This window comes from Vulpes lagopus, chromosome 1 (assembly GCF_018345385.1).
Source record: "Vulpes lagopus strain Blue_001 chromosome 1, ASM1834538v1, whole genome shotgun sequence".
Classification (NCBI taxonomy): Eukaryota; Metazoa; Chordata; class Mammalia; order Carnivora; family Canidae; genus Vulpes; species Vulpes lagopus.
The window spans coordinates 179,476,542-179,546,889 of record NC_054824.1 but is presented as its reverse complement, the minus strand read 5'-3'; the positions used below and the strand labels follow the sequence as shown (position 1 = coordinate 179,546,889).

Below are 70,348 nucleotides of genomic sequence, written 5' to 3'. Positions count from 1 at the left end.
TTCCATCTCCTACCCTCCTTCCATGAGACCACGTCCATCCCTGCCTCCTGGCCCAGCCCTCAACTCATGCACATCTCCAGGGCCTATCCAAGCTCCCTAGGGCTGGGGGACCAGCGAGGGTGGGTGGTGGCAGGGGTACAAACGCAGGATTACAGCAGCTCACGGCCCTTCCCTGGCCGCGATGAGGGACAACATGGCTTTGTCCTCTTTTTTATTTACAAGTACTATCAGTCCTATAGGGTCAGTTCCAGAAGTCCTCTCTGCACAAAGAAACAGGGTTAGCGCTCCAGGCCCGAGGCTCCTGTGCCCCCCACCCAGGTCGGGCTCGCCTCCGAGGTGACAAGAAAAGACGGGGCAGCTGGGGTGGCTCAGCGGTTTAGCGCCACCTTCAGCCCAGGGCGTGATCCTGGAGACCCGGGATCGAGTCCCACATCGGGCTCCCTGCCTGGAGCCTGCTTCTCCCTCTCCCTGTGTGTCTCTCCCTCTAAATCTTTGTCTCTCATGAATAAATAAATAAATAATATCTCTAAAAAAAGAAAAGAAAAGACGGAGCCCACTCTAGGTCCTGGCACCCCAAAAGCTTGTGCTGTTCCAGGGACAGGTCTGAGAGTCCCACAGACTCGGCACTGGAGGGACCTTGTCTGGGACATCCAGTCCCTCTTCCCAGATAAAGAGGCTCTCTATGTTTCTCCGGGAGCCCTGAGCAAACGGGCCACCACAGTTCTCCCTGAAGCGTGGCCTGGATCACCTCCCAACTGTGGGTTCCGGCATCCTCCTTCCCATCCTCCGGGAGGAGAGGAAGATTCTGGGTTCTATATGACAAACCTTCACGCAAAAGTTATTAAAAGGCTTTGTCCAGCAAAAACAATTCCCCTGGGGCTTCCCCATGATGGGGTTTCTCTACGAGCCAAGCTTGCATCTGGGGAATACAAATGGACAGACACCCTGAGTGACCCCCGTCCTTCAAGATATATGCCCGGGGAGAGCCTACACCATCATGAGTTAGCGTGCTATAAATAGGGACACACGCTTCTCTCTCCCTTCATACAGGCTCTGGGTCTACCTGAATAAGGCCACTCAGAGGCCCACATGGCCAAGAAGACATACAGTCCATGCTGGGCCTCGAGCCTCCTCCTCAAGAATGGGCCTACACTCGGTACCCAGGGTGTCGTCTAGGCGTTCTCTGACCTACCTCCTCCCCTTGTGTCAGGCCCACTTTTTCAGCTCTATCAGGAAGCGATATTCAGAGCTGAAGCCAGTGGTTCTAGTATCTCACACCGTACAGCAGCCAATTCTTCCAGCGGGTGCTGTATATTAATGAGCCAGCACACAGGTAACATCCACACAACGCACACGCTGGGCAAAGCTCTGGGCACACCTGAGAAATCTGCTGGGAAAGATCCCACAATGAAGCCTCGTTTCTAAGTGAGCTACTTGGTAGCAACAGGACTACAGGCATGAGCACAAAGTGCCTACAAACGTGTTGGAATGGTTTGAAAAGGACTGCATATTCCAGAAGCTTCCAAACGTAGGAAGTCTCACCAGAAACACATGGTGAAGGGCTGGATTCCCGGCCAAGGAGCGCAAGCCAGGTTTTGAAAGAGCTCCAAGAAGCTGAAAGAATCCGAGAACAGTAGAACCTGCACATCCTGAGGCTCCCTTCCCCAGTCGATGTGTAGAAAAGGGATCTGCGACTCACAGAGATCAAGTCAGAGTGGGCCGAAGACCCACTCCCCATCCCTGCCCCGCTGGCCAGCGGAACCGCCACCAAAACCAAAGGGAGTGACGTCTGGAGTCAGGGGACCTGGGGGGGGGGGTGACCCGAATTCTGCAAGTACATGCAAGTGGATCTTAGCAGGGCCGTCGGCGGCTCAGTTTCAACAACCGTGGGGATCCCACCCGCTGCCATCATAGGCGGTGTGAGGACCAGACAAGGCAGCAAATCTGAAAAGAGCTGCAAAACATCGCACCACGTGCACAAGACGCCAATCACTCATCGATCGGGCTCCTGCCTGGATCCTGGCCCAAGGCCCTGCTCGCCACACCACTCTGGGGGCGGCACGGGGTGAGCTCACGGCTACGAGGCCCAGGGAAGGGTCCAGCAAAGCGGCACGCGGAGAACGTCCTGAAGAAATGTTACTAATTTTAAAACTCTGCCTCCTGTTCGGTGGTGGATTGTGCGGTGTGAGCCCGTAGCCCCGGGCACCCCTCTCCTCGCAGCCTCGGAGAAGCTCTGGGTGCTGCCGACAGAGGCCACCAGGGCCCAGGCTGGCCCTTATCACAACAGCCTGTGAGGGTCTGGGACCCTGGGCTGGCCTGCACGTGCTCTATTTTTGCTACCTTTTAAAGAGTCACTCGAGACTAAAAAGCCAAAACGGAACAGAGATATTTTTGTTTTTGTTTTTTCCTTCTTTTTTTTTTTTTTTTTTTTTTAAATAGAAGGGCTTCAACAACCACGTGAGAAAAGATGGCTAAATAGAAAGGAAAACTTCCTGACGACAAGGGGCACAGACCCTGAACAGGGAAGGCCCAGGAGGCAGGACCCAGTGTCCCGGATTTAGAGCAGGAAAGGCCAGAACGTCTCCCCGAGAGCACGGTGGCGTCTGCAATCAGCCCCTGTGGCACAGCAAGCTCCCCAGCAGCTCCCATACCGCCCATCTGCAGACAGGCGCCTTGGTGGGAGCCAGAGCCCATATCCTCTATCTCCTGGGTGACCTTCGTCAGCCACTGTCACACAATCCCTGGCCCCTTCCCCGCCAGGAGTGAGGGGTCCCTGCAAGGCCATCTCCATCCGCCCACCCTGATGGATGGTGATAGCATCTCTTCAGAAGAAAGGACTCGAGCTGTTCTCGGACAGATTGTGCAAGGCCCCTCCACTTGCCTGTAACTCAGGCCTCTTTTCTTCTGTTCTGAGTTTCTGCCAAAGAAATACCTCCAAGAACATCCAGGGAGCCCCCTCGTCAGGGCTAGCTGGCAGGCATCTTCGAAGAGATTCTGGTTCAACCCCCTCATTTTATAAAGAAAGAGACTGAGTCCCAGACAGGTCAAGCGAGTAAGATTTTTCCAAGGGAGCCGGGGCCAGAACAGCTGAGACTTCTATACCTCGCCACGCAGGCCCCACTTTCCCTGAGCCCCCCACAACCACAGCCCAAGGCGCACACCTTGTCCTTGTATGGCCTCGGTGACCCCCCTCCCCCACTGGCCACCGCCACAGGTGGCAGTCTCTGAGGTCCAGGTGGGCCAGGCTTCGATCACGGGGCCAAAGAGGGAAGAATCACGCGGCCAGACCCATCACGAGCCCAGCCTCTCCCTGGTAAACAAGTCCTGGGCCCTGCAGCCGCACACACTGGAAACTTCCCCTCCCCCATCTCCCACCACCACCCACTTGCCTCAACCTCTCAAGACGTCTTGTGCACAAGCCTCGGGCACAAGGTGACTTCTTCCTCTCCCTCCCCCTGCCCCTTGCCTATGAGATAACGCTGCAACCACCTGCACTGGCAGAGAGGCTGAGCTGACTTCCACCTCCTGCAGGCACCCAAGTCACTACCAGCGACGTGGTGAAGACCTAACCCGGGTGTTCCTCTGTCTGTGTGGACAAGAGGGGCGCAGTGAGGAGGCTGAGGCAGAGATGCCAGCTGGCACCTGCTGGAGTGGGAGCCAGAAGGCCCAGAGCAACCACAGCCGGCGGAAAAGCCTTCATTGCCGGCGACCAGAAGCTTGACGTCTACTGCCACCTTGATCCCTGACTTGCTGCACGTTCCTGGAAGCTATGGGAACCTTGGGTGACTTTGCCAGCTGTTAGGAGAAGCGAGGGGTGAGCCACCGCACCGGTCTGAGCACATCGGGGGCTCCGTCGGGATGGCTTCCCCAGTCTCTTAAATTCCCTCCTGGACCAACAGCTGGATCCCCGCTGCTTCTGCGTGTGGCTGGCCCCCTTCCCCTGTGTGCCTACATCACGTATCTCCCAACTCCCTTTCTCGCTATCATGAATGACCTCCCCCCACGCCAGTGGAAGCCTGGTTTCATGGAACCCTGTGTCCCCGGCACCTTGCACAGCCCATGGCAGGCAGCAGGGGCCAGACACGTGTGTGCAGGAGGGCTGCGTTGGCCATGCACAGCCGCGCCTGTTTGCGGGCAGCGCCCTGGCGGGCGCTGCCTCTGCCCAGCCTCCCCCAGAGGGGGATGTTGCACAGCCGCCTGCGCTGCCTGCCACGTTCCCCTAGAGATCTGGCCTTTCCCTCGGGTTGCCATCCGCTCTGCTGGCTGCCTCGTCTCTGACGGTCTTAGCTCCCAAAAATGTCTGACTTCAGCCCAAGAAGAGGGTAAAGGGAAGGTGTGGGCTCTAGAATCAGTAGTGCCTGGCTTTCAACCTCAGCAAGTCCACTCGCTGGGTGTGTGACCTTGGTGGAGTCACATGCTATGGACGGCTTCCTTAACTGTAGAAGGGAAATGACACCTCCTTCATGTGGTTGCTGAGGATGAAATCAGATGAGCAAAGGGAGACCCTGAGCAAAGGTCAGTTTCCCCTCCCCGGGGAAGGGCCTGTCTTGTACCCTCACGCCTCATTACAGATCCTGATCCGGGCTCAGGGCACACGCAGGCCCCTTGCAGGCTGCAGGGGGCCACGCTGGAGGAACATGAGACACGTCCTCCCCCGGCGCACCCCCACCCCCCGCCTCGATCCTGGTCAGACGGTGCACAAGCCTGTCCCCGAGGGTCTCCATCCATCCCCATGCCCCCACTCCTTCCTGCCCAGGCTCAACACTCCTGCATCAGGCTCTGCACAGACCTTGGCTGGAGGTGTTCTCCGGCTCTATCAGCTCGTGAGCAGCTCCTATGGAAGGAGCCAGCTAGAAACCAAACTCAGCCTATGCTTTCTTCACAGACACTCCCAGGCCCAGAAAAGCCAAGCAAAATGAGGGCCTCCCACGGACAGCCGGCTAGTGGAAAAGGCAGGATCTCTTACATAGCTCACAGGGAGGCAATGTGCCCAAAACAGTGACCAGCACGAGGTACACATCCTCTCTAAAGCTGGGGCTGCAGCCTCAGAGGCACTTGTGCCAGGGGACGGAGCCAAGATATGCATTAAACAATTCACAGCCCTGACCAGACCAGGATTCAGCGGAACAGAGAAGGTGCTGACCAATCAGGTCCCCGGGCAGGGCCCCTCCCCAACACCTCCTGGCCAAGCCACACCAGCACAGCTCCGGTGCCACCAGCTCTGTTAACCTCTGCTGGACCCCAGAGGGAAAGGCCCCACACTGCCTCCTGGCTCCTGGACTGCAGGGATTCAAAGGTTGAGAATGAAGTGCCAGATACGCCCGGTCCCCCTCTCAGGGGATGCCAACTGTTCTGCTGGCTTGGGCTGGTGACACATAATGCCCGTGTCATGTCAGTAGAAGCCAGGCTGGTAAGCAGGGAGGAAAGAACTAAATGAGGAACAAAAATAGGAAAATCAACAGGGAAGCATCCACCCTAATTCTGGAAACATCAGAGGCCCCAGAGACAACTGCGTCATAGGGAAGCAAAACCAACTTTCCCTTTGCTTCCCACTCTGGTTATCTCAATCCTGCCAAGGGCAGGGCAGGGCTGTGAATGGGAGCAGCGGTGACCCCGAGCCAGGCCCAGGGCTGCACCACACATATGGGAGCAGAGGCTCCCGAGCACGGCCAGCAGCTTCATCCGGCCTCAGCCCTGCAGCCGCCGCTGGCCAGGTTCTGGCCGACACATCTTGAGGGACTTGGCCGGCTCCTCCTCATCTCCCCAGCTGCACCAAGGCTGATCTCTCCTCTTTATTCACGTTCCAGGTCCAACGCCCCTAGCGAACCCTCCCTACATTACTCCCGGAGGGGCTGAGACTTGTCAAATTCCTTTAGGGAAGAGACACCAGACTCTTCCCAACAGCCCTGGGTTGATTCCTCACTCAGTGAGGACCTCGGGCTGCTCACGGCCAACTCAGAGACGCATCTCAGATGGGGAGAAGAGAAGATGGAACACTGACGGGCAGGCTTCACCAGTCGCTCCCGGACAACAGTGGGAAAAGGGTGGGGAGATATCCATGAGACCCGAGCAGAGGTGGGGGTCCCACGGGTGCCTCGGGAAATTAGCTGAGCGCATCATAAAATTGCCCAGCACCAACCCTTTTACCTTGAGCCCCCGGACAAATCTGCTGTTGGCTAACTTCAACCTGGCCCTACCCGCCCAGGACGCCGCCGGAATGCGTCCCATAGGAGAGACAGCCTGGCGGCGAGCCAGGCCAGCGCCTATGTGTGCGATCTGAACTGTCTCTAGAATGCGACAGACCTGCCCGGCTCTGCGGACCACCATCATTTTTAATCACCGTTGCTATGCCTGTGACCGGCATCAAGTGAGGCAGAGAAAAAAAAAGAGAGAGAGACTTTTATGTCAGCTGCCTAGAGATGCTCTGCAATGTTTACCAGGCCCAGAATTTTTTTTTTAAGGTGAAGGCAATGAGGGCCTAGAGGAGAAAAAGTGATTCACTCACTCAAACGAAGAAGAAAACCCCCCAAAGCAACCCACTCCCTCAAGTAGAGCAAGAGCCCTGAGGTCCGCCGCCCAGGCCACAGTCTAAGCTCCAGCGTGCACGTCTAAAGGCATCTAGAGTAAGAGCAAACACACACCGGGGACACGAGGAAGGGAACGGCCGCAGGCTCCCTGCACCCAAGGGGCTCTAACCCAGAGCCTCACGCTGGCTGGGGGGGGGGGGCAAGGAGAGCTCCAGACCAGTCGCCGTGGTGACTGCCACACCCAGCCACGCATCCTGGCTGTCTCCCACATGCCGCAGCCCGCAGAGGATCACTTGGCCCTTCCCCCAGGCCCTTGCTGGTTACTAACCCCATTCACAGAAAAGCCAGGAGTAGGAGAATGGAAAGAAGAGGGCATTGTCTGGGAGGCTCTGAATGGAGACGTCTGAGGATTCCCTCCCGACTAAGGAAACTGTCCGGGTGCAAAAAGACAAGGGGGCCAGGGGAAGGCCGGAGGAGGCGGCCCACACCTGACTTACCTGGGAGGCAGGGAAGGGGTTAAATCGCATTTTCTTACAGCATCTGGTTTCCAATAAGCAGCCGGGCGGTGATGACTCGCTGACAAGACTGGATCATGTCACATCACTCAGCACTTGGGGCCACAGAACCACGGCCGCGGGTGGCCCCGCCGCACCTACGAGAGGGAGGAGAGGCAAACATCCGGCCCGTTCTGCCCTCTGCCACCCGGCCCCGAGGACGGCGGACTGACAGCAGATTTCCCCGAACCCCCCGACGGGTGGACGGCGGGGGAGGGCAGGGAGCAGACACGGTCGCCGGAGGCCCCAGCCACATCTGCCGTCAGATCCTAAACAAAAAAACCAAAGGACGAGGAGGAAGAGGTAGAGGAGGGCAGGGAAGACGAGAGGTCCACAAGAAGCACAAGAGGTCAGAGGGCGTCCTGGGGCAAAACAAGGCTAACAGGAAACCAAGGCGACACGCAAGGGGCTGGGGGGTGACGCAGGCCACCCCGTGCCGTCTGCCACACTTCGAGCCTCTCGCCTGTCCTCCTCCAAACCCCCAAATCCAGAGAGAACCATCAGCCCCCCTCCTGGCCCACCTCCCACATCAGACCTTCCGATCTATCAGCGTCTGGAAGAGGGAAAAGGAAAGAACGCTCGGCAGCCCGGAACCAGACACAGACACACAGCGCTTCCTGGAACGAAAGGCCCCCTCGGAGATGATGGCTCACACTCTCGAGGTTCCGGTTCCCTGGGAGAAGGGCTCCTCTCCCGCAGGGGAGGGCAGACATGTCCGATAAGAATTGCTTAGCACAATGCTATATATAGTCTAGGTTCCTAGCGGCCTAGAGATTTGGAGCTAGAACTTGGCAGAGAACCACGCTAGATGCTGGCAAAGACCGTCCTCCCCCAGCCAGCCAGCTGAGAGCCTCACCTCCCTGCTGGGGGCAGTGAGGGCAAGCGGGGCCCTTCCCGTCGGCCCATTAATAACGCCGCACTGAGGGACACGGGCTTTGGCTCCGTTTTAGGGAAAATCGACTTCTCCTGAATTGTGAGGGCGACGCGCGGGGGCTAAATACTGAGCTCTAGCCTCTCCGCAGCTCTCCAGCAGCACTAGAAAAATCGATCTCGTCCTCTCTGCTGGAGGACCAGGGGCAGGGGTCTGCAGGGAAAGGAAGGAGAAGGCACAGCAGCTGGGTGGTTTCAATAAACATCTATTGCTTCCGATGTTTGAAGGAATAAAAGAATGCAGACGGATACTTACTGCAGAGAGCCAGGCTGACAGGCATCTCCTTCCTTTTGTTCCAAATAAACGCAGAGGGGCCACTCTACGCGGCCGTATGGTGGCTGCCTTCTGCACACCAGCTCCAATCTCAGCTTAGCCGAAGTCTCCAAGAGGCCGTCACCTACTCATGGAGCACAACTCCTCTGAGTTCTCTGTGGGGAGGAAGCAGAAAGAAGGCAGGTAGGCTCGGCGCTCAGGGCCAAGCAAGCAAGCAATGGACTGCGCAGGCCTTGGTCTGGGTCCCCTTTGGGGCTAATATGAGGCCCCGGGGCCTACGGCCCTCGGCTGCTGCTCACCAGCCAATGGCAGAAACGAGGCAAGGCTGGGCCCCTTGTCTTGAAGGAAGGCCAGACCCCCTGGGCACTGGGTCTCACCAAGAAGGGCCTACCACCTCTTGGAAAACAAACCTGAGACACAACTGAGAGCTCTCGGAAGTACAGCATCTGGGCTCTCGTCATAGGCACAGCTTCTAGACAAAGACACAAAGGACCTAACATCCATGTACATACCATTTTTTTTTTTAGGTCACGTTGTTCTCTATTCAGGCCCAAAAAGACATGACACAAAGGGGCTGGGGCTGCCCTTGCGCTCTGGGCAGGGACAGCCGGCTCCTGTCCTTTGCCCTGCGTACCCCTCACCGTAACCTCGGCCAGGTCTCCTCGCTCTCTCTGTCTTCCAAGGCCCCAAAGCCACTCCCTCCAAAGATCCCAAATGAGTCACGCCGGGAGGTCCTTGGGGAAAGGAGGAGGTGCTGGGTGACAAATGTCAGTGCTAAGCATCATCGACAGGAAAGTGTGAGCCTGAAACATGGCACAAGGGGGTGCACAGGGAGAGCGGTCCCGGGCCATGCCGCCCCTCAATTCCCCCCACAAGTTGTTTGCTTCTCCGTGTCCAGCCAAGGCCGAGGAACAGAGAAGAGGAGAGAGGGGAAGCCAGATGCTGAGGATGATGGTTTGCCCGCGACTCGGTGGCGGTGGAGGTCCAGGTCCCTCGCTCCCGAGAAGGCATGGCTGGGCCTGGTTCGGTGTGGTTGGGCGGGGCCGGGCGGGCGGGGCGGGGGGGAATGTCACGCGCACTTAGCGCAATGCTGCAGATTCAAGAAAAGCCTAGAACCCTGAGCCGCCATGATGACGCACATATATGCGCACGAAGGTCAAGGACTTGAGGCCCACAATTTCGCCCAAGGAGGAATTGGAGAATGTGAAAGGGGAGAAGTTTGATGTGGGACAATACGGAGAGGGGAGGCTGAAGCAGGCTGCCCCAGAGCTGGCCTTCATTCAGCTCAAGGCTGGGACGTGGACCTGCCATCTTCACGTGACAGCTGCAGAGGACACCTGAGATGCCACATCCCCATGATGGGCACGCACTCCCGGGGCCCCGGACCGCCAGTGTTCACTACAGACCGCCAGGCCCACCCTACCTGAGATGGGACTCACCCTCTATCCAAGGCAATAGGCCACGATGAGAAATCCCAGAAGGTTTCCCGGCCCTGAGAAGGTGCCTCTTGTTTGGGACGAGCGAGAGAAGCTTGAAAAGTGGCTCTGTTTGCCAAGCGCATAATAATAATAACACAAGCAGCTGCATTTTCTGTTCGGTTTCTAAAATTCAAGAGTCCACAGAGGCCCGTTGGGGTGTCTGGTGTCACCCCCACCCGATGCCCAGAAGTGGTCTTCTCTGCCAAGCCCTTCCTGAAAGTGACCCCAGCCCAAAGGTCGGTTCCAAGCCCTGACAAGCTGTTTTTGCTGCTTTCATGTTGACAGAACGTCCTGGCCACTCGGCTGAGCGCTCCATCTCCCAGCTCCCGACACACTGAGTCATCATCCAAAGAGGAAAAAAACAACAAAGCAGTCGTCACCAGGGTCCCCACTGCCGTCGGCTGACGACTCACGGGCTGTCGTCACTCTCTGCTCTGCAGCCCCGGAATTGGTGACGAGGGGCTTCAGGGTGCCCAACTCCCCTCCCACGGGATGCAAGGGCGTCAGGAAGTAGGCAGCCACCACCGCCGTTCAGAAAGAAGGGAAACTACCCTGGCATCGCAAGGCTCCCAGGAAGGACCACTGGTTAACCCTCACTCTGCCACCACCTGCCCTGTCCTCACAGCCCCACTCCCACGGCCTTTTCCCGATGCTGACGTCACAGGGGTCTTACTCCAGGTGGGGGAAAGGCATCATCTCGTAGGCTTCAGGTGCCTACTGCCTGGTTACCTCCGCCCCTGCCTCTGCTTCTGATACCACTGAAGGCATGTAAGCTCCCTTCCCCCCCATTCCTTCTCCAGCCACCTCTTACGTTCCCGTCTTAAGCCCCCGATAAAACAGCTGGGCACGGGGAGAGGAGGTGTAACACTTTCTGCTGGGATCCTACTTGCTTGGCAATGTATTAGGCATCTCTGTGCAGACTGTAGTGGCTCCATGTCACTGACCGAGGTCACTAAGCCTTAGAGAAACCACCCAGCAAGACGAGGCAGGGTCAGGATGCAGACCTAGGGCTGTCCAAGTGCAATGGCGCTGCTCCCTCCCTTGTAGGATCCCCACCGATCCTGGGTTCTGGAGCTCATTCTGCTCTGAAGGTGCTACAACCATCGCACCCCCACCTCCTCTTCTAGGAGGAAGGTAACCAGGATAACTGAGCTTTGGTAATCCACCAAGTTCAGCTACAGAAAACAAACCAACCGAAAAAAAAAAAAAAGCCATCATCTTGGGTGAACCTGACTGCAAAGGAAGAGGAGAAAATGAAGGAGGTAGCAGAGAGGGTAGCATGGACCTCGGGCGCTGGAAGGTCAGCCACCCAACGTCCCATATAGCATAAGGGATGTACAAAATTCCTTAAATAGGCCCGTTTTGGGGGATCTACCTTGCAAGAGGCATTTTGTAGACACTGACAACTGACAGGCAAAAGAAAAAAAAAATTGCAAAGCCTTTGGGAGGATGGGGGTTCTGATCATGAGCAGAACACTTACCGGCCATGGGCCTCTCCTCGCAGGGTTGTGGTAACAAGCAACAAATGAAATAAGCCCCGTGCAAGGGCCTGACGTAGTACCTGGCAAACAGAAGGCACCAAATAGTAAGTGTTTTCCTTCCTCGTCGCCCGGCCTCTTGGAGCTCACCGTCTAATAGGTGACATAAGACTTACACTCTGAGGGCCACGGAGACGACGACGTAAGCACACGAGAAGGACACAGCGTGTGACGGCCTGGCCGGAGGGAGCAAGGAGGGGCCCTTGCGAGGATTGCTTCTTGGTGAAAGGGGTTCCAGAAAGGTCCACGGAGGGCGGCCGGGCTGCCGCAGGTGGGTGCGGTAGGGCCCAACAGTCACGGGGGACACCAGTGGTGAAAACCAGAAGGCGCCGGAAAAGCAAGAAGAAGTTAAGTTGCCTGGTTTTGTGGGAATCAGGGGGTCAAGACCCGCGAGGAGAGCGAGGGCTGGCTGCAGACAGCCGTCGGCACCGTGCTACAGAGGAGGGAGTTTTACTCTGGAAACGATGAGAAACCATTTTAAAGCTCTTGAGCAAGAGAAGACAAGATGGCTGCGGCACGCAGAAGGGCCCGGCGAGGGACGGCAGCAGGGAGCCTCACCCGAGGGCGACAGCTGGGACCGGGGTGCCGGCAGGGGCATGGCGAGGAGCAGAGGAGGCGAGCAATGAGGAGGGAGGGCCGTCGGGCAAATCCTCAAAGCTGCCTTGGCCCCACAGAGACGCTGCCGGAGACAGAGCCTAAGGGGGGGGGGTGCACACAGCACAGGTCCACACGTCTGGGATGAGCAGCCGAGCGTCCATCTCCACTACACCCCCCGCCCCCCCAAAAACCCCTCAGCTTCTCCTCTGGGTTGCCTTACGCCTCACGCCGACCAGGGCTCGGGAGACCCAGGCCTTCTGTTGGCAACGCCCACCCTCTGGCCAAGCCCAGACCCCGGGGGGTGGACCCCCCACCCAAGGCCGAGTCCGAGGGTGGGACTGGGCGGTCCTGCCCCTGGGGCCACCCTCCTGCGGCAGCCACCACTGCGCCCGCCTCTGCTGCGCGTTTGCCCCCCCTCCCCTCCTCCGTCACAGCCCCCGCCCCCCGCCCACTCTGCGGAACTGGCACAGCAGGACCAGAAAAACCAACGCCACCATGTCGGAGACCAGCAGAAATGCCTTCAAAATGGCAGCCTTAGGGTAAAAGGAGTCCAGGAGTATTACCAACCCACCCAAGGAAAGAGGAGCCAGTGGCAGGGGGAAGGAGCTGTCAACCACCTCCCAGCTGGGCCCCCCCACCCCACCCTTCCTCACTCTTACGATTGTCACGTCTTTCCCATCAGAAACTTCCTCGCAGAACGCAGAGAGCCTAAGAGGAGAAGAAGGGCATCGCCCCCATGCCCCGACAGGTCCTGGGGCCACGGGTGACGCAGGGCATCCCGAAGGACACTCTGCGTTCCGTAGCCCAAGGGGGGGTCGGCAGCCCACTTCTGTCTTCAGACCGAGCTCCTGGACCCGAGCTGACCCTCCGAGGGAGTCAAGTCTCCCACTGCTCCCAACCAGACCCTCCCCAGCTCCATGGGCCCCGGGGAGCCCAGAGGCAGGGTTGCAAAGAAGGGCCGAGAAGGCACAGCCGTGCCTCCGTTATGTAATAAGAAGGGCGGTGCTGTCCTAGGCCGGCGACCCAGGGCGCACTGCGTTCCCGGATGCGCAGTCACGGGCGGGGGCCACTGCACAGGGCGCAGGGCTCGGAAACCCCCTCCCCATAAACCTGCCACCTGCCACAAGGACCCGATGGGGAGCCAGCACCCTCATTTTTCCAAGTCTCCCTCCCCCAGCCACAGGCGAACAGCCTGCTGCCCTAGTTTTGCTCTCACTCTCCTCACTCCCCAGAACGACAAACCTTTCTAACCTGGGACCTCCACGCCTCTCGTGGCCCAGTGGCTTCCCCAGAAATCCCACCAAATACGCAGTTTCCGAGCAACGTCCTGGGGTTGGTTCCCGTCCTCACCTTTCCAAGCACCAGGGAGCAGCAGCTTCCAGAAGGCAGGTCCTTCCCACACTGGGCTCAGCTCTGGACAGCCCCGTCAATGCAAATGTCTCGTCCCCGGGGAGCAGCCCAGAGGCAGCAGGAAGCCCATGGTGGTGGCAGTGGCGGCAGCAGCAGCTCTGTCCTACCTTGCCCGAGCGTTTCCAGGGGAGCCAAGAATTACTGTGCCGCAACACTGAGGTGTGGCAGACTGAAAATCCCCTTTTCCGACACCAGACCAAAGGACAAACCTCTCCTTCCAGTTTGGTGGACCCTCTGCGCACCCATCTCTCCTACCCCCCCCCTTCAAAAAAAAAAAAAAAGAAAAAAGAAAAAAAGAAAAAGAGAGAGAGAAAGAAAAAAAGTTTGGGGCACCCTGAGCTCCTCTCCCTCAGAGTGCATGAAATAAGAAAGGCTTAGGAAGAGGCTTCGACTGGTCAGCCAAAGGCAGGCAGACACAGGAGCATACGCACACCCCTAAACAGATTTTAGAAAGCTGCTGGGCTGCTCCCCCCTCCCCTTGAAGCAAGTGAAATGCAAATTCAGATTTGATACCCTGCCCTCAACCAATCAAAAAAAGGTTTTCACCTGCCACTGGCCCGCCCACCAATGGGAAGGAGCGGCTGGAGGGAGAGCCCTCCCCTGGCCAATGGAAGGCCAGCTCAGTCACTTAGTTAATGATGCAGCAGTACAAGGAAGGCCATCATCACATGTGAACTGGAAGGGTGCCAACATGGAGACACAGAGAGCGCAAGGTAAACAACTTTCCAACGCCAAAAGGATGACATTTAATCTCTAAATGCTAGCTTCCCTTCTCAGCTCCTCCTTAACCCCTCTCAGCTGGCCCTACAGATGCCGGGAGCCTCACTACCTGTCCCCCTGGAGCTCCTAACAAGATGCAACAGTGACTGCGTCACCATTCCCCACTTTTCCCAACTACGCAGTGACAAACCTCCCAGCTTCACCCCACTCCTCCCAGCCCACGCCCCGTCCTGCCCACCTGCTCCTCACCAGCCCCAGGTGCCCCGGGGCCCAACGTTGCAGTGAGGCAACCCCTGGAAAACTGTGCCTTTCACCTTCCTCCCAGCACCTCTCCTCCTCCTCCTCACTCCCTACCTTCCACCGAAGGGTCGCATGGACGGACAGACAGACGCTGACACCCAAACAGCCTGGAAAACCAGTCTGTCTGTCTGTCTGTCCAACAGAAGGAAATGGGGGCAAAGGCTGGGAGGTCAGGTGGGACGCCAGGGACAGCTTGCTCCTCTCTCCTCTACCCCGGTCAGGCTTGAGCAGCTGACACTAAGAGAAAAGAAATTAAAGTGGAGGAAAAAAAAAAAAAAAAACCCTCTCTCAGAGAAAAAAATAGCAAAAAGCGAGAAAGAAGGTGAGAAAGACAGAGCACCCACATACGCAGAGACATCGCCCCCGATCCCAGCAGATACGTACGTGGGGGAAGAAGGGGGTTACGCCATCAAGTCCTGAAGCCCGTCGGACCACCCATCGTCGCCTGCGCAGACCCAAATCTCGGTCTGGCCGTAGGGTGCCGCAGTCCCGAATGTTCCAGAAATTGGTCCCGTTAAACCTTCCACCATCGCCCCGCAACCTCTTGCTCCCACCCCTGCCCCCCACCACCACCCACCTCCCCCCCGCGGGAACCGCCCGTGCCACCTTGCGTGTCATCTCCTTAGCCCGGGCTACCCAGAGGCCTCCAGCCCCCGACAGATTTCTGAACGCTTGGCAAGTGAGCTAGCAGAACCTGGTGCCCGGTGTTGCTATGACTTGTTTCTTGATTTCTCTCTCTCTCTCTGCTGCAGCACGGCTGTTGCTAGCAGACCTATCGACGGAGCGCTCTCTCTCTCCTCTCTCTCTCTCTCTCTCTCTCTCTCTCTCTCTGAGCTCTGTGACGCAGATCTAAATTCTCCAGTCTGCTCCTTGTGTTGCAAGAGCAGAACTGCAGCTTTTCCCCTGGAGAGCCGGAGGGCAGTGCCAAGGCTGGTCAAACAAGGCAAAAAAAAAAAAAAAAAAAAAGTTGGGCCTACACTCCACTTCCCTGACCACACTTTTCAGCCCTTTTTTTTTTTCTTTTTTCTTTCTTTCTTTTTTTTTTTTTTTTTTTTTTACCCCATACACCTCACTGCTCTGGGGCAGAGAGGGCCTGGTCCCTGCAGGCTCACGCCTTCCCCGAGGGCTTCCCAACCACCAGACTAGCTTAACTCTTTGAGTGACAGCGCCCGGAACCCAGACAGGGCTGTCCCACACACTGAACGTTGCCTCATCTTTTCTTGAACCATACGAGCTTCTCCCAGACACGAGAATAAAATGGCCCTCACCCTGAGACCACCGTCCTGTTAACTCTTTCTGCCACGGACACGTCCAGAATGATGACCCGCAGCTGACTTTTGTTGTTTTCTGCTTTTTTGGCCACAAACCAGGACCTTTTTCTTCCTGGAATTTCCAAAAGTGTGATTAAAACATTGCCTGCTTACCCCACGAACGCTATCCTTTCATCGGGGCAAGAACTGGAGAAACCGCAATGAACTGCAGCCTGAAGAATCCAGAGTAAAACCCATCTGGACCTTGATTCTTTCCGGGCTCAGAATTTTAGGGCCTCGGTGGAAATGTCCGATCACTTCTCAAAAGGCACTTAGGCCACTCAGTCCCAGAGATTCAGGTTGCTGAGTCATTTGTTCCCAAGAAGATCCTCTGACAACATGAAAAGCAGCAAAACAGAGCAGCGGCCAAGCCTGGACCTGGAGTGGCCAACGGCTGGGTTCTTCTCCCCGGGGTGAGCAGCCTGGTGAGATGAGCACCGGCCAGCTCCCCCACTGCCACCGTGATGGTGGTTCGAGGCCTGCCCACACCTGGAAACTCTCACGGGGACGGGGCTTTCCCACTGGCGCTCTGAAGCCCGCCTGGGGTTGTTTTTGGATACTGACAGGCCTCCACGGCAGCTAAGCATGTAAGCTCCCAAGGTCTTCCTGCCCCCAGACCCAGAAATGTCTCCACAACAGCTCAGAGGCCACTCGCTAGACCCCGTAGACCCAGAAAGACCCAGGAACACCACTATGTCCAAAGAATGCAGATCCACATAGGTTTCTGACTCCCAGTTGCTCCATCTGAGCCTAGGCAGGACCAGGAGTGAGCGATATGCTCGGGTCCTGGGAGGGCTGACTCAAGGTATATCACATCAAGAACCTTGCGACTTCTGGGAGGAGGACCTGAGAAGGAGAGGCCAGGCAGCCACCTCATTCTCCACCCCGCTTCCCAAGCAGCCTTCTTCGGGCAACTACCCAGGGCCAACGTTTCACCCAGCAGAAAGAAGACCACTTGGAAGACGACCATGGCACTCCACGGGTTTAAAAGAAGCCCAGGGCATCTGTGCCAGGCTCCCAGCAGGGGGGAAAGTGCTTCAAATTCACACCTTCTGGGCTCCGGGGTAGTGCATGCCAATAAAGAAGTCACCTACTGGTCTGATGACCAAAGGAATGTGGCCTTGATGGCACTAAAGCAAGTCCCTCGGAATGGTCCTCTGTCTACTTAAATACCATTTGCCGTCGTTTCCTTTTCCATGGAAGAAAAACATGCCTAAGTTCATGTCAGGACATTCCTGATTTATCCAAGAGCCCAGGATCAAATAAACAAAGGGCTCTGAGCCCTGCCAGGGAGCCTCCTGCCTCAGGAGGGAGAACCAGAGGGAAGCAGGGCTCAGCAGAGTTGGCCCATCACCCCATGAACTTGGTGAATGACGTGGCTGCTCACTGCCATGGCGATGGAGATGTCACGGGTGGGTGGAAGTGAGAGAGAAGAGGCAAATAAGTCATGAGAGACGAGCAAGGAGCAAGCAAGGGTCAGAGGAGGGCCACACACAGCCACGGAATTTACCGAGGGAGCTCCGACTGTGGTCTCCAACCACGCGGCACAAGCGAGCGCGCGTCCGTGCAGAGGAAGGTCTCCACTTCGGGGACTCAGCAGAGCCCAGCTCTGACTTGTACGGCATCATGACAACACTGTGTCCAGGGAGGTTTTGTTTCGTTTCGCTTTTCTTCTAAGTCTTTGCCTGTTCTTCCCACGACCGTGTTACTCTTCTTATGATCTTACTAGGGTTGAAACAGTCATTTCAGGCACCCCTGTCCCCGGGCTCTAGGTGTTCCCTCTATTACCCTGGTTCTGCGTGGTGCCTACAACAGAAAAACCCCAAATGGGATGACCAGGAAGCAGAAATGCGTTCAGTTCTAAAAACATGGGAGGATGTTTACTTAGCAAGCACGCTCGAGTCTACAAGGAAGTTTTACAGGGTGCTGCATGCAGTGTTTGATTTCAGGGGGTAAAGATAACTGCTGCGCGAGGAGAGGGTGCTGGCTCCTTCCGTCCACCATCCACCCCGTGAAGCCCGGGGAGGCTGGGCCACGGCGAACTTGAAAAGGCAGGGCCTCGCCTCGAGCCCAGCAGGTCTCCAGCTCCCCTCGGCTTCTCCGCAGCGACAGGCCCGGGAAGCTACGCACACGCTACACGCGAGCTCTCTGTGGCCTCTGACTGATCTGGGTCAAAACTACGAAATGCCAACAACAGAGAATTATTTTCTTTACAGGGAATGAACTGAACTTTTACCCAGGCCTCGTCCAGGGTTTTGGAATGCAATCACTCTGTAACTGCCCCAAACGCCAGTATGGTGGGCATCCGCCAGGAACGCAGGCTCAGCGTAGGCCTCTGTCCTCCCCTCTCCTCATTCGGGCCTACTCTGCGGGAACCGGATCTTTAATCAGGAAAGAAATCATTTTTCTCAAGACAGGGTAGCCGTGCAGGGAGGGGGCTGATCTCAAACTCCACGCAAGTGTCTAGGGCTAGAGTAGGTGATATAGATAAACGGACAGGTGGGCCACCGTGAGACAGGGTTTGGGCTCACTACCTGGGAAGCAGCAGACAACAGGCACCCAGTGGCCCCACAAGGTGAATCATTGATTAGGTACCTTCAAGGTGCGAAGCCAACATACGGTACAGGAGAAGACGCAGGCCATCGCCTGAAGACCTACGCATGCTAGCTGAGGACCCTTACCAGCATTCCCAAACTGGAATTTGGAAAACCTGCTCTTTAAAAGCTGGAATTCATTTTCCTACTGAAATAACATTAAACATACTCGTTTACGTTCCCTGGCTAGCCCACGTTACCCACCTCAGGAAGTCACAAACCCCAATGCCTTTGGGGGTGGAGGCAGGTTATAAAGGAGTGAAGTCGGCTGGGGAGAGAGTGTGCCAAGTGGAAGGAGGACACCCAGTCCTCACCGGCAGCCCTCCCCAGCCCTGCCTGCTTGGGGCCTTCTGCGAACGGAGGCCATCGAGAGCCCGCATCGTTGGGCTTTTCAGGTGAAGGCGGAAATACAGACTGAAATTAAACGTTCAATTTTTAAACACTGTCAAAAACTTTTAAGAGTCAAAACATACCTGCAGAGCTTCTCATCTGTTTTCTTTGTGATAATGTATCCAAAATATGAAACGTCTGCTATGAAAAAAGAAAAAAAAAAAACGGAGCAAGCACTGCCAGAGCGAGGATTTTAAGAAAATAAAGGAACGAAGAATGTGACTGCAGAGAACAACTTTACCTCACAGATGCTGCTACTGGAGGAAATGGATACAGAGAAAAGTGAGAGAAATCTCACCCATCAGGTCAATGGTTGTCAACTAGCCCCATGTGGACGGCTATCAGTGGAGGAGGGGTGCTTTAGAATTATTTTTAAATATATATGATACCATTAAAGTGCTCATATTTAGCAGGGGAGAAGCAGAGGAAGAGGGAGAGAATCTTAAGCAGGCTCTGCGCTGGCCGGGGCTCAATCTCACAACCCTATGATCAAGAACTGAGCAAAAACCAAGAGTTGGATGCTTAACCAACTGAGCCAGCCAGGTGCCGGTAAAGCACTAGTATTTGTGCCTCATCCTGCACCAGAAAGACAAGAGAATTATTCCAATTTACTGGCCCCCTCTCCCAGTTAGGAGCTGCTACTCTGCACACTGTCAAAGAGTCTGCTCATGGCTTTGTTGGTAAAATTAGAAGGGATACTCCAGCTCCCCACCAAGGCACAGAGCCCTCCAAGAATAACACTATGACCAAAGCATTGTCCAGCCTCACCCAGGCTCAGTAACTCCCATCCCACCTTTGGAGGACTCAGATGATGAAATAAAGCTAGGATGAAATCTCTCTCCAGGTAAGTAGCTACCAGCTTCCAGTCTTTGCTCTGCTTCTGGAGCCCACAGAACAAGCCTGGTCCCCCAAACACGTTCAGATATCTCAGGATAACTTTTACCACCATAAGTTTTTAGGGCTAAACGAGGAGGCACAAAAAGGGAAATGAAAAAAGTGATGGGGGTGGGGGTGGGAAGGAAGAAGCCGGAGAGAAATATTCTTAAAATAGCTGATCAAAAGTTAACAACCCAAAGGAAAAGAGGAAGAGATTTCTGTATTACGTATTCATGAGAAAGGAGGCACTTGTGGCCGAATGAACAGCTGGGAGCGTCAGGACATGCGAGAGGAAGAGCCCATAGTCCACACATTAAGGAAATGTCAGAAAGAGCCGAGGGATTAAAGAGTTCCCAAGGCCAGCCACCAGGTTGTGCCAATGATCCAGGACAAACGGCTGAAACCTGGAACTGGCTCTCAATCCTATATATATCGGACATGCTTTTGCCCATTTTGAGGGAAGGAGTTCTTTTTCTTGTGGATTTCTTGGAGTCTTTACATATTCTGGGTACAAATCCACTCGGCAGTTATAGGTACTACTTGTGTCTTCTCCACTCGGCTTATCTTTTCTCTTTCAGTGATGTCTTTTGATGATCAGAAGTTTCTCATTTTAATGTCATCCACCTCATCAATCTTTCCCTTTATAGCTAGTGCTTTTGGTGTCTTCCTAAAAAATGTATGGCTACCTCACGGTTATGAAGATATTCTGTTATCTCGTAGACAGAGTTTTACTTTGTCTTAAGGTGCACACGTAGTGGGATGATCTCTTCGGAATTTATTCTTGTGCATGAAGTGAGGCAGTGGTCAAGATTCATTTCTTTCCTTGTGGATAGCCAACTGTCCCAGCATTGTTTATTAAAATGACTGTCCATTCCCTACTGCTCAGCAGTGGCTCCTCAGTCATCAGTCGGGTGTCCAGGTACGTACGGATCTGTTTCTGGGTGCCCCGTTCTATTTCTTGGGCCAGAAATACAGACAAATAGCTCTATTATTGTGTTACGGAGCAGTAATCTTAAATCGGGCGATTTTAATATGAGGATTTTCCAACAAGTTTAAGAAAATACAAATTGAAGAGTCAATTTTGCAAAGTGAGTTCAGTGTGGACAGGCATAGCCTAAGAAGCAGGCCCCAGTCTGGACCATTCAGAAGGAAAAGGAGGAACAAGAATAGACAAAGAAAGCTAAAGAAGAATAAAAGGATAGTGGTAAAAGTGAGTCCTGTTTTTTGTAGACGGTAACACAGTGATCAGAAGAACAGATTCATACTGTGTAAGACAGAACCTGCATCCAAATCCTGCTTACTACTTAGCTGTGTGACCTTGGGCAAGTTAATTCAGCCTTCTTGAGTCTCAGTTTCTTAATCGGCAAAATGGGGAAAATCTTCCTCAGATTGAATAGGTTAACTGCTATAAATCACTTAGCACAGAGCCTACCACTGTAAGGATTCAAAAAGATCTTGGGTGCTGTCTTCATCTTGGTTAGTGATACAATGGAGACCAAACTGTTGGAGCAATCTTGCCATTCAACGAACATTTAGTGAGTATGTACTACAAAGAGAGCACAGAGAGCAGTTAAAAACTCAGACTAAAAAATGAGACAGGTTTGAATCTAACTTCTAGTATAGCCTCTTTACTTGTTATGTAGACTTGAACAATTTATTTCTCTTCTATGTTTCTAGTTTCAGCTGCATCCACACCTACAGGCTTTCTTGGTAAGGCTGTTACAAGATAGAGAAGCATTTTGCACAATGCCCAACAAGTAAATACCCATCTGGAAAACCCTGAAAACTCCACCAAAAACTGATCAGAACGGATAAATGAATTCAGTAAAGTTACAGAATATAAAATTAATGCACAGAAATCTGTTTATTTCTAAACACCAATAATGAAGTAGCAGAAAGAGAAATCAAGAAAACAATCAAATTTACAATTGCACCAAATAGAATAAAATATCTTGGAATAAATTTAACCAAGGAGGTCAAAGAAGACCTATACTCTGAACACTGACTGACTGTTAAGGCTCTGATGAAAGAAACTGAAGACAACACAAACATATAGAAAGATATTCCATGCTCATGGACTAGAAGAACCAATATTGTTAAAATGTCCATACTACCCAAAACAATCTACAGATTCAATGCAATCCTTGATGCAAACCAGTTACATTTTTTCACACAACTAAAACAAATAATCCTGAAATTTCTATCGAACCACAAAAGACCTAGAAGAGTCCAAACAATCTTGAGAACAAAGCTGGAGATACCACAATCCCAGATTTCAAGCTATGCTACCCAAAACTCCAGTAATCAAAACTATAGCATGGTACCGGCACAAAAACAGAACACATAGATCAATGCAACAGAACAGAAGGCCTAGAAACAAACCCATGCATATATGATCAATTAATCTATGACAAAGGAGACAAAAAGACACAACAGGCAAAAGAATTTTTTCATCAATAAACGATGCTTGGAAAACTGGACAGCTATATGCAGAAGAATGAAATTGGACTATTATTCACCCCATACACAAAAATGAACTCAAAATGGATTAAAGACCCAAATGTTAGACTTGACATCATAAAATTCCTAAAAGAAAACATAAGCAGTCATCTTCTAGCCTCAGCACCATATTCAGGGATACGTCTCCTCAAGCAAGGGCAACAAAAGCAAAAGTAAACTACTGGGATTACACTAGAATCAAAAGCTTCTGCAACAGCAAAGGAAACCATCAACAAGATAAAAAGGCAACCTACTGAATGAGAGATGATACTGATATATCCAATGAGGAGCAAATATACAAAATATATAAAGAACTTCTACAGCTTTACACCCACCCCCCCCAAACAATCCAATTAAAAAATGGGCAGAGGATATGAATAAACATTTTTCCAAAGACATACAGATGGCCAACAGATACATGATATGATGCTCACTATCACTAACCATCAGGGAAATGTAAGTCAAAACCACAATGAGATATTATCTCATCCCAGTCTGAATGGCTGGTGTCAAAAAGACAAGAATTAACAAGTGTTGGCAAGGAGGTAGAAAAATGGGAACCCTTATTCACTTCTGGTGGGAATGTAAATTGGTGCAACCACTGTGGAAAACAGTACAGACGTTCCTCAAAAAATTAAAAATAGAAATGCCATATGATCCAGTAATTCCATTGCATATTTATCCAAAGGAAATGAAAAAAAAAAAACACTAATTCGAAAAGATACACGCACCCTTATGTTTACTGGAGCATTAGTTACAATAGTCAAGATATGTAAAGTGTCCATCAATAGCTGAATGGATAAAGGAGAAGTGGTACACACACACACACACACACACACACACACACACACACACAATGGAGTATCACTCAGCCATAAAAAAGAGTGAGCTCTTGCCATTTCTGACAACACAGATGGCCCTAGAGGGTATTAAGTGAAATACGTCAGAGAAAGACAAAATCATATGCTTTTGCTCACAAGTGAAATCTAAAAAAAAAAAAAATAAATAAATGAACAAACAAACAAAAAACCAGACTCAAATATGGAGGAAAAAAACCAACCATTACAGGGGAGGTGAGTGGAGGGGTAAGTGAAATGGATAAAGGGGATTAAGAGGTACAAACTGCCAGGTATAAAATAAGTAGTCCTGGAGATAAAAAGTACAGCGTAGGGAATATAGTCAATGATACTGTAATAACGTGGCGACAGACGCTGACTATACTTATTGTGTCGAGCACTGAGTGATGTATAGAATTGTCAAATCAATATGTTGTACACACCTGAAATTAGTCAAACATTGTATGGCAATTAGACTTCAATAACAGTTTTTAAGATTCAGGGGGAAAAAAAAATGCCAAAGTAAGTGCTCAACTGATGCCAGCTATCACGATGATGACAACAGTGATGACAGACAATGATAATTCTGGGCATGGTACCGTATCAGGCACTGCAAGAAAAGGCCTACTATCCCCTCGAAAGACCAACACTCCCTGGCCATTCTTGGTCTTCCATCCAAATACTAACCAAGCACAACCCGCCTGGCTTCGTAGTGAGAAGGTACGCTAGTAGATAAGACTGAGTATGTTCCCGTGGTAGATCCAAGGCAGAGGAAGGGCTTGAAGAAGAAAGGTTAGAGATGCCAAGTAAAAGCCAAACTGCTAGATCAGTGAAATACTCGATAAGAGCATGTCTAGCCCCGGGGTACTTTATGAAGAAACAGAAACAGAGAATCTGCAAATATTATATAATTAGACAACGTCTGAATCCGTTACTGGGTTGGAGGCAGGTGTCAGACATGGTACTCCTAGATTAGAAGTCTGATGGGGAGAGGATTCCTGAAGGAACACTGCTGCCAATCGCTTCAATCAATAAAAATGACCATGATGTGGTCGGCCTAGAGCCTGCATCTGTCAGTGTCCTAGAACCAGCACCCCAGAGCCACCGAGGAGTTGTGCCCGTCCAGCCCCCTGCCCAGGGGACCACGGCACTTCTACCCAGGTGGCCGAGCTAAAGTAAAACAAGGCCCAGCAGTGACAACAAACACTCCAAGGACACAATGCAGGACCACGTGCCAAGTGCAAATCCGAGACAAGGGCTGGGGACAGCCTGTGCTGGAGGGTAGGTCCTGGCAGGGGTGAGACACAGACGGCGACTGCTAGAGCTGGAGCCAGGCAGCAGACAGTCAGTGGCCTGGCAGGCGCTGGCCCTGAGAGCACGGGACTCCCACGGCTGCAGGGGGGGAGGAAGATGAGCGAAGGCCAAGTCAAGTCCCGAATTCACATCACAAGGGAAGGAGCCCCAGCACCAAAAGAGACTCCCTCATGGAATATGCCCAAGGAAAACAGAGGGACGGGCGTGTTTGTTTGCTGGGGGCAGGGGGAGAAGGGGGGACGATGGTCAGGCCTGGGATGGCAGCTAGACCACTGACCATTAAACGTAAGCTCCCACCCCAGAGCGCTCCCAGCTCAGCTTCGTGCAGAACCTAGGCCGACAATGGGGCCAGCTACTTTGACGATGCAGGGACGTGGAGCGAGCCACTCACCCCATGGGCCGAAGCCCTGCCCCCCACCCCCCAGCCCAGAAATCCCTAGACCTCGGGCTTCCAGGGCTGCCTCAAACACTGGGGGACAAAGTCGGCTTGGGACTCGGGGATGACCCAACGCGCCTCCTGGCCGGCTGCTCTGGAAATGCTGGCCCTATCGACGGATGGAAGGAACTTCCCCAGAGATGGCGTGTGGCCGGGCCACATGAGTGGGGCTGAAGGGAGCCCTATCTCATCCCCGCACGGCGGAACGTGGGCTCAATGCCACAGGCCAGATGTGACCAGGGAGGGGGTGGTGTCAGAGGTCTTGCCCAGGTGCCTCCAGCACAGGCTGGGACCCTCGGGTGTTACTGCTGCTCTTGGGGTTCCTTATCTTGACCCAGGAGGGAAGCTCCAGGCAGCAGGAGATGTCTCTCCGGTAGGCGGAACCTGCACAGTTGATGACTCATGGAGCTGTACTGACCTTTGTGGGAACACGCAAGCGTAGCACCATGTCACTGAAAAAATGAAGTTTCTTTCCTGCTCCAGAACAAACTATTGCTTTGCTTAGCTGAGTCAGATCTAGACAGCAGGAGTCACAAACCCCCAGTAGGACCAGGGGTTCCCCACACAACTCTGACTTGAGCTTTAATTTCCACAGTGCCTTTCTCCCCCACACAGGGGCATGCCCGTGCCCATACCCACAGCCTAAGAAGGAAGAGAAGAGACACCGGGGCCATCATGCACGCCAGCGTGCAAGTCTGGGCTTTCAGCGAAGTGCCAGCCTTGCCAAGGAGTTGGATGGAGCACGTACCAGGCCTCCGGGGCTGAGGCGGGTGGGAGAGGGGCTGGGAGCCGTTCTAAAACGTAATCGTTAATGCCCTATTTGGGGGCGATATCTGGGATGCATTTTCATAACCCTGCTTTCAATTTCAGGATCTTGTTTTCATAACATGAAACCTTACCAAAAGTAAGGTTCCAAAAATCTATGATGGTGGCAATGAACACATCCTCTGCTTACAGAGAGCTCGTGAGTGGGGACGGTTTGCTGACCAGAAGCTTTGGGGGTGAGAGACAGTCCTGTGATTGTCTTACTGACGGAGGAAGAGTGCTGGAGCAACATTCTTCTAGAGGGTTCTGCTTTCTGAGGCCCTCTGGGACCGCTGGGGGAAGCAGCAGTTACTCTCAGGTTAGGATCTGGCGCGGGCCCCTGACGCCAATGTTCTTCCCCCCAAAACAAAGCAGCATTTTTTAATGCCTTAAAAGACAAAAGATTACGTTAGGAAGTTTCCCCCAATACCATGTAATTTGGGGTGAGCGGAGCACCCCACCTCGCTGACACTCTCCCTTTGAAAACTACAAAAGCTCCGGGGACCAGGTGAGTACTGGAAAAGCAGGCACATTCCTACAAGAATGGACCATTTATTTACCCCAGAAAGTGTGCATGGGGCCTGCTGCGTGTGTCAGGGACAGTGCTAGGCACATTTTAAGGAACTCTACCGTGACCGGCAGGGCTTTCCCAGATCTGCAAAAGCAAAGCAGGGCATCAGGAAGACAACTGGCTCCTTAATCCCACCCTGGGCCCCCCAAATGAGGGGGCTTGAGTCTCGCCACCCTTCCAGGTCACAGCACGTTAAGCATCACTCCGCGCCCTCCTGGAGGGGCAGAGCTGGGCGGTGGGGGCAGACCAGCAGGCAGGTGCGCTGACGGTACCAGCAAGAAGCTTCTGGGCTGGGTGATATGAGATTGGGTGGTTCTAGTGCTTCTAAGAATCTGGAGTCACTAGAGGGCTAGAGGACACGGGACAAGAGCCCAACAGCCAATGGAACACCCCCGCCTTCCCCCCCCCCCCCCCCCCGTGGAGCCTGCCCACTGACCTCACGGTCAGGCCAAAGCACACCTGGTGAAGTCACCTTGAGAGTGGTAACCACCAATCCTGCCCCAAACCCAACAGAGTGACCCAGCCCCATGCAAATGGCCTGGGATGACCCTCCAGATAAAGCCTTTAGAGTCCTGGTGATGTAAGGTACCCTCGAGGTCACCTGGCCTCACCTTTCACCAATCACAAGATCGGCCTTGTGTCCAAGGCCAAAGTGGAGGACCCTGGCTGGGTGACTGTCTCTGCCTAAATTATCTCCCTTGTAAAGTGGGGCTAGTAAACTATTCACACCCCTTCCCAGTGTTCCTGTGAGGGGCAAAGGAGTCCCTACAAGTAAAGCACGTGGTAATACGGCCTGGTACCCGAGAGTTCACTGAGGGGTAGCTGTCATGTTTATTAGTAGTGTCCGTGCGTGGTGGCCACTCAGCTTACCTGTAAGCACTGTCAGCCACACTGAAAGAGCTCCCTACCTCACAGGGTCACCCACCTGCTCCCCAGTCACGTCTTTTAAGGCTCAAACCCTGGGCAAGTATTTCAAGTTCCATGCATCAACATCGGCCTCTCCGGCACTGTTACCCACTGGCCCCAGAGCCGCCCTCTGGAGCGCCACAGCGTACGCCTGACACCCACATCATGTGACATTCCTTTAAATACACAAAGCCATGCCCAGCAAACCCCCTCCACCGAGATTTTTCCCTCTCCGGGATCAATAGTGCCAGCTTTTAACCATCTTGACAGGCCAGCAGCTCTCTTCTGTACCAGCTCTAGGTTGACATTTTCCCCCCTAATTGGAATCAACAACTGGACAACACTCCAGAAACGGCCCTAGCAGGCCAAGGGACAGCAGACTGACCTCCAGCAGAGCCTGCTTCTTTCCTCCCTCTCTGGCTTAATCCCCCAGTGCCACTGCCCTGCTGCCCCACTCCCACCCTAATGCCAAGCACCCCTCTTAAAACCTCACTTTGGTGCCTTCCTTGGGCCTGTCTTCATCGTGATCTGAGGCATGGACGGGTAAACCTCTGCTGAATTGTTTCTATACGACATACACTAAGCCAGATGCTTTCACACGTAGTATGTCTGCTGATCTGCTCCACTTCCCTTAGCTGGGGATCCAGCCTTGTTCTCTGATCCTTAGCTTATCTGCCCCCCTTTCCTGGATGCTCCCTGGATGGATCCTTTCTTCCCAGCCAAGCTCCGGCAAGGAGAAGGTGCTCAGACACTGCTGGCGCTGGCCTAGAATGTGAGGCCCATGGTCTCTCCAAGACGAAGCAATCCATCTCCCTTGCTTCTCTATTCTTTCCCAGGCAGGCCCCACGTCGGCCACCGTGACGTTTCCCCTTCTCCAAACACCTACAACATGTATAACCCTTGTTATAACTGAGAGCCTGGTAACATGCTACCGTGTATCATCACGTGTGCTCATCCGGTGCCCCCACCTAGAGCGTGAACATTTCAAAGATGGGGCCCAGGCAAGCTTTGGAATCCTTTCATTCTTCCCGAAGCTAAATTCCCAGCGGCACTCAATCAATACTTGCTGACTGGCTGCTGGGGCTAGAGCAGGCCTCCCTGTCGACATGACCACCCCGAGCCCCTGACAAACACACTGGAAACGGGCTCCTTCGTCCAAGGTCCTTCCCTGCATGCCCTGATCCTCTGAGATTTCTGCTACTCTCACCTTCCCTTGATCCAGACCTGTCAAATGTGAGTGTACTCCTCTTCCTCAAGCAATTACCAAAGGGACGTCCAACTTGTGCTTCCACAAATATGGACGATCACCTTGCCCTCTGGCTGCACGGTACTAAGAATGTGCCAGGCTTAGAATGGTGAACCCCAACCCTGAACCCTGGGGTCCATTCCACGATTCTCCCTATGGCCCCATGCAAGGCTAAAAATGCAGGAGAAGAAATCTGCTGTCCTCACCCCACAGGTGGGAAGACCACTGTCAAACCCATCCTCATCTAGAGAACCCAAAGACCAGAGACTAACAGCTCCCCACGGCTATTAACTGGACTTTGGCTCAGCAAAGAGTAGAAGAGTATCCTCACCTGATCCAGTGGCAGATAAAGAGAAAGGAGCAAAGGGGTAACAGCCACAGCCCCCAGGAGGTAGGCGGAAAGCTGCAGCCGTGGCACCTCCAGACGCCCCCTGGGGTGGGCCGACATTCTTGCTGTTATTACAAACATGCACCAACCAAAAAGAAGAGGGGGCAAAGCCCTCCACCTTGTGGCCCAGCTCCAGATATTTCACAGGTACTGGTATGTTCCAGACAGAAGCCCAGGGTCCTCCGAGACACAGAAAGTGGTGGCTACTTGGGGAAGGCCCAACGTCCTTGGGAGGCTGTGCTGGGTCTAGCTAATTAATGAGCTCTTAGCAAGTTATCTCTGATTCCTCTAAATACTTGCAACGCTTAAGACAACGCCAGGCACACAGTGTTTGTTGATGCTGTTACTGAATCCAGGACAGGAGGAGAAAGAGAATCAAAATTAAATATAAGATATGGTTCATAACCAAAGGAGTTCCTAAAATAGCCTCCAGAGCTAACATGATTTGGGAGCAGTTATAAAACAGCCTAACTGCAAGGAAGCTTCTCGTGGACCTGGGCTGCGTCTCGTGGCCCTTTATATGCCACCACGATGGCACGTCTGTTTCCAGTAATCGTTCGCTGGCCGAATGGACAAATGAACACCAGAGTGGAAATACAGTACAACTTCTTTGGGGCCTACTTCTAAATATCCAAAATACCAACATGTACCTTTTATTTTAGGATCATAAAATGCCCAGATATTACTGACTGACCACCTCTTACCATGAGGCTATACTCAGAGTTGTTACGTATCACCTTTGTGCAAGGCCTCAATAAATGTGTCCCAGCGAGCCACTCCCAACGTTAACCTCCCTTCCCACCTCCTTCCCCAACTTGTGGCCCCCTGTCTCGTTTCTCTCACGCATAGAACCAAGTACCAAGTTTAAAAAAAACTCTTTGTGAGTAAACTTTGCTCTATAGCCAAGATGACGAAGCCAAGTTACACTGTGGAATGCATCCCTCCCCGCCTGCTGATTCGTAACCTGCTCAGACCCGAGCTGGAATCCGGCCAGCTGACCTCTAAGATCTGGCCTGCCCCCGCCGAGGGCCTACAGGACTGCAGGCAGAGGCTACCTCCCTCTCCCACAGCCTCAACCCCTATTGACCCCCAGATGAGGAACAGTAGCAGAGCCTCTATTTGGCTTAAAGCCCTTAACTGGAGTTTGGCTTCCTACCAACGATGCCTTGTGGCCTTGGCCCTCGGTGCCACAGATACGGATGTTCCCTTTGTCCCCCTCCTGAAAGAGCCCTCAACTAAGGCCAAGTCCCCAAACTGGGATGCCCCTCGCCTTTGAGGTACCCCAATGACATCCTCCTCCTCATGAACATGGACCTCAGTATCCATGAAGGACCTGTCCCAACATCAGGCCCGGTGCTCGGGCCATGGCAGGCCTCACAGCTCACTCGGTCTTCACAATGGCACTAGGAGGCCAAGACTGCTGGGGGCACTCTACAAGTTAGGAACTGAGGAGCAGGCTCAAGGATGTACAGCCAGTAACCAGACCTGCAGGCCCAGCCTCTTAACCGCTGCGCTAGACATGTTAGTGACATCCCTTCCTCTTAGGAAACTTCCTCTGAACGCCTACCCTTCGTTAATGAACTACTCCCTATTTTCACAATGGACAACCTCTGGTCTGAAGGTGGGACTAAGCACATTTCTTAAAAACAAACAAACAAACAAATCCAAAAATTAAAAAGGGCAGCCAAACATACCTACGTCTTCGTTGTAGACAAGTATTTCCAAAATAGGTGTTCACTACGATCTCATTTAAATGAGTTATGTAGGAATAGCTCCTTCCAGTTTACAAAGCAGTTTTATGACCAATTACCCTAACTGCATCCCCCCTGGAAGCCTTCGGAAGTATTTACACACTTACTTCCCTTTTACAGATGAGCGAATGAGGAAAGCAAGGGGAGTCAGCCTGGATGGCCCAGCCCGTGAGCAGCAGAGTAATAATAACGGACCCAGGAAGTCCAGACGCACAGACAACACGTCCTAACGCACGGGAGGCCGCAGAGCATCGGGGCTGACGGTGGGGGCCTGGGAGTCAGGGAGACTCCCAATCCCCGCCCGTGTGACCCGGGGCCAGTTTAACTAACCCGTTTCTTCATCCACAAGAGTGCTAAGAACAGCTGTGACACACGATTACCGTGAGGATTAAATGAGATAATATACGCGAAGTATTTAGCACACGGATCAACGCACAGTAAACACTCATTAAGTGGCAGTTATTTTTATTACTCCCCGCTGCCCAGGCGGGGACTACGGTGGACCCCGCACTCTGCCTGCCTGAGGAGCGGATTCCAGGCGCCAGGCTCCCTACGCGGCAGGTGCTTGACACAGGCTGGCGAGGAGCAGCTTCCTTATTCGGATCCAGCCGCCGCCCCGCACAAACAGCTGTGGCCAAGACTCGCAGGCCGCAGGCAGCCAGGGTGAGCTCGGTGTCACGGCTGCACGGGTGCAGGGCGGCCCGGGAGGCCGGGCCCAGGGCCCACCGGCCATGGCGAGGCTGGGGAACAGCTCCCGGCCCCCCGGGGAGCCCTGGGGGAGCCCCCGGGGAGCCCCCCCCCCCCCCCCCCCCCCCGAGGCCGGGCGGCGGGCGGCAGGCGGGGCCGCGAACAAGATGGCGCGGGCCGCGGGCCTGGGCCAGCCCGAGCACACCCGCGCCTTCTTCTCCACATTCGGCCTCACGCCTCCCTCCCCCGGGGCTCCGGGGCTCCGCTCCCAGGGCTTGGGAACATGCCTGTCCTTGGTGAGAAGAGCAAATAGAAGCTCGTGGCCTACTTCCAGCAACCTCGCTGTTTCTCACTTTAAGATTAAAATAATAAACACACAGACAGAGAGAGGCTGGAAAGCGCCGGGCGGGGGGCGGGGGGAGAGTGAAGTGGCATCGGAGCTGCGGCACAAGGACTCACGCAGCACAGGGCTGCGGTAACCTGGCAACCTGCACAAGGTGTGTCAGAGTGAGTGGGACGCACGCAGTCAAGTACCAGGGCTGGGAACAGTCAGGGCCGGACGGGGTGGGGGGAAGGTCACGACGGGCTGGCCTGGTTCCTCGTGGCGCTGAGGAGGGAGGGGGGGGAGCAGATAGCACACGGCCTGCCCACACAGCTCGTGACTCCCAGCTGTGTCCCCAACGCCTCCTAACTGGTGGCCCCGCTAGCACCAGGCTCTCTCTTCTACCGTCCGGGCTCTAGAGTCCTCTAGCAGGATCTCCCCTGAAATCCGGGCCCACCATGCCCTCCTCCTGCTCCGAGGTCTTCTGGTTCCCCAGTGCCTGGCCTAGGCATCCTCCTACCCTTCAAGCCCCCCGCCCCCCAGCATCTGGCCTCAATCCACCCCCTCCGACATGAGTTGCCACATCCTCCCGGACAGTGTCCTCGGATCTGCCTACCCACCTCTCGGCCCAAATCCGAGGCCCCCACGCTCTCAACACACACTTGCCAAATGCCTACCGTGGACCAGGCCCGGGGCTAAGGCACCGAGACTACAGAACACCCAAGACCTACTGCCCACGCTCAGCTCGTGGTCCCAGGGCCACACAGGCCCACCAACACAACACAAACGTGGCAAGTAATCTAGGATTAACAGACACAGGGCACTCACCATGAGCCAGGCACTATTTTAAGCACTTTATAGTCTCATTTAATCCTTTCCCTAACCCTATGAGGTAAGTGCAATTATTACCAGTCCCATTTTATAGATGAGGGAACCGAAGCATAGCAGGTAAAACTTACTCAAAAAAATCACCCTAAGTGAGGGACAAACTGCCACGGACGTGGGGCGTCTTTGGCGGAGAGGCAGGTGCCAGTTCTGAGGCCTGGCAAGGGCAGTCAGTGCTGACCACAGTCACGCACAGAGCCAGATACTCTGGTGGGCCAGAGTGGGTGGCCACTGCCCAGCACCCGCCTCGACTTCCCAAAGTGGGCGCTTCCCATTGGGAAAAGAAAGGCGTGGACGGGGCAGGTAAAACATCCTCCAAGGCTGCCCGCCCCCATTCTAGGAAGAAAGCAGAAAACACGAAGGGGACGTGCATACTGGCAGCCACCACTGTCACAGGGAGAGGTGGTCAGAGACCCAAACCCACAGCGGCTCCTCTTAGCATCTGCACTTAAGCCCAGGCCACTCTGCAGGCAAACCTAACCCCACCGTGCTGGGGGCTTGAGACCCCTGCATCCCCGCTCTGGCACAAGCTGGTGGTGGCGGAGAACCTCTGGGGTGAGTTGAATGGCCTCTTCCTCCTGTTGCTGCGTGGCTGTGAGCCTCTGTGTGGCCAGGGGACCGCAGGGCCCCCTCCAGCCAGGCTGCCCCTGCGCCAGGGTCAGGTGAGCCCTCAGCACCATACAGGGGGGCTGGGGCAGAGAAGCTGGCGCCACACGGGGGCACAGGCAGGACAGGGCTCTGGCACTGTGGCCCTCAGACGAGGGCCCCTTCACCTGGACGGTGCCCGTGGAGGCTGCGTCTGCACAGAGTGGGGGTGGAACCTCCTGGTCAGCACGGGAGTGAGGAGAGAGCCCTGCTGCTGCCCTTTCGGGCCAATCAGGGGGCCTCCCCTCATAGAGCTCCCCCCAGGGAGTCCCTGTGCCCCATACAGGCACCCGGGCAGCCTCCAGCCAGCGCAGCCTCACCCACAAAACGCTTCCACCTCTGACCAGCAGAAGGTACTCTTGCCTCCCCCTCTGCTCGTGGCCATTCTGGGGCCTCTTCCTGAAAGTGCCACGAGGACAGGGTCTTGTGTGCTTTGTCAGCTGCTGAATCCCGGAGGCCTAGAACCCTCCCCAGGACGTAGCAGGCACTCGAAAAATACGTGTGGAAGACGCGCATTATCCTGCCATCTTATTGATAAAACAACTAAGTATGTTTCCAAGGTTACAGCTGGTAGATGCGAGAACCAGGACTTCCCAGGCGCAACACGCCACACCATGCAGTCACGGGACGCTGGTCTTCACTGGGTCCCTGACGTGGGCAAGATGCTCGGGCGGACACAGAAGCTGATCCCCCCCCAATTAAGATTTTACCGAGGGGCCAATGACATACCAGGTGCTGGGGGGCACAGAGGCGCGGCCTTTCCTTACAGGCCACGCGTGTGCATACACGTACACATCTGCACATGCGCGTGTACGGACAAACCTGCAAACGTGCATGCGGACCTACACTATTTGGACGCACAGCATATGTAAACGTTACGTGTATTTACAAACACTTTACACACATAAATTCCTTTCAGCCGCCCCTGAGCAACACAGGGGAGCCCAGTAATTACAACAGTTAATAAACGCGTAGGAACCCGGGGAGAGCAAGATTCACCGGAGGCTAAGAGGTTCCACGAGGGAGGCAGAAGCGGAGGGGGAATCTGACAAATCCAGAAGTTCCAATAAAAATGGAAGGAACCCAAAGGCCAGGAATGATGCGTGCAAAAGCACAGAAGCAGCACCGTGCGGGCCCGGGGAATAATCTGGAGAGAGGTCTGGCCTGAGGTTTTCTTCCTCTTGTTTAATTCTTGAAAATGAAAAAAAAATTAAAAAAAAAAAAATAATTCTTGAAAATGTATCCCTCTGCTTTGAACTGTATCATGTTCTGTACCTATCAGTCACGCTTTATCTGAAGGAAACGTTCCACAGCAATAAAAAAAAAAAAATGCTGCTTTTCAAAACTGCTGCTCGCTAAAAAAATTTTAAAAATAAAAAAATTAAAATTAAAACATTAAAAAAATTTTTTAATTTTTAAAAAAATTTTAAGAATTAAAAAAAAGAAAAAGAAAACCGCTGCTCGCTAAAAAAAATAAATAAATAAAATAAAAAATTTAAAAATTTAAAAAAATAAAAAAAATTTAATTAAAAAATTAAAAAAAAAAAAGATAAAGAAAACCGCTGCTCGCACTCCGCATTGTCCTCCCGCAGATGGAGGACGGGGCCTTGCGGAGCTGCGGTCCCAGAGGCAGCGCGGGGCCAAGCTGGGGCGGGCCCACAGGTGGCCGGGTGGCGGGGGCTGAGCCATCTAGGACACTGTCCCATCCCACAGGGTGTGATGACGACGATGAGGGTGGTGGGGGGCTGGGGGGGAACAGAGAAGAGGCCGGCTGCTACGGAGACTGGCCACCAAGTGGCCCAGGCCTGGGCCCTTGACCTGTGAAACCAGAGTTCTCATGGTCCCTCGGAATAACACGTGGCTGTGACAAGGACAAACCAGACACATTCGGGGCCTCTGCACTGGGGTCTCCCTTCCTGGGGGGGAAGCTGCATGGCTCTTTCTGCTCAAAGTCAGGGGTTGTTTGTTGGTTTTTTTTTTTCCTGCTTGGCTTGTTTTGACATGAGGAAGAGGCTAATCCTCCTGGCAAGCCTGGGTAATACAACAAGGCAGCAGTCCCCTCCCCGAAGCGACAGGGGCAGCCGGCTCCAACAGGGAGAAACCGGATCTAGGAGTCTGACTGGTCAACAAGTGACCTCCCTGTTCTGGCCTCTGGTGGCTCCTACGCATCCCACTGGGGCCGTCTTCCCTGAAGAGTAACCGGCTCTGGAGGCTGACGTGTTCGATGTGCCCACCTGGCATTCGCTGGGCTGATCTCCGGAAAAAATACTATGCCTCGCTGTGACTCAGTTTCCTCATCTGTCAAACGACGATCCCCCAGAGTTACTGTAAGGGTGCAACAAGTTAATAAAGTAGAACACACTTAGAACAGCACCTGGAACACCGTAAACACTCGATAAATTTAGCTAGTGCTGTGGGGTGTTTGTGTCGTTGATGTGTAGGTAAGGCTCCCGGAAACCTGGTTCTCGAAGGGGCTGAGCCAGACTAGGCTGGAGGTGAGAGGAACCCGCTCTGGGCTGGCGTGCACGTCGGTGCCAGATAACACGAGCCCAAGCCCACAGGATCCAAGGCCTCCTTTGGGGTCTTGGCTTCCTTGCCAGCATCTCAGAGAGAGCTGGGGGCAGGTAGGGCGACGCTGCGCGCTCCTCGGCTGTGCCTGGAAAACCCTGGTCCTCGGGAGGGGGTAGGTAGGGGCCCTGGCGTCTCCAGCCTCACATCCTCCGCCCTGGTTCCTGCACTGGGGGGCAGCATCTGACTGGTTCCCTGTACAAAGGACTCACGTGCCACAGGCTTGAAGCCTTCATTTGCATCCTGTGGGAATGCTCCAGGCCTTTTCCTTGAGATAAATAGCTTCTAGGTAGCCGGATTTAGGAGGGGGTTATCTGGATATTATCTTTAAAAGCCATTTCTGAATATTTCCTTAAGATCTCGGGCCAACCCTGTGGGTGTACAGAAGAATGTACCAAACTGCTTTTTCCAAAGGGGTATGTAGGAGAGCACAGACTTCTGCGTGGCCCCAGGGTAGCGCGTGGGCAGCTCGGCATTTGTGTACAGGCTTCCCGGAGTGTGAGATGGTGGCAGATGTGCCATCCGCATTCTCGGTCTTCAGTCCAACTACTCCCCCGGGGTTCTGCGGGAAGGAAAGTCTGGAAGACTCAGGTGAAGTCTAGGAGCGGCCCAGGCTCACCTCCTCCTCTGTAGGTCGCAGCCTTTTTGTCTTTATATCCCAGCAGCTGGCACCCGGCGGGGGCGCAGTGACCACCAGGTGACACGGAGCGGAGGCTCCGATCCTCCACCACGCGCCTCCGACCCGGCCACGCTCACATCCGGGCCAGCCGTGGCCATCGGACGCCACCAAATCTTCACAACCCCTGGTGTCCAGGACAGAATATTTTTTTCTACTATACTTACAGGGCAGCGGGGCTGTCCTGGGGATTCTCTGGTGTCTGGTAACTGTAAATAAGCCTCCGGCCTCACTCTAGACGTAGAATTACTCAAGCTTTCCAGCTGCCATCATCTTGAAAACGGAGGAAATATCAGAAGAGCCGACCCTGTGTCCCACGTTCCCCAGCAAGCCCTCTGCCTCACCGATCTGCTCTCCTTACCATCCCCATGCACACCCCCATTCTCCACCCCCCCAGCTCTTTCCCTCACCGCTTCCTCCTCTCGGGGCGCCCCTCTCTCTCCTCCTCACAGCACAGAGCCCAACCATACTCCAAGGCCACAAGCAAGTTGGAGACTTCCTGAAGGCTGAGGCTGATCCGAGCCTCCTGCCTTTCTCTGCTGCTGCCTCACACCTGTTGCTAGCGCTGGTGTCTCAGCATTCAACAGCTCTGGCTGTTGCAGGCGAGTTTCCCCCGATGGCACATTCGGGCCTGTACCACCCACTACCACTCCACAGGGCTTTCTTTCCGAAATGATGTCAGACGGAGCCGAGTTCAGGGCTGGCTTCATCGATGCTGGTTGCCAATTCCAGCACCGTTCCTCAGACCCCATCCTCTTGACCTGGATGTTCTTCAGCACCCTTCTTGAAACCGCCATCCTAAGTACATGACACAACCTGAGACCACCGTTCCTGCATCTTTCCTGACTCAGCTCCACCTGTCCCGAGCCCAGGCCTCTGCTCCCATGACTCGGCCCCCAGGCCCCACGTGTATTCTTCACACTACTGGCTTCCGCGCTCCCCGCCCCGTTTAGACCTGACTTGCTACACATGCCTGCTGGACCATCCACCTCAGTATCCCACTGTTCCCTCATGTTCAACAGGACTAAAATTCATCCGACAGTTCCTTGTGGAGCGCCTACAAAGCCAGGACCCAGTCTGGTCATTGATCAGAAAACCATAAAAAGGTCTGTGCATCGATGAACGCACGGATACTTGAAATGGGGTATATCCGGACCACGCAACGTCATTCAGCTCCTAAAGGGAAGGGAATTCTGCTCATGTGCGACAACATGGAGAGACCTGAAGATATTATGTCAAGTGAAATAAGCCGGTCACGAAAAGGACAAGACTGTGGGATTCCACTTACACAAGTCCTGAGCAGAGTTGGACTCCCGGAGACGGAAAGAAGAACGGTGGCTGCCGGGGGCCAGCGGGAGGGGGAGTGGGGAGCCTTGGCTAATGGGCAGAGAGTCTCAGCTTCGCAGGATGAAAGCAGCTCCGTGGGCGGACAGAGGTGGTGGCTGCACAGCAGTGTGAATGCACTTAGTGCCCCTGAGCCGAACACTCAAATATGGAGAAGACCGTAAATCTCTGTGATGGGTGTTTGTCACAATGAAAAAAGTCCTTGCCCTCTTTGCACCCCTCTGTGTGGGACGCTTCAGTAAACATGAAAAAGACTCTGTCCTCACGGAACTTACATTCTGGAGTCAAGGTGGCAGTTGTCATGCCAGCAGCTTCCTTCCCCAAAGCCCGCCACTCGTGCTGCCCCTTGGGTTTGTCCGGGGTCACTCGACTCCTCCTTCCTCCATCACTCTCCCCATTATTCGTTCTTCTCTAAGGCTCTCGCCTTTCCTTTCTCCTTCCCAGTATCACCGTTTCTATCACCTCTTAATTTCCGAGGAAGACACAAGGAGGCAGAAACACTGCAGTGCCCACTGGTTCCGACGTAGGCTCTCCCACTGGCTCCCCATAACCTCACACTCTGAGGCTTCGATTTCCTCGCCTATGAAATAAAGGGTTTGACAACACATTCGGGAAGGCCACTGCTGGCTCCGGCACAGGAGAAGTCTCTGGATCACCCTGTGCTGAGGTCTGGTGTATTCCTCGCAGACACTCTGCAGCCTGAGAAGAAAGGCCTCATTCAGGAGGGGAACCCAGCCCAGAGGATGACTCCCTCCAAGCACTCCCTGGCTCTCTTTCCTGCCGGCCTGAACTTCTACTGCTTGCAACCTTGTGACTCTGGAGTACCTGACCTTGCGCCCGGCCAGCCCTGCACCGCTGCCGAGACCTCTTCTGACCTCACTGCCCGTAACTGGGACAGCCTCGCCTGCTGACACTGGACCCTGTTTCTGCTTCCACATGCTGGGCTGTCCTGTTGATGTACAACCAGGACACGGCTAGCCAGGATCTGGATTCTCCCTGGACCATCACTGCAGCCCCCCATGATGTTGCCTGCCTTGGCCCTGGGCCCTGCAGCGTCTTCTGAGTTCATCCCTTTGGCAAAGCAGAGTTTACAGTCTGTCTGTGATTCCATCACTCACTCCACCAATGCCCACTGTGATGTCTACACCGCAACAGGCACTGCTCTAGGCAAGCCACACAGCAGGATGGAACACTACTTCTCATACCAACACATCTGCTGCCAGGACAAACTTCTCCACTCAACGAAGACTTCGGCTCAACACTGTCGAATTATTTCACTCAACGAGTATTTACTGAGCACTTATTATGTGCCAGGCATGGTTCCAGACACTCTAGTAGAACATCGATTTTAGGAAGTGCAACTTTCTAGGTAGTACAATGGTTATCGAGCATGAGCTCTGCACCCAGAGTCTTAGTTATGTGACACTCAGTAATGATAAAACCTCTGAGCCTGTGTCCTCACTTGAAAATGGGGTTAATAATAGTAACTAACGACTAAGCATATGAGAGGAATAAACGAGACAGAAAATGCAAAATGCTTACAACAGTGTATGGCACATAGCAGGTACCTGGATATCACAATCTTTATTTTCAGGGGATCCCAAAGGTGCCGGCACCTAAGTATTCCAAGAACTCCAAAAGTCTCCATCCCACCCCCCATAACTAACATTCCAACAATGCCTTTGGAGGGGAGTATTGACAGAATGAAGCCACAGGCCCAGCATCCCTAACAAAGAATAAAAGATCTCTGTACAGACTTTTACACATATTCCCAAAGCTTTCACGTGGCTTAACCTTGGGGATATCACTAAAGATATGGGCACCAAATGCTGGTGAAGGAAGAAAATATCTACAATACAAATATTCAACAATATATGAAGAGCTTCCTACAAACCAATGAGAAAAAGACAGGCAACCCAATAGAAAAAGGGCGAAAGACCTGAACAGTCCCTTCCCAAGAGGATATTGAAATGGCCAGCTTCAGGAAAAGTGCAAATTCAGAGCAGAGTACAACACGCCTTCATGCCCACCAGCGTGAGTACGATGGAAAAGGAAGATAGTACCAGATACTGACAAAGCCATGGAGGAGCCAGAACTTTCCTAGGCAGCTAGTGGGAATATAACTGGTCCAACCACTCTGGCACGATCTTCTGAAACTATGATGCAGCAGTTCTTTTCCTAGGTGTATATCCACACAGTCCAAACATCATCAACCATACGATGATAATAAATTGTGGTCTATTAATAACATGGAATACTACACAGCCCGCAGGATGGAAAACGGCAATAACATACAATGTGGATGAATGTCACAAACAAAATGACGGGTGAAAGAAGCCAGGCACAAAAGAGAATGTCCATTTATATAAAGTTGAAAAGCAGGCCAAACTGATCTGTAAATTTTAGTAGTCAAAATAGTGTCTACCCTTGGAAGGGAGGTTAGTAACTGGAAAGAAGGACAAGGCGTTTTCAGTGGGGGCTCTAGTAATCTTCCATTTCTTTGCTTGGCCTGGATGTTGGTTATAGGCTATAAACACTTTATGATAAGGTGTTTGGACTGTTTGCTTTTCTGTATGTGTGGTATCTATCAAAGAAAAATATACTAAAAAAATAGCTAACAAGATTAAAAAAAAAAAAACCCTAGGAAAAATGAACTTTTATCCTAATGAGTTGTTGCTCTAACACCAAGAGATTTTTCTATCTACTATCTACACTCACAAAATAGAAAAGACACATAAACATTTCTGATCACCTTCCCATTGCCTTTAATAAATGGCAGAGAGGTTACTCTACCAAACTTCCAAAGCCTATAAAGTTAACATGTTTTTAAAACTCTGAATTAATTTATCAAGCTTTATGTTCTGTGTGACTGAGTCTGAAAATGTATTTGGGTTTTATAGATACATGTGGTAAGACGGAGTAATTTTTATGAGAAATAAGATTTTTTAACATGACACAGAAGCGGTAGGAGCAGGGCTGAAGGGAGTGAAAACCAAGCCTGAGCACACACACAGCTCTAAATCAGCAACCCCAGGGCTGAAATTTCCAGTGGCTGCTGGGAAACTGAAGTCAATCGGGCCTGGAAGCCAAAGTCCAAGCAGAAGCCAAGGATCCCAAAACAAGCACAGGATTGGGAAAGCAAGATGGTAGCTAAGCTGGAAGGAGGCTCAGTGTGCTGGGAGATGACTACAAGCTACCAAGAAGTTATGAAAGGGGTGATGGGCACTTCCTGACCCAGGGCAGGAAATAGTGGCTGGGTGTGGGCAGCCTTGGGTACATAAGGAAGTGACTTCAGCTGATCATGGAATAAGAGGATGTGACCCTGGGTGTGCTCAGGCCAGTGGCTGGGATGAGCAAGTGGGGCTTACCCGGAGGTTCTTTATGGGGTGTGACTTTCTAAATATTCGCACCCTCATTTGTTCATTGCATTCAGATGTTTACCATCATTGACTAGGACTCGGGAGGCTTTTGGTTTCGACTGCCCTAGTTGCCTGCCCAGCGATCTAGAACCTGGTTCTAGATCTAGAACCAGTGATCTAGAACCTGGTACCTGAACCCACAGTCATCATCTTCGTCCTGTACTTGAGAATAAGGGAAGCAGTGAACCTGACCTCCAGGGACATCAGGATCAGCCATCTAATCCATCTTCCAGTGAATTCCACCAACCAAGGGAGACAGCAAACTCTGAGTTAAAACACAAAACGGGTAACCCCAACATCATTTGTATTTACTCCCCTAAGTGGAATTACCTTCCTAACTGGCTTGGGCTCATGCAAAAATATCTTGGTCTCACTAGAACACATGGAAATGGAGTGTGTGGGTCAGTGGACAAACAATACTGAGAAGTGACCTGGGGACCTAGGGGTCAAGTGCACCCAGGGGAGTAACTGCCCATCTCCAATGCTGCCCAGCTTCCCTTGGCTTCTGCCCTGCTGCCATTCTCATTGCCTCTTCTTCCCCCAAACCGTAAAGCTCCAGTCATGCCTTCGCTGCTAATGAGTAAAGTCGTGAAGTCACATGGGAAGAGCCTTGAAGCTTGTTCTGAAATGTAAAAAGCCAGTGCATTCTAGAATCCACGTACAGCCATCCCTCTGACCCCCACCACCATGTAGAGTAAGCTAAGGTCCTCAGTTGGGGAGACTTCTCATTGCCCTGTTCTGGCCTTAGGGTAGCCTTGCTGACCACAGGAGAGGGGTGCTAGCACATGAGAGATGTGCCCAGCTGCTGAAGTTATCTGGCAACAGGTTGGATGCTTTATCTGGTAAGCAACATCGTGTTCTCCGGGGCAATAAATATATTGTCTGCATTTAAGAGAACTCAGCAAGCACAACTCAGCTCTGCAAGGCAGGCTAGCCCCCATCATTCCACATGATGTTTGCTTGGAAGTGCTTCCCTGCTGCACTCAAAGTTCATCTCAAAGGCATCAGCATCTAAACACGCCCACGCTGTAGGTGATCTCGGTGTGCCAGAGCCACAGCTGCATCAAACCACCCTATGACCGACCTGGGGTACACATGTGTTTATTAAATGGTGGGCTTCAAGGAGAAGCTCTATCATCTACAGTTTAAGCAATTCCCTGGAAACCTTCCGAACACAATTCATGAAAGACACTGTAAATGCTAAGGACAAGGAGAAGCTGGAGGACAAAGGAAGAAGGTAATTGGTCTTAAGCCATTTCTTTCTTCTTCTTCTTTTTTTTTTTTTTAAAGTAGGATCCACACCTAGTGTGGAACCCAACATAGGGCCCAAACCTGTGACCCTGAGATCAAGACACGAACTGAGATCAAGAGTCGGACACCCACCCAACTGAACCACCCAGGCGCCCCTCAAGGCATTTCTATTTTTTTAAAAAATATTTTATTTAGTTATCCGTGAGAGACACAGAGAAAAAGGCAGAGACATGGGCAGAGGGAGCAGGCTCCATGTAGGGAGCCTGATGCAGGACTCAATCCCAGGACCTGGGGATCACGTCCTGAGCCAAAGGCAGATGCTCAACCACTGAGCCATCCATGTGCCCTCACCCCAAATCATTTCTAATAGGAGTAGGGATCTAGAAGAAATGACCTCTCAGGTCCATTATTAAGACTGTCCCCCTATGCCAGGACTTCAATATTGTGGACATTTCGGACTGGATAATTCTTCGTGGGGAGGATCGCCCTGTACACTGTTATGACATTTAGCAGTATCCCTGGCCTTTATCCACTAGACACCAATGACCCCCCTCCTGGTCCTCCACTGTGGCATCCAAAAATGTCTCCACACTTTTCTAAAAGTCCACTGGGGGAATGTCCCTGGAGGAGAACCACTGCCTTAGACTAACAACAAATCGTGTCACACAGACAAGACCCCACCCCAGCCAAAGTGTAACCGTCCACTTTGGAAAGGGCTGTGAAAATGTAGCCTGGTCATTAATCTCCCAGGACACTGAGGCAACAGAGGCTCCCCCAGGCAAGCTGCCACCGTGAGATCCGAGAACTGGGAGCAGAGGGTCCAGGAGGGGAAGATGACCTGTCACCAGAGGACCTCCACTCTCCAGTTTCACAAAACCCACACCTCCTTCCAGATATGGTCCACATCAGGGCAGAATGTGAAGCAACCGAAGAAACCGCCAACTACTGAAGAGTCTCGCAACCCTCCCCACCCCACTCCCCATCACTCCACATCGTAATTCACTTCAAGTGGAGGGAACAGACCTCTCGGTCCCTCAAAACCTCGTTCATCCAAGGTCCTCTCTTCGCTCTAGGCAATGATCTTGACCAAAAGGTGTCCCAGGCCGCCGCATGCCCTACGGAGAAATCCACCGAAGCTCATGTCTGCTCTCCACGGCCTTGGGAATCAAGGCTGGCCAGGCGGCCAAGAGGCACGGAAGAATGTGCAGGCCAAGGCTAACGTCCTGAAGTGAGAATTCCAGACACGTGAGGGAGGGTGGGAGGGACCAAATCCCCAGGGGCAGTGGAGGTGGAGCCAAGCCTCCAGGGGCAGAGCCAGGGAGATCCTGCAGGACAGGCTGACAAGCTTCCAGGCTTTAGAAACGGAAAGATCCTGTGTAACCACAGACTTGCCCAAGCAGAGACGACGCTGGCTGCGTTGCTGACTATAAATCTAGTCCACTCGGGGCTGAGTTTGGCTCACTACAGGCCGGCCCCCCACCAGCTACAGTTTTGCTAAATTTAGTGCTGTTCCCAGCCACCCAAACGACTCCGCTCCTCGTGTCCATTTCAGGTTCACCCAGGGACAGGCAGAGAGGAGCGGGACTTGTCGAGAAGAGATCTGCCCTCGAGTGACCCTCGCCCTTCCTCGCTGAAGTCAGGGGCCCAGGGGAGCAGAAGACGTGAGAATCCACACTTGGAGGTCTCCAGGGCTCTGAAAGTGTCTCTGCCCCAAGATGGGTCTCCTGGGGAAGAGGTGCAGCGACCCCAGGAGAACACTCCTCCCTCTGCCCGCTCCAGCCCACCCAGGTTTCACTCTTGGGGGGCCCAGATGCTGTGGGGTGCGAGGGGTGCTGCTCTCTCAGACAAGAGGCTGGAGTCATGCTCTGTGCAATGGCAGGCGAGCTTCAGATGGGCCTGGGTGAAGGCCACACTGCCTTGGAGATACCAATGTATTCAATCAGGGGCGCCTGAGGGGCTCAGGGGTTGCGTGTCTGCCTTCAGCTCAGGTGGTGATCTCGGGGTCCCCGGGATCGAGTCCCACATCGGGCTCCCTGCAGGAAGCCTGCTTCTCCCTCTGCCTACGTCTCTGCCTCTCTCTGTGTCTCTCATGAAGAAATAAATAAAATCTTTAAAAAAAAATGTATTCAATCAAATATTCACAATCCCTGACTAAAACTCAGAGGTTAACATCGTCGTTTCTAAAGCTGGTGGCACCCTGAAATCACCTGGGGACCTTCAAAAACGACTGATGCCTGAGTCCCAGCCCCAGAGACTGTGATGCAACTGGTCTAGGGTGTAATGTAATTGGCCCGGGCTCTGGAAATTTTAAAAGATCCCCCAGTGATTCCAGTGCTCAGACAAGTTCAGGAACCAGCGGGTTAGGAGCATGGGCTTCTGCCCTCAGGTTGCCCCGGGAGGACTCCTGACCCAACCATCTCCTTGCTATGTGACCCTGGCAAGTTACTCAACCTTTCTAGGCCTCAGCGCCATCAATGGCAAAAGGCACATAATGATACGCAACACCTAGCTCCATGGTGCTGGGCACACGTAAGGAGGAAATCCACGGGAAAGCATACGGGACAGTGGTATGCAGGAAGTGCTCAAAGTTAGGACTCGTTATTCTTTTGTCATAATCATGAAGAGGAGGAGAAAAGAGAGGGATCCCAAGAGCTATGTCTGTGTGTCTAAAGAGTAAGGCTCTCTAGGCCTGACATGGGGACTATTTCCAGAAAAGGGGGTGGTGCTCCACAGCTATCGTGCTTAGGAGGAGGACCACCACTCTCCCTGCCTTTTCACGCCATTCCTCCTACCTCCGACGTCCTCCCCTTGCCCATCCTTCCCAATCCTACCACTTAAGGCCCCGCTCTGAACACCCTGGGCCTTTCTTCCTTTTCAAGGCTCTATCAATACTTCCCCCATGCTGATTACTTTGGAACTTGATTACTTGCTTCCCTGAACAGCGAGCTGCCAGCCAAACAGGTATCTGCCTGTGGGCTGAATGAACATTTTGATATGTCCTAGTCTGGTCTCCTCAAAAAAGACAATGAGCAGTTTGGGGGAGGCCCCAATTCTCATGCTTTTGTTTGTCCCCGCCGGCACCTAGCACACTACACTGGACGCACAGCTCTCGGTTAACAAATATTTGTGGGATGAAAACAGACGTTGATCCAGCAGAACTAATTGCACTTCGGCAAGGATCCAGGCTCAGTACCCAGGAGAAAGCAAGGCCAGCACCCAAGACCCGTGGAATTCTAGGCTCTCCACTCCATCATTTAAAAGACATAGCACCAGCCCCATTTCATCCCAAGAGAGCCACCCACCCACTCCCACGGCCTGTGTAAGTGCTGATAGCAAAAGAAATAGCAAGCAAACTGCCCCGCAACCCTGCTTTCCTGGCCCCCGACAAGTGAGCCCCCATGTCCAGTCACTCCTGCCCTGAAGCCCAGACCCCCGCGATTCCTTAAACACAACAACAGCCGGGCAAAGCCCAGCTCTGCCCCATGGAAGTTTAGAGCAGCTGGCCGGGCCACCCAACAGGCTGTAAGCCTCTTACAGATTAAAGGTCCTAATTTAAACCTCTATTTGAGGTACGACAAGTGGGTCAGCGCTCTGCAGGCCGGTTGGCACAGCTGGTGGAAGGAGAGGCAGCTAGATTCCGGGGGAAGATTCCTCCCCTTTGGGAGAAAGATGGAGGCAGAGAATCTACAAATCTAAGTAGAATCACTGGGTGGCCCCGACTCATTCCAATATGCCAGGATCTCCCCCAGATCATGTCAACTCTAACATCCCTACGCAATGAACCTGAGAAATAGAACAACAGGGCAAAAGAAGTTGGGGTGGCCTTCTCCCTGCCGTGATGTTGGTGTGGATATAGCTCGTAAATAAAGGCAAGAGACAGAGTAGAAGCACAGGGCAAAACACGCTGCACTCCAGGGAATCATACCTGGTGAAGCAGCTGGGAAGGGGATCCCCGTGCCCATCCCCCAACCAGCCCACCCCCCTCACTGCAGCAGGAAATACCGGGCACAGGGAAGCAGGGGCAGGAGTGGGTAAGCAGCCACGGATGGGCCTGGATCACGCTGAGAGAGCTTGACTCTGCTGCTCCTTACAAAAAAAAAAAAAAAAAAAAAAGCCTTCTCACCACATCTGTCTCTATAGAGATGGCCTCCGGGGAAGTGGTTGGAACCCACTGTCTACACTGAGAGCCAAGAGATCCTTCCGAGACAGTTTCACAAACTCTTTGGACCCTGACTCATCATGGTAAGAAATAAAGTTTACCAGGTGACCCTGTACACGCCTATACAGGTATACTTTGTATATAAGATATAGGTACGGTGAGCATACAAAGTTATATAAATAGACATAAAATACACAAAACTGAAACAAACCTTTACAAAATCATATTCCTCTTTACCACACACTATACAGTCTAGTATTTTCTATGATGTTCTTAAAAAAAAAATGTCGGTCTCAACTCATTAAATTGATTGCACACACTCCCCCCCACCCCCCCATGAAGGTGTCTGGACTTGCAGTCTGAACCCAACTCTGGGGGAACACAGGAGGAGCTCTTCTTGAGAAACCTTTTAAAACTTGCTCAGAGACTAACCTCACAAAGCAAAATCCCATTAAGTGCATGAGTGGGAAGTCTCGGCAGAGGGGAGGAAGAGCCTGCTGCCTCCAGCGCTGGCTGCCCCCAGGGGTTCCCAAGCCTGCTCCCTGCTTTCCTCCGGGTGCAGGAGCTCTAGGGTGCTCCTCTTCCACTTCCAATGGCACCTTGTGGTGCTGGCTGGCATGGAGCGTGGCTGCACGCAGGGCTGATTTTCAATCAGCGTTGCTCGCTGGGATGAAGCACACACTGCCTCTCCGTGCCTCTACGGGATGAACTTCCTAGGACACACACGGGCAGAAAAGTCAACACTGTGCTGCCCACATCAGGTTTTCCAAACCTCCAAATATCCTATCTGTATGTCAGATACACTACAAACTCCTGGCGCACAGGAAGTCTGGTTAATTTATTTTTTAACTGAAAGTACACAGATATGCTTTCTTCATAGGAATTGTTTTATGCTGATGGGAATACAACAATCCAATTTTCAACCACCTTCAGCCCAGTCTTTCTGCTTTTTTGAAACAGCCTGTGAAATCTTGCCACCTCCTCCAGGACACTCTCTCTGGTGGGATCAGGACCCCTAAGGAGCTCCTCGGACCCTGTACCAAGGTAACATGAAACTCTAATGACCCCTTTCCACAATCACTGTTCCCAAAATATGCCAACACTGCCTCTCTCTACCTGTAATTACTACTTGGCCGGGTGTCTGAGTTGGGAACGTCACAAAAAAAGTTAGCATAAGCTGCCCAGGTTCTGAATTAGTAAATTTTAATGGTTCTTTTTTTTTTTTTCCTATTTTTTCCCAGGTAAACTTCTTTGTCCCGTGCTACCTGCAACTAACACTGGCTCTCTCCAATTCTGTCAGTACACAGAAACCCATCCCTCCTCTCCATGGCTTCCCGGAGCTCGTCAGGGTCACTATTGCACCTGCCACCTATCAGTGCCCTTAAGACCTGGAACACCTGCATACACACTCATCCGAGTCAATTCCCAAGGAATCCAAGGGAAAAACAAGCGTGACATCCATTATGAGATCTCAGGAAGCACTGACAACCTGCCCCACCCACAGCGTGGTTTTATAACTTGGGATCTGTGAGTCCTCTTCGGTACACGCCAGATCGTGTGCTGTTGTGTATGTGTGTGTGTGTGTGTGTGTGTGTGTGTGTGTGTGTGTTTCCTCTTGGAGAAACAAACTATAGTTTCCATGCAATTGCTACAGAGTACTGGTGCAAGAGAGGTTAAGAAAAGAACCACCACCATCAAATTCTTAGAAAGTTGGTCAAGGCTCTCCTGAGACTGCCTTTAATTCTGCAATACACAGCCTCATCTTCCACCGCTTGCAGCCCCTCAGCGCACCCCAACTGCTTCCTTCCAAGAAGTCGTTTCTTCCTTCATCCCTGGGCCTTTGCATGGCACCTCTAGGCTCAGGCCTACTCCTCCAATACCCAATTATTAACAGATACATAATTACTGAGCACCTGATAGGGACCAAGCACTGTGCTAGTCTCGGAGGATGCAGCTGTGAACAAGATGGACAAGATCATCTTCCTTACGTTCCAAGAGATATCCTCCAATTTCCCAACTGGCCCCTCTAGTAATATAACCCCCTCCTGTGGTCCACTCACATCGCTTTTATGCTTTGTCTTGTGTTTTAGTGTGGATGCCTGTCACCCTCACTAACCTCTAGCTCCCTGAGGACAGAGACCATGTCCCATAACACTGGCATATTCCTTACTTTCCCACTCCCACCCCACTCCACCCAAAAGCCAGAGTCTTTCACCCTGGAGCCCTGGCACAAATGTGCGTCAACAAATGGATGCCGATGGTTTGGTACTTGTTTAAGGAGCCAAGACTGGCCTGCTGGGGACAAGCCTTGCTCATCAACGCAGGGTCCAGGGAACGCGGGAGGTAGTCTCCACTGTAGCATATGCACCAAGGCCTCTGTCTTGGCACAGTCTGCAGCTCTCACTCCAGCCACGCATCTTTTAACTTGTGCTTCCGGTCACAGCAGTGAGAAAATCAACTCCAAGTGTACCCATCCAGCTGACATACCTCCTAGACTGTCCTCACAGATAAAAAGCATCCTTTGCACAAACATTTTTGGCATACAGGTGAGTGGACGGAAGACACAGCACAATGCTTCAAAGATGTATCAGGTCTCCTTAGGAAGAGTGCTGGCCACTCAGGCTACCTTGGCCATCACTCCCAGCAACTTTTGCCAGTTCACATGCAGAGCAGCATCTGAGCACAAGCATCTACTCCACAGCACGGGGTGCCTTATGCAGCCACCATCTTTCCCACCTGTCGGATCCAGAGGAAACATCAAAGCTTCAATGCCCTCTGGCCTGATGCCACCAATGCCTTCAGTGCCATTAAAGAAATAGCTCTAGCAGGGGCACCGGGGTGACTCAGTGGGTGAGCATCTGCCTTCAGCTCAGGTCGTGATCTTGGGGTCCTGGGTTCGAGCCCCACATCGGGCTCCCTGTGAAGAGCCTGCTTCTCCCTCTGCCTGTGTCTCTGCCTCTCTCTGTCTCTCATGAATGAATAAATAAATAAATAAATAAATAAATAAATCGAAAGAAAGAAAGAAAGAAAGAAAGAAAGAAAGAAAGAAAGAAAGAAGGAAAGAGAAAGAAAGAAAGAAAGAAAGAAAGAAAGAAAGAAAGAAAGAAAGAAAGAAAGAAAGGGCTCTAGCAGCTACCAAAGAAACCTGGCTACTGGACTCTGTTGTCCAACCAAAGTATGAAGTCAGAGGATGGATCTATTCTCCAACCCTTTTCAGACAATAAATATTGGTGCCAACCAGCTGTACTGTCAAGTACAAGGAGTAACAGAAAAGATGACCCAACCCTCCACCGGAGTAAAGTCGGGGAGACGAGGTGAATATAAAAGCGCCAAACGGAGCAATCACCTCGGATGTGGCACGTGCTCAAGATCCAACAGGATGCAGAAAAAATTATTAGGATGCCTGTATTTTTACTTGAAAATAAGGACTTCAATCTTATTATTACTTAACATGTGAATTGACACTGCTGCACCTCCTTCAACGTGTATGTCTAGTGGTCGCTGTCACTGACGGTACAGGAGGCTTCCTGTATCTGAGCAGGAGATCCAAAACACGCAAGAATGGACAGTGGCACCCCCCGTGATCTGTGTACTCTAGTCCAGTTTACATGTACCCAGTGAGGCAAACTTAAGGGTACCATCTTCCACACAACAAATGACAGTCCTTTGTAATGAGAGGGTGAGACCTACAAATCATCTGACCGCATGACACTGACCATTCACGAGACTCCCTGAAAGCAGTGCTAAACTTAAAGAGGAATTACACACTTTTTTTTTTTAAGCAGAAAACATCACAGTTCTCCAATCTGCTGACCTCTTCTGCAGTGAGTACCTGTGAGTAGAATGCTACTTGATGAACATTTTTTTTTTTTTTTTTTTTTTTTTTGATGAACATTTTTAAGCAAATATTTCACCTGTCCCTTCAAGGTAGAGGTGACATCTAAAAAATGGGTAAGAAAGCCTCTACTTTTTGAAAGAGACTTAACATCACAGAAAGAACATTCAAAAACAAACAAACAAACAAAAAAAAAAAAACGGGGGCATCCCGGGTGGCTCAGTGGTTTAGTGCCGCCTTCAGCCCAGGGTGTAATCCTGGGGTCCTGGCATCGAGTTCCACGTCGGGCTCCCTGCATGGAGTCTGCTTCTCTCTCTCGCTCTCTCTCTCTGTGTGTCTCTCATGAATAAATAAATAAATAAAATATCAAAAAAAAGAAACAAACAAACAGGCATTTGGAAATCACTTCTACCATCAGGTGATGATGGTACCACATTCGATGCAGGACACCATCTCTAAAATGCCGTACCTGCACTTAAGACAGAATGTGCAAACATGGTTTAAAATCTCCCAAGGATGGGATCCCTGGGTGGCGCAGCGGTTTGGCGCCTGCCTTTGGCCCAGGGCGCGATCCTGGAGACCCGGGATCGAATCCCACGTCGGGCTCCCGGTGCATGGAGCCTGCTTCTCCCTCTGCCTGTGTCTCTGCCTCTCTCTCTCTCTCTGTGTGACTATCATAAATAAATAAAAATTAAAAAAAAAAAAAAATCTCCCAAGGAAATGAGTGAAATGCAGCCTTTCAGGGGTCTTGGATCCATGTATACTCAAACTGAACCCATAATATCCTCTTTGGAAAGAGATCTCTTTCAGAATACCCCGACTTGACCTAGACCTTCAAACTGCTACATGGCAAGAACACGATAGCACACAATAAAGTGTATTCAACTGGATGGATCTTACTAAAACAGTCACATTCTTAATAATTCATCCCATTTAATTCTTCAGCAACATCTATGTATCTTACATGTGCCCAGGCACAGTGCCACGCTCTAGAAATACAGCAGGGAACAAAAGTGACAAAAGTCCCCGCTCTCGTGGAGCTCACGTTACCAGCAGGGTGAGAGGAAAATATATGAAGTAATAGAAATGCACAATATGTTAAGTGGGTGATGGCACCAAAGGAGATGAAGGGATGCAGGAGATGCTGGCACACGTGTGGGGGTGGAGTGGGCCACCGCACAGGCACTATGTGAGCACAGACCCAAAGGAAGTCAGAGTCTGCTACGGCGCTCTCTGGGAAAAAGTGGCCCAGACACGGGGAACAGTTCGTAAAAGAGGAAAACACCTAGTGTATTTGAGGAGCAGCAAAAGGCCAGCGTGGCTAGAATGAAATGACACAAGGAGGAGAAACAAGAGATAAGAACACGGACGTAAAGTGGGACCCGATCACAGAGGTGTGCATTCTCAACACGGGAGCCACCAGCCCCACGAGGCTGTGGAGCACCAGATGCGTAGCTAACCCCAACGGAGATGTGCTATGGGTGTGACTTAGTTTGAAAACCCCTGCGATATACATCAGAAATCAAAGTATTTTTGACACACTGGGTTAATGATTAAGATTAGGGGATGCCTGGGTGGCTCAGCGGTTTGGCGCCTGCCTTTGGCCCAGGGCGCGATCCTGGAGTCCTGGGATCGAGTCCCGCGATGGGCTCCTGGCATGGAGCCTGCTTCTCCCTCCTCCTGTGTCTCTGCCTCTCTCTCTCTCTTCTATGTCTATCATGAACAAATAAATAAATCTTAAAAAAATAATAGTCATATCACTTTAAAAAAAAGATTAATTTCACCTGTTTCGTTCTCTTTTTTTCAAGTCAGCTACCAGAAAAATGTTAAGCTACCTACGTGTGGCTTTCATGTGCAACTCACGTTCTATTTCTGGTGGACCACGTTTCTAAGCTACTGGGTCCCCTAGGCCACACTAAGAACTATGGCCTTCCCTGAGTGGGAAAAGAAGCCACTGCAAGGCTCTGAGCCTGGCGAGGCACGATGTGACTTCTGTACCATGGGATCCTTCTGCCCACTGTGAGGGTTACACAGCCTGCCAGGGGCCAAGGACAAACAGGTGAGAAATGATGGTGGCTTGCACAAGGGGGACGACAGTGGAAGTGGTTCTAATGAGTCATACGCTAGATATATATTTGCAGGTAGAGTCAACAGGATTTGCTGATGAGTTGAATAGAAAAAAAATGCAAGAGAAAAGGAGAAGTCAAGCATGACCATAGGTATCCTGCATGAGCCACTGGAAGGATGGCATTCCCATAAGCAAGATGGAAGACTGCAGGAAGAATATAACTGTGTGGGAAAACCAGGAGTTCGGTTTTGGGCATGTGAGTGTGAAATGCCTATTAAAATCCAAGTTAAAATGTGAAGTAGGCAGATGGATACATAGGTCTGTACCTCAGGAGAGGGTTGGGGGCCCACAAATAATTGGGAGCCATCAGCATATCAATCTTTAGCTTTTCATTATGGAAAAATTTCAAACATAAACTAGAGAGAACAGTGTAACAGACCCCTAGGTACCCATCACCCAGCTCCAACTGTTGTCAACGCTCGGTCAATCTTGTTTATCTGCCAGGATTATTTAAAAAAAAAAGATTTTATTTATTTATTCATGAGAGACAGAGAGAGAGAGGCAGAGACACAGGCAGAGGGAGAAGCAGGCTCCATGCAGGGAGCCCAACGTGGGACTCGATCCCGGGTCTCCAGGATCACACCCTGGGTTGAAGGTGGCGCTAAACCGCTGAGCCACCCGGGCTGCCCTGCCAGGATTACTTTGAAGCAAGTTCTAGACATTATTCATGTAGACGGTACTAAAAGCCAGGGGCTGGGAGAGGGTCACAGAGAGAAAGAGAAAAGATGGACAGGAAGGGGCCCATGTTTTGAGGTCAAGGAGAGGAGATGCTGCAAAGGAACAGCTAATGAGACGGAAGGAAAACCAGAAATATCATCCTGGAAGCCAAATGAAGAGCAAGCTTCAGAGAAAAGGCTAGGGCCAGCTGCACCAGGATGCTGAAGCCACTGGGATGAAGACTCAGAAGCGATGGCGAGATTTAGAAACACGGTGGTCATGGCTGGCTTCGGTGGGAGCACTTTCCCCCAGGGTGGTGGGGACAAGCCTGCCCAAAGGGATTCAAGAGGGGAAGTGCAGGCCTCTGGGCCCTGAAGACTCTCTGGAGGCAGGAGCTGGAAGGGGTGGGGTCAAAGGAGATCTCAAGCTGAGAGAAACAACAGCACATGGAAGGGATCCAGCAGAGAGGAGGCAAAACTAGTGATGCCAGAAGGAGACGGAGTAATGGGGCCATGACGTCCTGAGCATGTGAGGGGGCGGGGATGGGCCGCCAGGAAGACGGGCTGCCCTGAGTCAGGACCCTGAGCGGTTCACAGGGGAGGAAGGCAGAGATTTCACTGCACCACAACCGCCTTTGATTCTTTTCATTTTGTATTTTATACTGTATGTAACGTGTCAGTACAACACACGGTAGAAAAATCATACAGGGACGAGCACACGCTGGGGGATCCGCTCAGAACTGTAACCAGCACAGCTCTCTGGGCAAAATAGTCAAAGGTCAAGTAATTGGAGGAAAATAAGACGTATCGTCAAACTCTAACTTACAAATCCTTAATGACAGGAGAGAAGTATCACGGTACATTTAACATACTCTATACATTATCATCTTAAATATATAATAAAATCTCTAGGAAAGGTGAACGAATACTAGTGTTTATATCTGGGAATGCATTTACTTTATCTACTGAGTTTTTTTAAAAGATTTATTTATTGATTCATGAGAGACACGGCAGTGGGGGGTGGGTGCAGAGACACAGGCAGAGGGAGAAGCAGGCTCCATGCAGGGAGCCCGACGTGGGACTAGATCCCGGGTCTCCAGGATCACGCCCTGGGCTGAAGACGGCGCTAAACCGCTGAATCCCCTGGCTGCCCCGAGATTTTTTTTTTAAAGGCTCACTCATCCACGGACTGCAATCTATCTGCATCTGAACTGCAAAGGGAAAAAAAAATACAAGAATCACAGACCGGGGGGATCCCTGGGTGGCTCAGCAGTTTAGCACCTGCCTTCAGCCCAGAGCATGATCCTGGGGTCCTGGAATCAAGTCCCACGTTGGGCTCCCTGCATGGAGCCTGCTTCTCCCTCTGCCTGTGTCTCTGCCTCTCTCTCTCTCTCTAATGAATGGATGGATAAAATCTTTAAAAGAAAAAAAAAAAAAAAAGGATCACAGACCAGTCTCAGAGTGTCACATGGACCAAGCACAAGTGTGATTACTTATTTACACAGAGAAATGCAGATGAGGTCACGGTCTTATTAGCCAGCCGGACCTGAACTGTACCATGGGACTCTGCTACTGAGGCAGCCTGGCTCGCTGATCTCCTACCGCGGAGAAGAGCCAATGGAGAGACGAGTGGGCCTACCTAAGCACACAACCTCATCAGAAGAGACAAAAGCCCCCAAGCCACTGGACACCCACAACATCACAGTCGGAACGGCCAACCTGCTCAGAGAACATCTTAGCACCACTCGGTGTCTGCGGAGCCCTTCAACATCTCACAGCACCTTCCAGATGTTTCCTTCAGCCTCTCCACCACCTGCCGGGGAAGGAGGCTCTCCGCTGTGACTCGCTTAGTGATAGAGACTCAAGGCCAAAAGTGTTCAGTGGATCCACGCCACGGCAGTCGGTGACACACGGCTGGACTCCCAATCCTGTGGCTCTGCAAGAGGCCTGCCCCCCGAGCCACACCTGGCTTCCTGGATCGTTCTAGAGGCCCCTCCTGTCCAGGATGCCAAGACTTAGAACACAGCAGTTCTGAAAGCACAGAAGTGACTGTGACGGTCGCCCGACTCGGCTGGGGCAAACATGTGTGTGTGTGGGGGGACGAGACAAGAGCAAACCCAAACCACCGTCGCGTGGTTAGACGGCAGGCTCCAGCGGGCGCGGGGCACTGTGTGACTTTTCACAGCTGCGTGCCCGGTGCGGCGGGCTCCCCAGAAACACTTCCTGAAGGAAGGAGCAAGTGACCAGTTGTGTTAAACCACAAGGACAAGAGGGATGATGCGGCGCACTCGGGGATCACACCGGGTCCCAAAGAGCTCGGGAAAGCTGGCGGCGGCGGCGGCAGCGGGAGGGAGGCCGAGCGGGCCTGCTGAGTGAACCTAACAGGGAGAACCGCCAAACGTAAGCTCTTGTAATAAGCGTGTCCATGACCTTTGTTAACAGACAGCGTGAGATCGATCATCAACGAAACGTGGTGCGTGGATCTCGGTCTGGAACCAGATCTCCCACAGAGCTGTTCGAGAATGGAGACCGGCAGGGACACGGGAACACGGGCCAGGTGGGTGACCGGAGGATATCGGGGTGATCCGACGACGGAGTTAGGCTTGAAGAGATCCACAGTAGAGAACCGGGGCGGGGGGGGGGGGGATGAAAGACGATGTCTGGGATTCGCTGTAAACAAATGCACGAGAGGAGGAAGGCCTGGGTGGGTGCGGCACAAACGACGTGGGGGGCCACGTGTCGACTATGTGCTAAAGCAGGGTGATGAGAACGTGGAACCTTCTCCTACTCCTCTGCCCTCACACACACACACACACACACGTTTGTACCAACAGCTCCCTGGAAAGAACCTTACAGAGTGACCACGATCTGGGCTCCTCACCTGCCCCACCACAGGGAAACATGCTATCGTGGGGCCACTCCCAGACAGGTGGTCTCCAAGACCCAGGCCTGCCTCTCTGTCACTGCCATCGTGTTCACCTGGGACTCACCTGCTTCAGCTCTGCCTCCACCCCCTGGGGCCTGGAGACTCCACCGCGCTTTCCCTCCCACCGGTTCCCACTCTCCCTCCCCGGTCTCAGCTGCCTCGCCACCCCCTGGCCTCCCTTCCTCCCCAGCTCTCCGTTTTCTCTACCATGTGGGGTGCTGCTCACCTGCCCCCTCGTGGCAGGTCATCCGTTTCCTGGCTCATGGTCCCCTGACGCCCAAGGATTCCCTCTTCTACACCCTCTGTCCATCACATCACCAGGATGCCCAGGGACGTCCCATCTTTCCCCCTTACCCCCCAAACTGGCCACACTTGCCGCTGTGAGCTCCCCTCTTCCTCCAGTTGCCAGTCAGATCCCATCTCCAAACCAAACCTGGGCTGGTCAACCAATTAAACGTGTGGGCTCCTACAGCATGCCAAGCACAATCCCCCGCGTCCTGATGATGGCCCCAAACAGGACAGACACACGTGGGCTCTCTTGAAGCTTGGGTTCTAGCACAGATCATATTATCATGGGTTCAACTGTCCATATGCCCTCCTGACCAGACTGTGAATCCGGAATGTTCCTCAGTAGCCTGCAAACTTCACACAGTTCCCTACACAGAAGTGTCTGGTACACAAATATTTCCCCAAGTCACTGCACTTGTGTCAACATCGGTTCAAGCTCAGGGAGGACGGGGTCACCCTAAGTTCTACAAATGAAAGGTATTTAGAGAGGACTTTAAAAAAAAAAAAAGATTTGTTTATTTATTTGAGAGCGCACAGAGGAAGAGGGAGAAGCAGACTCCCCGCTGAGCAGGGAGCCCAAAGCGGGACTCGATCCCAGGACCTTGAGATGGTGACCAGAGCTGAAGGTGGATGCTTAACCACCTGAGCCCCCTCCGGGGGAGGGGGGTCTAGAGAGGACTTTTGATAAGGATCTTTTTTTTTCCCTTTTTGCGGGGGGCGGGGGGGCGATGAGAACAGCCAGAGAGCCAGCCTCAGGGGAAAATGTGTGTAGGGAGGTGTGAAGTAAGACTCCTAGGGCCAGGCTCACCATTACCAGCTAAAAGCAGCTCTGAGTGCGCTTAGCTTCTGTCTTCTTTGCTATTCTGGGTTGTCTGCTCCCTCCTCCCACTGCCAGCCTCCTCCTTTCCAGCTGCAATGGGAATAAACCTCAGTCACCCCCACCGCCCAACGCGGTTCACAGAACGTGGTTTCCTCTCGCCACCAAAGTACCTCACTTCCTATCCCAGCCCCGACCAGCAGTGACACAACTGCTGGGCCGCCGTCCGGTAGTAAGGAGCGGGGTGGCTTCTCCTGCTCCTACCCAGGGGTTTGACCACAACTCTGGTTGGAGGACCAAGGTCAAAAGTGCGGAAGCGTGGCCACAAGAGGACACCGTGAAGGCTGGCCGCGAGAATCCTGAATACGGCCTCCGGATCCAAGCCAACACCGACACACACACACACACCCCACAAGCTCCAGGCCAGAGAGCCCCGTTCTGACAGAGTGGAGGAGAGCCAGGTTCAGGCAGACAAACGAGGCTTGGTGGCAGGCTCTCCGCGAATGCATCTCCGGGGGCCCTGGCACTAAGAGGGGCAGTGAGGCTGGAAGAGTGACGGAGCGAAGGTATCAAGGGAAACACACTGCAGGACCCGGTGGAACCAACCAGCCTGTCCTTCTCCTTATGGGGTGTGCGTTGGTCCATTCTGCTCTGCAAGGCCTAGCTAGGGAATCAGAATGAGAAGAGAGGGAGCGTCGGCTGTCACAGCAAGGCCACGACCCGGCCCTGCGGAGGAATTCAGGTCACCAGGCTCAAAGACGTAGGGTGGAGAGGGGCACCAGGGAAAGGCTGCGGGGAGGGGGCCGAAATGAACGGGATCTCCCAGACACGGGATGGCGATCTCTGGGCTGACTCCAACGAGCTCCTATCTCAACTGCCACACCGGCCTCTTGTGGGGTGACGAAGGCAGGCCCAACGCAGAGCCTCCAAGAACCTCAGGAATGGGAAATGGCCACAGTCAGCATCACCAAGTGGAGACGGAAGCACTCTGGTGGTCTAGGGCACATTTTTCCTTAAATGGCAGGAGAGTAAATATTTCAGGCTTCCGATCAGGGTCTTTGTTGCAGACACTCAGCTACACCCACGCAGCCGGCAAGCAGCCACAGTTCGTACAGAGACGAAGAGCAAGTCTGGGTTCCAATAAATCTTTATTTACAAAAGAGGGGTCTGGCCCAGGGGTTGTAGTCTGCCAACACTTGGTCACTGGGAAAACCTACTCTTTCAGCATTTCCACACTCCCACGAGGAACAGGGGCCACACGCCCTCAGAAGGGCTCCCACCCGTTCGGGAGACAGGGGCCTACCCTGGAGACCAGGCCTCCATCCTGCTACTCCTTCCCACAAAGCGTGAAAGAAATCTAGGTGGCTTGTTCCAAAAGCCTGGCCCGTAGCAGAAGCCTGGACAGAGGTGGAAAAAAGCTTTGGATGTCAAATCTGAAGGCTTCGGAGGTGGAAGAAACCAGACCTCTTAGACTAGGTTCTAAGGCCTAGAAAAGGGGAGTACCTCGCCCAAGATCACACAGCTGGCAAAGCCTCCTGACACCCTCTAGTACCTCTAGAGTGATGACCGGGAAAGCCGGAACAGCCTTCCTGGGGGAGGCTAAGGACCTATGGCTCACCTCTCTACAGGCACATCTTGGGGCCCCTCAGTAATCTCTAAGTGGCTGGTACAGCAAAGGGCCAGGAGAAAGCTTGGAGAAGTAAGTGCACAGGGCTACCTTTCCGGGACACGTCCTCCTGGACATAGTTACTAGGGAGAAGGAAACTTAAACAGAAACCTGAACTTGAAAAATGGGTGTGGTTTGGTAGCACACATGGGTGTTCGTTAGCAGAAACGGGTCCAGCAGTCTGGGCGAGCACTGGGATCCTAAACAAATACGTGACATACAGCCTCACCCAATCTAGGCCGATGCCCTGGGCCCCGGGCTCGCTCTCTTTTTCTGGATACGTTCTTAGCAACCCAGCACCTTCAAGACTTCGTAACACAATTTCCTACAAGTTTCTTCCCAGGATTGACTTCCACTGCAAACTTTATATGCCTGACCATCAACATTTCTATCTGGACCCCCTGCCATGGTCTTGAAGACAGGAAGTCGGAAGTCAAATCAAACATGATGCCCCTGAAGAAGTCTGAATCCTGATTTTTCTGTCAATCACTCAGGCCCAAAATCTTAGCACCGTCTCTTGCCCATGTCCCATCCATAAGCCAAAGTGGCTCTCTGAACTACTCTTCCTCTGCATTCCCGCAGGCTCCACCCTAAACCCATCACCTCCGGTCTGGAATACCGCCAGTCTCCCGCCTGCGGCCCCAGATTCCAGGCTTGTAACAAAGCCAGGCTGATCCTCCCCTGTACACCTACCTTCCTCCCATCTATTACGATCTCTTCAAGGTCAAGGCCCGGTCCGGTCTTCCCAGCTCCCAGAACCTTACTTAACATGGCTGGTACCCAGTATCTGCTGAATGAATGAACGCTTGCTTTTATGGGGAGCCAGGACCCCAAAAGAAACCTTGAGGACTTCCTATTCCCTACTACGGGGAAGCCTACGCTGCCCGGCTCTGCAGGCCCTCACCCACCCTTCCCACCCCCAGCTCCTACCACCCCAGAAACAAGCGCCATCTAGCTAATCAACGCCTGACCCTCCTCGTGCGCCAGTCATTCCCTGCATCGACATCTCTGCCCACGCTCTGCTCGCCCTGCCCTGCGATGACGTCCGTGCCCTTCCCCCTCCATCCACTCCAAGTCCTGCGCAACTGCCGAGCTCTGGGGGAGAGATGAGGGAGACAGGAAGGGGCGAGATGATTAAAAAATGGGGGAACAGGGCACCTGATGGGGATACACTGGGATCTCTGATCCCTGGAGCCATCAACCTCCCAATGGGTCGCAGGCGATTAGAGAAGGAAGAGGCGGGAGGAGGAGCCAGATTTTTCCACTGAACGAAAGGCATGATTTTCATCACTGCTTCTGTTGCCCTGGTAACCAGGGACAGCCCAGTGGAGAGTACAGTAAAAGAACACCATGTTTATCTTTGCTGTCTGATCCACTTCCCTGTACACCCTTCCCTGACCATCTCCTAGCTCCTAGGCCTGCTCCAAATTTCTCATAACGCCACTACCATCCTTCTAGTCACTTCTGTTCAAAACCTCAAAGCACGGCTAATTTCTGCCTCTCTCTACCCAACCCTATGTACACCATGTTTCCTCCACATGATGTATCATCCTAGGGGTCATCCCACCACACCCATGTGCCACACCAGGGGGCCCCAAGAACAAACACCGGCCCCAAAACACAAGAATGGCATCCGTTCCACCAGACGGATCCCTGGGCCACGGGGCCTAAAGAAGCAAGAAGGCGAGGAGGAGGCCACACAGTCAACTCTTCTTTCTTAGCCCCAGCTAGCTGGTGCGGATGGGCTCCCGTCTTCCCTCTCTCCCTCCACTGCCCAGGATCGGGGGGAGGAGCCAGGCTGAGGACCAGACTTAAGGTCCACCCGCAAGCTTCTACAGCTCCTGCCTCCCACAGGGACACAGTGTCAGCGTGCCCTGAGAGCGGAGGAGACACGGCGCTTGCCCCGGGAGATTATATAAGCGTTATATAACGTGGTGGCACCAATAAGCACATAGACGCAGTCGGTGAGTGCCAGGGACAGGCCAGGGGTGGAACCAAACCCGAGGGGCTGGAGGTAAAGGCCTTTCACCAATGCCAAAGCGACACCAGGCCCCGGCTGCCCCAGCCCTGTCTGTACCTGCTCCTTCCACCCCAGAGGACACAGAGAGAGACTTGCCTGGCTCTGCATTCTTCTTCCCACGCCGGGCAGCAGGGAGGGGCTGCAGCACCATCACCACCCTGGCCCGTCCATGCCTCCGTCCACGCCTCTGTCCACGCCACCTCAGGTGCCAGGCCGCCCTTCCCACGGGGGACCGGCAAGGGGGCCCCGGGCCCCAGAGGGCCTGCCAGCCTGCGAGCCAGCGAGCCAGCAGCCCCCTCCTCTCTGTCCTTGCACCACAAGTACTGCAGCGGCTCCAGGATTGGCTGGGCCCGACGTCCGTCCCTCTGCTCTGTCACTTGCAGCTCCCCTAAAACAAACAAACAAACAAACAAACAAAACAAAACAAACCGAAAGGGAAAGAAAAAAAAAAAAAAAGAAAGAAATCAGCACATTTGGCAAATGCCAAATCCCGAACTTGGTGTGCGGCTCCTAAAAAGCTGGAAGGAAGGGGGTCCTAAGGACAGTGCCCTGTTCCCCCACCTCCCACTATCTATGAACTTGAGACTAGAGGCTTGGAGGCTCCCCCTCACCTCCAGCGCCCCCACCCCCTGCACCCCCTGTCTCTGGGGCTGACTCTGGAGCTGAAGCTGCTTCTTTACCAGAGGGCTTGCTCAGACCCCCCCACCCCCCACCCGGCCTCTGCAGGGTGCTCGGGGTGCAGGCTCTGCACGGGCAGCCAGGCGGCCCGCTAGGGGCACTAGGGGCACTTGGGGCACTTGGGGTCTCCATCAGCTCCTCCACCCTCATCACCCCACCCACTTTAGCAATCTGGGGGGTGGGGGTGGGGGCTGAGCAGAGCGCCCCAGAGCCCAGCGGCATCTCGGGCAGCCCGCCCTCCCCCAGCCGTGCCTCCGGCCTTTCCGCCGCCGCCTCCACGCGCACCTCCGCGCCCCCTGAGGAAGGGGGGAGAAAGGAACACGCATTAGCATCACGAGCCTCGGCGCACCAGCCCTCGCCCCCTCAACCACCTGTCTCCGCGCCCGCCCTCCCCCACTGCCTTCCTCAACTCCGGGCGCCCCCTCTGCAGCAAAGGGGCACCACGCCCACTGCGGAGCCAGAAATGCAAGGTGGGAGCGGGCGGGGGCGGCGGCGGGGGCGCCGGGGGCTGCTCCTGAGCCCCCCCCGCGCGGGGAGCCCTGCAGCCCCGGAGCTCCGGGGGGGGGCACCGCGATCCGCCGCCACCCACGCGGCCGGGGCCGCCGCACCCCGAGGCCGCGCCGCAGCCGGGGTGGGGGCACGAGCCGAGCGCGGCCCCAGCATCGCCCCCCCCCCCCGCCCCGCGCCCCGGGGTCCCCGGGGAGCGTCCGCAGGCCCGGCCCGCGGTGCGCACCCTCCCCCCCGCCCCGCGCGCGCCTGCAACGCCGGACACCCCGCCGGGGCCCCGCGCTCACCTCCGGCGGCCTCCGCCCTCCCGGGGGACCGCGCAGCCCGCCTCGCAGCCCCCGAGCGCGATGCGCAGCCGCTGCGGACCCGCCGCCGCCGCCGCCGCCGCCGCTGCCCGGGAGCGTGAGCTCAGCCCGCCCGCGCGCCCGCGCTGCTTCCCACGCTCCGGGCCCCGCGCAGCGCCCCCCAGCGGCCGCCGCGGGCACCGCACGCTCGCGTCCGGGAAGATCTGCCGCAGCGCAGCCCGGGCCGAGTGGGAAATTCCCAGAATCTGACCGAAGCCTTGCTGCGGGGGGCGGGGGCCCTAGAGCTCCGCTCCCCGCCTGCAGATTCAGGCCAGGACGGCTCCCCTCCCGCCCGATCTCCAGCGGCGATTCAGACTTTTTGCCTGATTCCCGGATTTCCACCCCCCACCTACCCCCCTTCACTCCCCACCCCTGCCCCCCCCAGCTCCTCTGACCTTGCCTCCTTGATTTCTCCCCCAGGGCGGTGGAGACTGTGGTGCAGGTGGTGATACTCTTGTAGACAGCGTGTGTGTGTGTGTGTGTGTGTGTGTGTGTGTGTGTGGCAGGGATCAGGCGTGGGCAAAGGGCAGGGAACCCGGGAGGCAGCATTCCAGGGCCTCCTGGGCCTATCAAGAAAGATCCCCAAGTGTGCATGCATGGACCGGTCAATTCCCAACCGAGCTTCTTTAACACACACACACACACACACACACATGCACATGCACACACGCCTCCAGCCCACCTGTAAATTCTAATTCGGGAGAATGGGGAGTGCTGTTTGCTAACCTTTTCTCAGATCCAGACCCTCCTGAGAACTGGAGGAGAGCTGTGAGCCCACTCTCCAGCAAAGTCCACCTGCAGATATAAACACAGTTTTGCAGAGTCGGAGCATTGTCAGGCTTCTCAAAGCGCTGTGTGGACCCCAGTTTAAGAATTGTGCCTGCAGGGATCCCTGGGTAGCGCAGCGGTTTGGCGCCTGCCTTTGGCCCAGGGCGCGATCCTGGAGACCCAGGATCGAATCCCACATCGGGCTCCCGGTGCATGGAGCCTGCTTCTCCCTCCGCCTGTGTCTCTGCCTCTCTCTCTCTCTGTGACTATCATAAATAAATTAAAAAAAAAAAAAAAAAGAATTGTGCCTGCAGATACCCTCAGACGGCAGGGGGCTGAGCTGGTGACTACCTGTACCTGGTGCCATCTTTGATCGTGGTGCTCCCTCCTTCAGAATATCTCCTTTGTACCCCCAAGCTCACATTTCTGCCTGTAGAAATTCCATCTTTTCCGTAACACCGCCTCAGAGGCCTCTTCCTTCTGATTTTTGCCACTCCGAAGTGCCATCTGGGACCTCGGTTTTTCTGGGAGCATGTTCTTCATGCCATTTATGGCTAGTAACACTATACACATGGAACCGTAATGGTTTTGTGGTTGGTTGTCTTATTGGTCCTTCTTGATAATAAATTCTTTTAAGATCAGTTCTCCCCCTCGGCAAATACTAATGTGCCTTATATGGTATGCCCTTGACAAAAGCTCTTCAAAACCAAAGAAAAGGAAGCTGCCTTGAGGGAACGGTAGGAGGCCGAGAGATGAATCCCTTTGCTCCAAAGGAACTCAGCGCCTCTCCTCCTCCCTGTTGATGCACCACCAGCATAAAGCTACCACGTGCACAACTCCGTGCCTGGCAAAGGGAATTCTCAAAGTGGCAGGATCTTTTCATCCATTCCTCGCCCTCCAGGTGAGAGAGCCATGATTTAGAGGTTCCTGGCAAAGTTGGGGCACAAGTTCATGCAGAATACACCTGATAGAAAGCAGATACTCTACCCCTAAAGTCCCCTTATCCAATATGGGAAACCATCACACACCCATTACACAAGCTAATGTCATCCTTGACTCTTGCCTCTCACTTCCCCCTCTCCATGCGCATTCCCCATCAATCACCACTTCTTGGTTTTACTTCCTAAATCTGTTTCAAAGATTGTCCAGTCTCCATCCCCATGACCCTATCTGGAGCTCAGCTCACCATTATATCTTGCCTGGATTTCTGCCTTTTTCTCCATCTATCTGCTCTCCCCACCTCCAGTCTTGCCAGGCTCAGATCCAGTCTCCACATCCCAGCCAGAAAAAAATCTTCCCACGATTTCAATCATTTTCTTGCTTAAAACCCTAGGTAGCTCCACATTGTACCAAGGATGAGGTCCAAACTCCTTTACCCTCTTGCCAAGCCTCCTCAACCTGGACTCAGCTGACCCTCCAGCCTCCTCTCTCGTAGCTTTCCCCTTACCCTCTATACTTTAGTGGTCCTAAACACCATGCCCTTTCCTACCCTGAGCTGAGAATGCCCTTCCCTGATTTTTGTATGAGGCTATGGCTTACGCGCTCTTCAGATTTCCCTATGGTCTCTTCCTGTGTCACCTGCTCTTCTGCTATAATGTTCATCACACTGTATTGTTCCTTAGTTCTGTGGTGTCTGCTTTCTCTGCCACACTAGGAGCTCTGCAAAGCATCCTCAGTACCTGGTGCCAGGCAGAAATGCAGCCAATATTTATTGAATGAATTGAAACTTTGAAGATGACAAATACTCCAGATGAGAGACTGGGGCAAATGCAGTGGTGCTGCATGATCTGAAAGTCAGACATGGTAGGACCAGACATCCTGCTTTTGAACAATAGCACTGCTCACTGTTTGCAAATGAGTTTCGATCTTTCTGGGTCTTTGATTTCCTCAACTGAAAAATAAGGATCATAATACCCAGGGTTGAGCATCTGAAGGTTGCCAGAGATATATATCCGGAAGTACTTTGTAATTGTGAAGTTCTCTCTCTAGATATAATAGTAGGGTTGTATTACTTCACTTAATCCTCACAATAACATTTGGGGGTAGGCGGCTGACATTTCCCATTTTGCATATGAAGAAACTAAAGGTAGATAATGCAAAGCTATTTGCCTGAGGTCACCTAGTTAGGTGGCAGGGAACGGAGGCTGGTCACTGGCCCCCAAGCCCAGGCTTTCCCCATTCCTACATCACCACTGCCCCTCCTTCTCACCCCCGAAGGAGAAAGCAATGTTAGGACACATGCGTATTGACCTCCTGACCATCATGCAGCTGGAAAGTGTCACCACTTATCATTTCTGAAAGGCTTTCTTTGGGAGGGAGGGGTAATGCATTGTTGGTAGAAGGTGAACCCTATAACAACAGGTATTAGGGCAGGAAGGAGTGGGGAAGGGAGCGATTGACCTTGAGGTTGACTCTATAGTCCCCATCTTTGGCTCTTCTGTCACTATGGAGTGTTGTCTCACTTGACAGCCCCCTTTTACCACACGGTTGGACCCCTGAGAGCTCCGAGGTCCCCCCCGAACTGGACATCTTCCATCTCCATGTTTCCAATTCTGTCAGCAAATATTTACTGAGCTCTTGCTAAGTGCTTTGTCACTGCCTGTGGAAGACTGGCCAAATGATCTCACCTCTCTGAGCCACAGGTCCCCCATTCTGAAAAACGGGATTGATAATAGCTGTCACACGGTTGTTCCAAGGATTAAACAAGATAACCTAACAGCTGCTGGTGGGCTGTTGCTAGTGGAGACACCTGCCTCCGACAACCCCACTCTGTGTCTGCTAGTTTTCATTTGAGCGCATGGGAATGGCAGTTTGGTAGCTAGGGGAGGGTGGATGGGAGCAGAGGCACTGGAAAAGGGAAGGAAGGAGTCTGAAGGCCACAGTCCTCCTTGCTGGACCTCTCCTGGGGACGCGGAGAGCGCTGGGCAGCTCAGCGCCTGTTTGAGCTGTTCCAGAATGACCTGTGAGTTTCTGGGCCCTTTGAGCCGGCCTCCGTGATGAGAGGTCAGCCTCCATGAGGAGAGGCTTTTTCAGGCTCTTGGTGGGCAGGAGGCACGGACCACTGAGAGTCAGAAGAGGAGAGGAAGAGCTGAGCAACCGTATTCTGGTGGCCACAGCTATGAGGGCTCCCATGGGGCTCCTTTTTGAGAACTCCCAGAAATAACTCTGGGGCGCTCTAAGAATGTCGGTGAAATCATCAAACAAGATGTTGCCAACGTGAAGAACAGAGGTGGTGCCTGGCACGTAGTAGGAACTCCTTATGTGTTAGTTTGCCCGAGCTGAGCCCACTTCAGCCTCAAGCGGGGGAGCACCGGGCTCCTGAATCTTCTGATAAGGCTGCCTCTGCTCAGCCTGCCTGCTTCTCACTGTGTCCAGTGCCCCAGGGAACCACCCAGTGGAACTGCCCTTCACAGATCCCCTTGTGTGGTTACGGTGGTTTTTCTCTTTAAAGATTAAATCGTTTCTTCCTTTTCTGCTCAACAAAGACAACAGCCCTTTGGTGTTTGATAAACGTTCCTTTCCTACTAGCAGGTGGATTTGCCCCGGGCACTAAGAACTGTGCTTTTAAAACACACACATGCCCAGCTGTTTGAATCTGCTACTTCCGTCTTTCTTACTTCTCTTATCTCCTGCCCCTGGGGCTGAGTTTTCTTTGCCTTGGCAGGCTGATAACATGTGGAAGGACGAGAACAGTTCTAATTAATAGACTAATTAGTGGTACAAGCCTTTAATAGCTGATTATAGGAAACTCATCCCCCATCCCCCCAGGTGATTGATTTATTTATTGCTGTTGTGCTGCATTATGGCAAAATAGTCACTTTCTAATTATCTATTGGTTGCTTTAATGGGTCTTCTCTTTCTTTTCCTTCCCTCCTTCCCCCTGCTAGTGGTGGGCACAGATAGAAAGGGAGGACTCAAACCAGCTGATGAGGTTCTCTGAACACACGTAAGTGTTGGGATCCCGATGTCACTCCCATCTTGAGAGCTCAGAGCTAGAAAGGGAATGGGAGGAAGGAGGAGAAAGGAAGCAAGAAAATCCTGGCTGTACTTGTAGGTTGACCTCCCCAGGACCCTTCCCTGATGATCCTGCCCCTTCTGTAGGTTATAACTCAGGCACAAGTCAGTTGCATTCAAAAACAGCGAAGCATGGAGAATGGGGCGCCTGGAAGGCTCAGTGGGTTAAACATCTGCCTTCGGCTCAGATCATGATCCCAGGGTCCTGGGATGGAGGCCCCACTGCCCCTGCTGCATCACTCGATGGGGAATCTGCTTCTTTTTCTCCCTCTGCCCTTCCCCACCCACCCACCCACACCCACCTGGCTTGTGCTTTCTCTCTCTCAAATAAATAGATAATAGATAGATAGATAGATAGATAGATAGATAGATAGATGATAGATAGAATCTTAAAGAAAATAAAAAAAAAAAGTCCACTGAAATCCAACTCCTTGGGGTCAAACATTGCGTCCCCCCCCCCCCCCCACTGGCTAGCTGTGTGGTCTGAGCAAGTCACTCAACTTGACTGTGCCTCAGCCTCATCATTTATAAAGTGGGGGAAGTAACTGTTTCTCCCCAGGAGTGTTGTGAGGATCAAATGAAACACGCCAGGTAAGCCAGGTGAGGCACGGAGCACAGTACGTGGCCCATCTTGAGACCTGAATAACATTAGCGATGATGATCACCACTGCCTGAAATTATTTAACTTACCTGATACGCAGAAAGAATCTGATACATGTTTGTGGAATGATGAATGACTCTATCATAATTCTCAAGTAGATTGTGAGCCCTTAAAGTTCAAAGGGGTGAAGGAAAGAGGAAATTGCACACTAAATCATAATAAAAAGCTACCCATAGTTCAGTGCTTATCGCGGGCTGGGCTCTTGAGTTAATTATGCTTTATGTACTTTCTTTCACTTAATCCTTATATAACTTGATTTTTACTAGTCTTCCCAGATCATGTTTGTTTGTTTTTTTCTAAACAGCCCAGTCCCCATACCAAACTTTGTGGGATCTCTGTGTTCTCCTCAACATCTTCAAGGATCTCTGTGTTCTCCCCAACATCTTCAAGGATTCTGAGGACGATCACTCTTCCTTATGAATTCCTGTTCTGGCTGAATTCAACCTCTTGTATCTGCCTCCTGACAATGTCGTTCACTTGACCCATCACTCTTACTCATAGCAAGCTGAGCTCCTTCCTTCCACCCTTCTATCCCTAAAGCCCTAAGAACACAGGGCCATTTTGTGTGGAGGACTTTTACTGGAGGTTGGAGACGAGACGGGGTAGCTGTAGCACCCCTTAGAGCAAGCAACAGCTGGAAACCACCACACACATGCTTGCCACCTCCCTCCCCTGGCTGTCCTGCCCTGCAGAGCCCTGCCTATGGCCGTTCCCGCCCCCCCCCCCCCAAACACCTTCTCTTCTCTTCCATCTCTCTGCTGTTCCCCACCCTGGAGTCAGCTATTTCTTTTTCTTTCTTTCTTTCTTTCTTTCTTTCTTTCTTTCTTTCTTTCTTTCTTTCTCTTTCTTTCTTTCTTTCTTTCTTCTTTCTTTCTTTCTTTTTTTCTCTTTCTTTCTTTCTTCTTTCTTTCTCTCTCTTTCTTTCTTTCTTTCTTTCTTTTTTTCTTTCTTTCTTTTTTCTTTCTTTCTTTCTTTCTTTTTTTCCAGCTATCTCTTGTTACTTTGTTACACAAAGAAATTTAGCTCTCTTGAACAAATGCCTCCGTTCTGGGCTATTCTCCATCTGGGGTCAGAGAAGAAATTGAAATGGGTGAACATGAGGGTGCTCAGCTGATTTTCTTAGCCACACAAGTTTACTAAAGCATTTTCCTCAACAAATGAGCCAAGCACCTCAGAGATGAATCCTGCCCCACCCTCGAATGAGGAAGTCTGGCAGTCACAGTTTTACATACATTTTTTTTTTTCTCCCTGCTGTACTTGAGGTAATGCTATACTTCTTCAAGGAGAGAAACCTAGAGAGGATAAAGATAAAAAGTGTGACCCACTCAAAATCACATAGATAACGGCCAGAGCTGGACTCCCAGTGGAGGCCTGTTGTGAGTCCAAAGCCAGGAAGGTTGACCATGCCACCAGGTGGTCACTTGATAAAGCTCAAGCAGGTCTGGGGGGGGAGCATGGGGGGTGTCTTCTAACAGGGCAAGCCTTTCTCAGGAAACCTTTCAGTGGGGAGGCGGTGTGGGTCACAGGAAAGCAAACTGATTGACTGAAGGTCAAAGACATCGGAACACTGTAAGAGCTAGAAATAGCTACACATCTCTAGCTCCATGTACGGAGACCCAGGAGTTATTGCTATTAATCACCGCGGAGTGATTACTCTGATTGCTTCGTTTGTTGATGTGGGGCTTTATTCAACCTTGGGTAGGGGCCCCCTCTTTAGGAAGTTAAGGCAGACTTTCTTCTGCTTACAGAGTGCTGACTTCGTATGTAAAACATCTCCTTGGTGGCCTGTTCAGGTCTCACAAGGCTGGCCCGGGGGCTCAGGCTCTTACAAAGAGCTCAAGAAGTAACTATGGAATGAATGGGAGAATGGCTTTGCGCTCGCTTTAATTTGTTACTTCTTTTCCCAAGGCCTCACCTAAGGCAGGAAGGCTGAGTTAGGCAGAGTTAGACGAAGGGACATCCATCCCCACTGGGCAGCCCCGTCTGGGACACCGAAATTATTAAGGATGCAAGAACGTCACTGCAAATGGGATGAGGTTACCAAAATGGAATTTATCAGAATTCTTCCCAGAAAGAGTAATGAATACAGTTAGCTAGAATACTCGAAGAATCCACTTGGGGAGGGGGGCCAGAGTTTACCACGTAATAGCGCTGTGACTCTGGCTTTCTCATCCCTGGAATGGGGATTATGATACTTACCACTAGGATTTTTTTCCTCCCAATTAAGTATGACAATGGAAAAAATTACAGCTTTTATTATTACTTACTCTGCAGTCTACTATCACCTGGTTTCTGCCCTCCTACTGACTGCTTTCGCCAAGGTTGCCAACCACCCTTTTGTTGAAAATCCCATTTCTCTTCCACTTGGTGGAGTTTTGGCAACACAGATCAGACCCTCCTCCACGAAATAATCTCTTTCCTGGTTTCTTGTTATCCCAGCCCCAACGTTCTCCGATCTCTTTGACCACCCTTCTAAGTTCCCACTGAGACATCAGCCATGAGTTGGTTGTCTGTTGTGGCATAACAAGTTACCCCAAATTTAGCAGCTTAAAACAGCATTGGTTATCTCACATAACCTCCTAAGGGTTGGAAGTTTGGGAGCAGTTCAGCCGAGTGGAACTGCTTGGCTGGGTTGTGCTGGCTCCGGATCTCTCAATGACATTGCAGTCTTCATTCATTCATTCATTCATTCCTCATTCATTCATTCATCCGTGAATATTTTCTAGCAAGCTCTTGCAAGCTGCCTCACATGGCTGTTGGCAGGAGGTTTCAGTTCTTTACCACGTGGACTCTGCATAGTGCTTGCTGCTCATGACATGACAGATGGCTTCCCCC

At 52.6% G+C, this 70,348-nt stretch overlaps 2 protein-coding genes across 2 annotated transcripts; both read right to left on the bottom strand.

The window, feature by feature from the left end:
• Nucleotides 1-11,339: 11,339 nt before the first annotated feature.
• LOC121487917 lies at nucleotides 11,340-13,970 on the bottom strand. The gene is made up of 5 exons (XM_041750042.1): nucleotides 13,959-13,970; nucleotides 13,249-13,559; nucleotides 12,558-12,606; nucleotides 11,860-11,996; nucleotides 11,340-11,563 (listed from the first exon to the last, which is right to left on the bottom strand). The coding sequence occupies exons 1-5, from the start codon at nucleotides 13,968-13,970 to the stop codon at nucleotides 11,395-11,397; spliced, it is 678 nt and encodes a 225-aa protein (XP_041605976.1). The 3' UTR covers nucleotides 11,340-11,394.
• Nucleotides 13,971-57,984: 44,014 nt separating this feature from the next.
• Nucleotides 57,985-63,345, bottom strand: LOC121487909. Its single transcript, XM_041750029.1, has 5 exons — nucleotides 63,261-63,345; nucleotides 62,014-62,133; nucleotides 60,638-60,929; nucleotides 59,215-59,308; nucleotides 57,985-58,252 (listed from the first exon to the last, which is right to left on the bottom strand). The coding sequence occupies exons 1-5, from the start codon at nucleotides 63,343-63,345 to the stop codon at nucleotides 58,004-58,006; spliced, it is 840 nt and encodes a 279-aa protein (XP_041605963.1). The 3' UTR covers nucleotides 57,985-58,003.
• Between the last annotated feature and the right edge of the window lie 7,003 nt (nucleotides 63,346-70,348).

What these genes read in the sequence shown, in the direction of transcription:
- LOC121487917 (XM_041750042.1), bottom strand. An exon ending in GCTCCCTGGTGCTTGGAAAG is followed by an intron (nt 12,607 to 13,248) that starts GTGAGGACGGGA and finishes TTCTCCTCTTAG; the next exon opens with GCTCTCTGCGTTCTGCGAGG. An exon ending in GTCCCAGCTGTCGCCCTCGG is followed by an intron (nt 11,564 to 11,859) that starts GTGAGGCTCCCT and finishes CACCTGCGGCAG; the next exon opens with CCCGGCCGCCCTCCGTGGAC.
- LOC121487909 (XM_041750029.1), bottom strand. Translation starts at nt 63,345, where the DNA reads ATGGCACTTCGGAGTGGCAAAAATCAGAAGGAAGAGGCCTCTGAGGCG. An exon ending in GAATTTCTACAGGCAGAAAT is followed by an intron (nt 62,134 to 63,260) that starts GTGAGCTTGGGG and finishes GGGCGGGCTGAG; the next exon opens with CTCACGCTCCCGGGCAGCGG. An exon ending in TCGTAATAGATGGGAGGAAG is followed by an intron (nt 58,253 to 59,214) that starts GTAGGTGTACAG and finishes ACCTCTGTCCAG; the next exon opens with GCTTCTGCTACGGGCCAGGC.